Source organism: Stegodyphus dumicola, chromosome 6, assembly GCF_044657685.1.
Source record: "Stegodyphus dumicola isolate Sdum_Otavi_A_Nest chromosome 6, ASM4465768v1".
Lineage (NCBI taxonomy): Eukaryota > Metazoa > Arthropoda > Arachnida > Araneae > Eresidae > Stegodyphus > Stegodyphus dumicola.
In genome coordinates, this window is record NC_140773.1 from 84,589,151 (window position 1) to 84,661,239 (window position 72,089).

General features: G+C 31.5%; 1 protein-coding gene across 2 annotated transcripts; it reads right to left on the reverse strand.

Annotated features, from left to right (window-relative positions):
- Window positions 1–29,514: 29,514 nt before the first annotated feature.
- On the reverse strand, window positions 29,515–54,538 carry LOC118185423 (uncharacterized). Of its 2 annotated transcripts, none has more exons than XM_035355269.2 (4): window positions 54,369–54,538; window positions 45,007–45,080; window positions 36,745–36,800; window positions 29,515–32,724 (listed from the first exon to the last, which is right to left on the reverse strand). In XM_035355269.2, the coding sequence occupies exons 2-4, from the start codon at window positions 45,041–45,043 to the stop codon at window positions 30,724–30,726; spliced, it is 2,094 nt and encodes a 697-aa protein (XP_035211160.2). In that variant the 5' UTR covers window positions 45,044–45,080; window positions 54,369–54,538; the 3' UTR covers window positions 29,515–30,723. The 2 variants fall into 2 exon arrangements, with proteins under 2 accessions (XP_035211160.2, XP_035211161.2); XM_035355270.2 differs by having other exon boundaries at window positions 30,345–32,670; window positions 54,369–54,536.
- Between the last annotated feature and the right edge of the window lie 17,551 nt (window positions 54,539–72,089).

A 72,089-nucleotide genomic window follows, 5' to 3' on the forward strand; every position in this document is an offset into this window, starting at 1 on the left:
ACAGTGGAGATCACGTATTGTGTGAATGGGGAAGCATAAGAAGGCGTCAAATATCATATTATCGAAAATTTATAACAGATATTATTTGATATTATTAGGAAATAAGAAGTCACGCAGCATGTTATAAAATACGTTGATCTTTAAAGCTGAGGCGAGCTGGATGTTCTTTAGCTAAAAGAAATATAGCCAAATAATTTTTCTCCCAAAATATGGCTTTTCCTCAGTGTGGTTAGAATCAAAGTTTTCATTTCATTTCATTTGTTTCTGGTATTTTGTAAAGCTGGAAACATTTGCACAAAAATCACATTCAATTTCTTTAAAAAAGGTTTTACAAAATATTATTTGTTTATGTTAAAGAATTTTCTCGCAAAATTAAAGCTTTGGAAAGTTTGCTAACAATTTAGCCTTCATAGTAATACTATAAATTGATCATAAAAGGTATTTTGCCACATCTATGTTTACATTCTTCGTGATCGTAGGTGACAAGCCCACTAACTGAACGGCAAACGGGATAATCTTATTCTCTACTTTTATGTGGGCCTCCGGAAACTCCTATAGTATTTAAAGTGAGCAAAATTTTATGTATTTTCTCAAAATCCCTGGTTCTAAAAGTTTAAACTTTATATTTTAGATTTTCGTATCGTTTTTTCAAAAATCAGACATTGGGCAGTTGTCTTTCATTTTCATTATTTCGCATTTCTATTTCTTGATTCTGGAGATATCTTCTCTTCTATGATGAAAAAAAAAAAAAAAAAAAAAAAAAAAAACCCGCAAGACTTTATGAAAGTGTAATGTCAAAAAGGTGCCGGCACTTTGGTACAATTTTCGTTTGGACGATTTTCATTAAGACAGAAATCTTCACAAAGCTACTTCTCTACTCTTGAAAACCAAAGGTACCTCCCTACCCTTAAAGAAGACCAGTTTTTAATTTAATAGCATTCATCATGAATGTGCCGAAATTTTACGACGGGTTGTGTTGTTCCTGAAAGGATCCTGAAATAAATCTCCAAAAAAGAAATTGAATTTATTTTAATTCTTCATTTCATGTGTATACTTGATAACTGAATTGATAAAAGCATAATTCCACTGATTTTATTTTATATCTTCACTTTACCTATTTAAAGTTGAATGAGAATTGTGAATGTTTCTCTTCTCTTCTCAGAGTTCCTTTCAGAAAAAAAATCTGATGTGAATCTGACATGACTTCCCTGTACGGAATATTAACTTTTCCTGCATTTCATTTAAACTTATTGAACTGAATTAATTCTGCTTCGTAGATAGCTCATAAACCACAATAGAATCAATGCACTCTTTAAAATTCACTAAATTTATTTACCATAGCGATACTCTGGCCCTAGGTTACTTAACAGCGTTACATTCCATTCGTTTTATAACTCAGAATGCACAAAAATTATATCATCTTAAGAATTATCTAATCGTCGCCACATGTTCTATTCAAATAATGTAATAAATCTAAAACGATATATAAAAGAAATTAAACAACTAAAAAAGAAACAGTTTTTCAAAGACAATTTAGCGCCGCTTACCTACCGCTACCTTTACTTACTCGTAAACATTCTCTTCTGTCCGAAACAGACTAGCGACAATATTTGCTGCTAAAACAAAACACGTATTTCTTCGGATTTCATTAGACATATTTCTCATTCAATTAATTCAGTTCTCACTTCGCGGCAAGGCAAAAATACATAAAAAAACCTCAAAATAACTTTTTAAAAAGTAAAATAGAGGGATGAACATAAAACACCCAAATACCGCTAAAACAATTAAAAAAAAAACAATTTTTACAATTAAAATTATAGTTTCTGCGCAAAAACAAGCAATTCGGCCAGCAGGCAAAAAGGCAGATTTTTTGGTGCACAAAACTAAAAGCTTTCTTTTGGTCCCATTCAGCAAAAAGACACTGAAGGTGCAGAAAGATTTAATTCACTATTCTGCTAAGTTTCAAATGCTAACAAATATGGCTGCTATAGTAAAAAAATTACTCTTAGCCGCACTTAAACAACTTTTAAATTGTTGATAATTCTACAACTATCGCATACAGATTAACTAAAGGCATAAAAACCTTAATCGAAAAATACGAATAACATAATTCAATAGTTTTTAAAGCAAAAAATGAGCAATTTTCCAACATGTAAGAATAAAAAAAAACTCAGCTCACGGAACCGAGTAACAGAGTGGATATATATATATGTGGTATCCGTTAGTTCAACACAACCACCAGAGGCATCACGTATTCGCCGACAGTGAGAGCAAAAGATAGATAGGTGTTGATTCCACGCGAAGGTGGAAACAAACGAACTCTCCCCACTCACAGAAAATCGGGGAGATCGGCCGGGATCCGACCAAGGAACAAGCAAGGTAAAGTAGTATTTTATACCAATTTGCTAAAATCATCATGAGTGTATTAAATAATATCAGAAAACAAGACTTGAAAATAATCGCGGTGGACTATGTTCAAGAAAGCCTTAACCCCTTAAAGTGGCGAGATGGACGTTACTTCTAGAAGAAATTGAGGCACAGCTTCAATATAGTCCACCCGGAATTTTAAACGAAAAGTATCGCCAAGAGCGACGATAAATGATATGATGTGGTAATCCATACTATTCGGCAAACGCAATGTAAACAAGAGGATGGATTTACGGTTACAGCTAATAAAGTAGTCAGTTACATTTATTCAATTTCAATACAAATTACCGAGATATCCGTTTACTCAAAGTTTAATGCACGTGCTCTGTATTTTTACTTTTCCGGTATAGATTTTCCTTAAAATTTGTCTCACGCTGCGTTGCAGGGGAAATACAACATTTTTAATTAGAATTCTACTAAAATTAGTATCTAATGGGTGCTACTTTGGTAGACGGTTGCACGGATTTTGGCGAGTAATACAACTTATGGTAAACCCATTGCTGGATAAGTTATTTATGGTAACCGATACTTTGTTGTCATTTTATTAAAAAAATAATGCGTTTCATTATGCATAACTTCCGTGTTTTAAATATTATTTATGACTCCTAAATATTAAAAATCAATTTTATTTTACATTTTTATTTGAAATAAAAATTTTGTTGTTTATAACATTTTATATAATTTTATGTTGTGGATGATGTAATCAATGACGTCACCTTACTTAAAAAGTAATTGGATTTAAAGTAATTGGAATATCTATAAATTTAATCTAATGTTTTAAACATTATTTATGGCTGTTAAATATTAAAATACAATTTAATTTTGCATTTGTTTTAAAAATGATTTTATTATGAATGATTATTTAAATAATTATAATTCTATGCGTGACGTAATCAGTTCCTTGATTGGTTACTGAATATTTTGTGCATTACCGCGCCATTTTAAAATTTATTATTCATCTCTTCGAATCCCTCAGATTTCAAATGGAATGGATATCTCCGTTTCGAAGATCAATGTTGTTATTGGTAATTACCAAGAATTATTGGTATTGGAATAAAAAAATTGCCCTTTGAGACCTTATTTTGGCCAACCTGTCTTTCCTAATCAAAGATTTATTTTTAGATTGTTAATAGCGTCAGAGGAAATTTATTTAAAATTTTTGGAGGAAATTTCGCTAATTGCTTCTTCAATGAAGTGCGAGATATGTGGATAACAGATGAAGATGGTTAAAAGAGCCAATTCAATTATGATTTCGATTTTTTGTGGTACTTATCAATAAACAAGAGGTTAAATTACTCAAAAAAATGTAAGTACATATTTTTCTTTTATTTTATATTTGTATACTTCAATTTTTGTTAAAAAAATTAATACACTATTTTCAAAAATTGCTGAGATAATTATTGTCAGATATGTTTTAATGTTAATTATATTTTATATAACGTATTTTAAAGTATTTGAATTTAATAATATTTTAATTCTTTTAAATGTTGGTAGGATGGTTTTTAATTCGATATTCAATTTAAGTAATATTTTAATCTAATTAAACGTTGGCACAATGTTTTTATAGCGGTGTTTTTATTCCCTTTTTTGCTATATGAAAGTAATAATAGCCTTACTTTAGTATTTTATACTCATAGTAAATGTATTTATTTACACTTGCCTGCCGTCTTAAAAAACGACATTTTCAACAAAAAATTAATCCATTACTTTTAACGATATTTATTTTTTTTTTAAGTTTCGAATACTTTACTATGTGTAAAAACAGCGTTTTTCAAGATAGCTGACGATTGTAAAAATCGCGCCAACGTAAATCGCCAAAAATCCGTGCAATCGTCTACCAAAGTAGCACCATCTAATGTTATTGGCGATTGTTTAACGCTTAGATACCGTGAATACTATTTTGTATATATTTTTTGGCTACTTTGGAGGTAATATTTTTGTGCTTCGTTATTGCTTGCTCTAAAAATGCTGTTAGTTATGTTGTAATTAAGTATCAGGACATTTTAAAGGAAAATTTAAGGTGGGAATTTTCAAAGAAGCGTAAAAGTTTGAGAACAGATATTTTATGCATGAATTAACAAGAGAGTATGAACTTTTTAGAGGATTTTTGATGGACTATGGATTATTGAAGGAATGTTATTGTTGAAGGACGTTTGTTGTGAAAAATGTAAGGTACCGTGCTGGTTAGTTAGTCAGAAAAAGTCATCGAATGGTAGTATTTGGAGATACAAAAAGTGTAGGGCTGAGAAATTAATTAGACTAGGATCTTGGTTCACCTGTAGTAAGCTCAATTTTTCCGGAAACATTTTTTTAACAACGGGAATCAATGGAGTTGGTTATGCGCGAGTTTCTGCAATGCTCCGATTTCTTTTAAGTGAAACTAGATTTCTTAGTATATGAGCAATGCAGAGTTTATTCAATGTCTGATTTTTAAGTGAAAAGAGATCGCTATATACATGGGCAAAGCTAAGGTAGTGCGCAATGCCGAGGTTGTGCACGATGCCGAATTTGTGCAATTCTGACCTTTTTTAAGTGAAAATAGATCGCTGTGTTCATGGGCAGCGCGCAATGCCGTGGTTGTGCAAGCGGGGCCTAGTTTGTGCAATTCTCGGATTTTTTTTAAGTGAAAATAGATCGATGTGTACATGGGTAGAGCAAATGTAGTGCGCAATGCCGAGAATGTGCGCGGTGCCTAGTTTGTGCAATTCTCGGATGTTTTTAAGTAAAAATAGATCGATGTGTACATGGGCAAAGCCGAGGTTCTGCGCGGTGCCTAGTTTGTGCAGTTATCGGATGTCTTTTAAGTGAAAATAGATCGATGTGTACATGGGCAAAGCCAATGTAGTGCGCAATGCCTAGTTTGGGCAATTCTCGGATGTTTTTAAGTGAAAATAGATTGATGTAGTCATCGGCAAAGCCAATGTGTTGCGCAATGTCGAGTTTGTGCAATTCTGTAATGTTTTTTTAAGTGAAAATAGATCGATGTGTACATGAGCAGAGCAAATGTAGTGCGCAATGCCAAGTTTGTGCAATTATCGGATATTTTTTTAAGTGAGAATAGATCGATGTGTACATGGGCAAAGCCAAGTAGTGCGCAATGCCGAGGTTTGTGTGCGATGCCGAGTTTGTGCGATTCTCGGATGTTTTCTTAAGTGAAAATAGATCGATATGTACATTGGCAGATCCAATGTGGTGCGCAATGCCGAGTTTGTGCAATTCTCTGACATTTTTAAGGAGAAAATAGATGGATGTGTGCATGAACATCGAGTTTGTGCAATTCTTTTATGTTTTTCGAGCGAATACGGATCATTGCGTACAAGGGAAAACGAGATAGTGTGTGATTACGAGCTGTAATGTAACGTATTTTATACGCAATGTTTAACATATCGTTTGTGTATTTTAAATTTGTATTGTTGTTTTAATCGTGAATTATATTTAAAACATCATTTTTCGTTTAAATTGTATTTTTAATTTTTTGGTTTTGATATGTTTATAACGCTTCCCGACTTACGATATATATCGATAGCCCGACGATCTACTCAATAGTAGCAAAACTGTAAACTTTGACACTGTAAGTAACTTTTACCTCATTATTATAATACGTAGTGTGTGCTATCGTAATTGCGCTCGATAATATGAGTTCTTTGATAATATGTGTGTGTGTGTGTATGTGAAGCATTACTTAGTGTGTTCGAGATTTGCAAGAACTACCCTTTCTCCTTTCTCCTAATAAACTTAAAATAAAGTAACTTTATATATATAATTCCAAAGCGTCATATTTATTTTCAAAATCCGTAGAACTACAAGAAACTACAACAAAGATCAGATGGTTGCCATTCTTACAGTGAGTGACAAACTATGAAAAGAAAAATAACAACTGATGCTGGGTTCTAACAATACTCGCACCTTTTGATTGATAACATATACTTAATCAATGAAAACAAAATATAAAAAAATAATGTCCATACAAATATTAAGGCTAAATAATAAACAAAAGAAAATTAAGTTCTTAAATTTCTACTCAAGTAGTGTTCAAGTTAGAAATCTAGATGGAATTTTAATTTGTCGTCCACTTCTAGTCACGACAGTCTTAATGTCCTTTGATAAATCTGCAGCTGAATTATTCTTTGGTAATTTTGAGACTAAACTGTCTTCACCCTGCGTCTCAGTTTCATTTGCCTCATCTGACTCCAAAGATGAATGTATTTCGAGAGCGAATATTCTCTGGATTGGTCGAACTAATTCTCCAGACATGGTTTTGACACGAACTACTCGAATGTTGCCGTCTTTTCCGGGATATAGTTCAATTACTTTTGATAGAGGCCACAACACCTTGCGTTTGTCATCACATTCGATAAGAACTACCGTATTTATGCGAATCTAATGCGCCATCGAATCTAATGCGCATCCCCATTTTAAAACTTTAAATAATAAAAAAATTGTTTGTCGGTGAATGTAATGCGCATCAATGATATGAGGAATTTATTGAATCTTATTTTATACAACAATGGATTTGTATATAAACTATCAATTAATGGTATGATAATTTTATTTAAATTTAGATACCACATTTTATACAACAATGGATTTATACATAAAGTAGCAGAACATAGAATTAACCTATTAGTGGGTTATTGTCATGTGAAACAATCAATGTTAATTAGCACTACCGTATATACGGTACCTATCGTAAAATATGAACATGAAATAAATCGTAACATTTCTATCAAGCTAACAGTTTCTACAATCAGTGATTAATAGTAAACGTCTTTATTCACTAATGTTTTCATCACTGGAATCCTCGCAGCTCTCTTTGTCAGAAGCAGATTCATTTCTTCTTTCCTCATCATCGTCATCGTCATCCTCGGCGTTCCAGAGCACGTCATCGTCACTGCCATTCAATGAATTTGAAATGCAGCATTTCTTGAAAGATTTCACAATCATTGGTGCTTCGATGCTTTTCCAGGCAGCAGAAACCCAGTGTGCAACAATGTGCGGTGCAGCACGCTTAATTTTTCCTGTCGGGGTCAATACACGGTTTGGCTGACAAAACCATTTTTCGTACTCCGCCTGAACGTACCCCTTAAAAGATTTATTTATACTAACGTCCAGGGATTGTAACACAGACGTCATCCCTCCAGGAATGATAACAAGATAACTGCCTAGGCTGTGCATCTTCTTTTTTACGTCGTCGGTGCGATGACCACGAAATGCGTCCAGACAAAGCATTGATGGTGGATTAGAGAGCCTACTCGGACGGCGTTTCCATACATTTCGGAGCCAATCAAGCATTAATGATTCCGTCATCCACCCCTTCTCTTGGTTTCGAATCAGGACATCATCTGGGAACAGCTTTTCATTCTTAGGGGTTTTAGGGCATGTTTTCCGTTTGAAAATTAAAAAAGGGGGAAGTTTGCACCCGTCTGCTGTTATTGCCAGCATCACTGTTACGCGTTGTTTTTCACATCCCGAAGTTTTGATGATAACTTCCTTAGTCCCCTTCTCCGTAATGGTGTAGTTACGAGGCATATCAAACCAAATTGCCGTCTCGTCAGCGTTGCCAATTTGCCCCATTGAAAAATTCTTTTCCTTCCGATGTGATGACATACCGCTGAAATGTTAATAGTTTTCCCTCAAAATCTGCAGGAAGCTTTTGGCATATTGTTGTACGGCGTCTTAGAGATAAACCCATCCGCTTCATAAACCGATCCACCCATCCACGGCTAGCCTTAAACTCTTGTTTCGGTATTCCAAGAACTTCAGCCTCCTCTTTTGCTTTATTTCTTATGGTGTCACTAGTCACAGGTTGTCCATTCTTCCTCCTTTCACGTACAAATTCCAAAACATTTTCTTCAATTTTAGGGTGTCTTCCTTTGCGAGGGCCAGTGAATTTCTTTCTACTAGCTTTAGTTGCAAACTGTGCCAATTTCTGTTGCCGCCACAAGCGAACATTGCTGTCAGCTACGTTGAACTCTCTCCCTGCCTTTCTATTGCCATTTTTTTCAGCATAAAGAATTACTTTACGTTTTAAAGTTTTGAAAGTGTACAAACAGAGAAGAATGTCATATGACATTCTTCTCTGTTTGCCCTGCATTTCGTGACTACGTACTCTGCAGTTTGTATCCTCTATGCAATAATGTGTCAACGATAAATGTAACGGTAAATGTAGTCGAGAAATTTGGTTGACGTCATCGGCGAACTTTGCACTCGAATCTAATGCGCCATCGAATCTAATGCGCACCCCAATTTTGAATACTATATTTGTCCAAAAACGATGCGCATTAGATTCGCGTAAATACGGTATATCCCCGATTTTTATCTATTGAGAAATCGGCACTCTAGATGGACGTTGCACTAGCAGGCCGAGATATTCATTTCTAAATCTCTTTCTCAAGAGCTCTCGTAAATTCTGCAAATGTCTCAGTATCTTGTTGAAATCAACTTTATCAAGATGATCCAAGTCAGGAACTCCAAAGACTGGAATTTCACCTAAAAACAAGGACGGTGTCAAAGGGATGAGATCATCAGAGTCCTCTGACACATAAAGGAGTGGTCTGGTATTCACAGTTGCTTCGCAGTCGCACAGCACACTCATCAATTCTTCATAATTCAGACATGACTGCCCTAGGACTCGGCGCAAAAGCTTCTTAATCATTTGAACAAGTCGTTCCCAAAAGCCACCTCACCATGGTGCTGCGGGTGGACTGAACTTCCAATCGATCTTGTTTGTGGCGGCTTCTATCTCAATGGTATTCCAATTAATCGATCTCAAGAGATTATTGGATCCGACAAAATTGCTTTCCTTATCGCTATAAATTATCGATGGCCTCCCTCTACGGGCAATAAATATTCTAAGACCGAGTGAAAATCCTTGAGTTGAAAGGGACAAAATCAATTCCAAATGTACCGCCCTGAAAACAGCACATGTGAAAAGCAAAATCCAAGCTTTTCTTTTATTCTTTAAAATTAATGGGCCAGCTAAATCAACACCGACAATCTCGAAACCACGAGCCTCTCTAACTCTGTTTTCTGGTAGAGTAGCAGCCATAGTCTGTAGTCGTTTACCTCCATGTCTCATGCACCTGACACATGCATATAAAGCTTTTCGAATCGTAGCTCTACTTTTCAGGATCCAAAACGTCTCTCTAAGTGTTGACATCAGTACGTGAATTCCTGCATGAGACATAGAGAGATGTTTATCAATTATCAATTTCTCCACAATCTTATGATTCTTCGGAAGTAACATCGGATAAATAAAATTTTCATGGTCTTTCCTTTCAGTCAACCTAGACCTGACACGTAAAATGCCTTCGTCATCTTTGAACACACTTATTGACTTCAGCTTTTTAATATCATCAGATGAAAAAGAATAATGTTGAATAATCTTCACGATAGATTTCTCAGCCCTTATCAATTCGAAAACTTTTAACCCTCCTGATTCTCTTTCTTCTTTCCTCTTTCGGGTATTTCCTATGAATCTGTGTATCCATCCAATCATTCTAAGTATTTTCTTATACTTTGAAAAATAGCCAAAGAATTGTGAATACATATCTCTAACATTGCTTAACGAAATTATAACTGCTTTACGTTTTTCAGTACTAACATCTTTATCATCGATTGGGATAGAACAAGGCCATTCTTCTTCCGGCAGTGCCAACCAAGGTGGGCCCTCCCACCATTTTGATTCAATGAACAGTGCAGATCCAGAACAGTGCTGTTGACGAATCGGTCCAGTAATATTCCTTTGAAATTTCGACCTTAAGTTTCTTCTTGACAAATGATGCTAATCGCGCCGCAATAAGACAAGCAAGCAATTCAAGTCGTGGTATACTTATTTTTTTCAAGGGAGCCACTCGTGCTTTGGCTTGCACTAGGGTCACTTTGACTTCTTTATTTTGAATTCTCAAATATACTGCACTTGCATAAGATCCCTGTGAAGCATCGGCAAACGTATGTAAACTAAAAGATTGTCCTTCTGTCAATGAAAGTAGTCCGGGAATCTTCACAGAGGATAAGAAGAGCAATTCTTTGACCCACTTCAAGAATTTTCTTTTAATATCTTCAGGTAGCTCTGCATCCCAGCTCAATTTAGTTTCCCAGCTCTTTTGGAAATATAACTTTGAAAGGAGAGTAAAAGGGCATGTGAAACCTATTAGGTCAAAATCTCTCTGTACAATTGATACGTTTCGTCTTGTCACTGAGAGATCAGTCAAGTTGATATTAGGGACGTCACAAAACAAAGAATCTTCATATTTATCCGACAGAAGACCAAGTTCTTTCAATGGTTCGCTCATTGTAGATTTTCCAATGTTCAGTTCTGTTTGCTCCTACCCTCTTAAGTCAAAGTTAGCACTTGCCATTAACTGAGTTGATTTTGCAATAAAGTATTCTGCTTCTTCATTCGAATTCAGTGAAGTGACCCAGTTGTCAACATAGAAGGAATTTTTCAATTTTGTAGCCACTTCCTTCAAAGAAGGTTCACATTGGTCTAAATGAGAGTTGATCACTGCTCCTAAAAGAAGCGGACTGCATTTTAGTCCGAAGACCGCAAATGATTTGCGGTTTTGCAGCTGAAGATGATGGTTCGGTAAAACCATCGAAACTAGTCCTGTGAAAATTTTGTAAATTAACGCTGATTTTTGTTGTTTGAATTCTGAATTAGTATTTATTCGGCGTGTTATTGTGTCTTAATTAAGATTAGTCGTCTAGAAAAATCGCCTCTTAGGCTTCTAACGTTCACTTCATAGCGTTTGTGAATTTCTCTCTTTGTTGTTACTCCTCCAAAAAGTGCATACTCCAAAAAGTGCTCCAAAAAGTTACTGTCTTCTGCTTTTTGTTTGCGTCTATATTAATTAATAGTGTTTGAAGAAACACTTCATATAGGAAATTAGTACTCGCAAGTGATACGTTTTGTGTTTCCTCTTCTTTATTCTTTTCGACATCATTGCTCTTTTGATTGGTGGGCAAATCCGGACACATGACACCCCAGTGTCTTTTCGAGCATATCAAACATCGTACATTTGTCTTGCATTGCTTGGCCCTCTGTCCAATTTTGAGGCAGAAGAAGCAACCCTTCTTTTTCTTAATTTCGTCATTTCTTTGATTCAGAGTCATCTTCAGAACAACGAAGCAATGCCGACTTTCATGCTGTTTTTCACAAAATATGCAAGAATTCTTCTCAGTATAATTGGTTGCTTTATTATGGTCTGAGAGTAAATCCTTTGCTGTAGGCACGAAATGTTCATTCTGGTACTTTTTATCTTTCCTACTTTCTTTCTTGGCACCCGAATCAATTAATTTAAATCCAGCTTTTGCCAAAGAAATTCTCTGTTCTCCTTCCACTTCATTCTTTAAAAACAATAATAATTGTTTCAATTTCTCAGAGTGAGAATTTTCTGCTGTAATTATTGATGCATAATTTCTAATCCAAACTCGTAAAATTTCCTCGGGAATGCAAGATTCCACGAGCGGAAACAGCATTGCAGCGTATTTATCGCTTGTCATTCCTATTGACTCCAACGAACGTAAATACTACTCTAACTTGTCATACAATTCTGATATACTGCATTTTCTCTTTTGATCAGTGACATTTTTAATAATCAAACCTAATAATTCCCGAATATAGAATTCTACTAACAATTCTTCCCTGCCAAACCCATTTTTTAAGCTTTCTATAACCTTTTCATAAGTTTCGGCAGTTGCAGGGAAGCTATTTACAATATCACGGGGTCTCGTACCGGGTACGATCGCTCTAACGACATAATGCATCTTATCCTCGTTTTGAATTTCTTTATCTTCATGTATTCACCGAAATTGTCCCCAAAACGGTAACCAATTTTTAATTTCGCCACCGAATTGTTTTAACTCTATTTTAGGTAATTTCAGTTTCCGTTTGTTCGAATTCGGCGGAATAGTGTTAGTAGATTGTATCATTTGGCGATTAAAGAATAATTCCGTTTTTACTCGTATTAAATCTAATTTTTCTTTCTATTCTTCAATTTTCGCCCATTCATTTTCAATCTGATCATTTGAAGAAAATTCTGAATTTAATATTTGAGTATCAAATGCATTAAGTTCAACAGATAAACGTTCTAAAGTAACAAGTTTCGTTTTTATAAATTCTTCATCAGGAATTTTCTTTTCTAATTCCTGCAAAATTGCATTAATTGTTCTCGTAAAAGACGCTCTGACAGGTTTTCGTTTCTAAATTAACGATTCCATTTCAATAGAAATAAATTCGCTAAAGTCAAATAGAATTAAATTCGATAAAAACAATAAAATTACCTTGACTTGTTTTACTGATCACTTTCGACGTCACCAAAATTGTTCGAGATTTGCAAGAACTACACGTTCTCTTTTCTCCTAATAAACTTAAAATAAAATAACTTTATATATATAATTCCAAAGCGTCATATTTATTTTCAAAATCCGTAGAACTACAAGAAACTACAACAAAGATCAGATGATTGCCACTCTTACAGTGAGTGACAAACTATGAAAAGAAAAATAACAACTGAGGCTGGGTTTTAACATAGTGTTCCAAATTTGTAGTATTTATTTTCTTATAATATTTTCTTTCATTGTGAGAAATTAGATTTTTTTTATTTATTAATGTGTAGAATTCTAGTATGCCTGCCTACAGGGAATATGATGTGATTTAGGAATTTAAGAACCTGTTTTTCATTAATGTTTAATGTTAATTTGTAAATTAACATTAAACATTAATGAAACGTTAATTTGTAAATATGATAAAATTGATATGTTCCAGAGTATTAATTTAAATAAAAAAAATCTTGTTTTATTTGTATAAATGCTGAAGCTTAAAAATTTTTAAAAATACTGAAGATGTATGAAATACAAGTATGAGCGACTGCGACGTTCTTTATAGTTTTAATAATTGGTAGAATTCGCTTACTCTATCATAGTAATTTTAAATATAAACAATTTATTATACTTATTTTCAGTAACGCCTAAGCTTAAATGTCACAAATGTAAAGTACAGAATTTGATGTTAATTTACAATAATAAACAATTCATTATTGTTTTTTTAAAAGAAAATAGAAATTCGCGTAGCATAAATGCGAGAATACATTGTGACGTCACAAGCTTATTTCCGCCCGTTTATGGACGTCACACAGCTCCGCCTTCTCAACTTTGTTGATGCAGCCTATTCTACGCTTTTACCAAATTATTTGTTAAGAGTTAAATAGCTAAAGGTTTCTGTTATTGTTTTTAAAATTACATCCTTTTAACCTTAATCATTTTTATTAATCATTTCTTAATATTTCTTTCTCTTAAAATCGTGTATAATAGTCGTAAATTTATTTCTATTATCCACGATTTCTGGTGAAATCAAGATGGCCGTCATTTTTTGAAACACGGAGTTTCGTCGAAAATCTGGATGGCAACCATTTTTCAAAACAACGTATTTCATGTGCTTTAGCGCCAAAACAAATTCGCCAAATTTAGAAGGTGAGCTATACTGAAGCTGTTCCGAAATTGAAATTGTTCACAAATTGAAATTTATTGTGAAATTGAAATTGTTCTAGAAGAAATTGAAATTTTTCACAGATCTGGGCAGCAAATAAAGCATGTGGATTCGTTAAGCCGAAACGCTGTCATGATGGTTACCTATTCTCAGGGAGAAAGTTAAACCAAAATTACAGCTGCGAAGAAGTGATGAGCGTCTCCAGTTGCTAAAATCCTTAGTCGAGCAAGGTCTAAAGAAAGATTTCCTAGTGAAGAATGGTGTATTATACAAGTTCGACAGTGATCGCGAGTTACTTGTGGTACTCGAAGCATTGGAGCTAGAAATCATAGGGGCTGTCTTGATATACCAGTGTCTCTGATCCGTGTTTTCGAGGACGAAAACAGAGTCAGGATCGCCGAGTTGTGTTATCCGTTAGTTCAACACAGTCCCAGAGGGCATCACATATGCGCCGACAGCGAGAGCAAAAGATAGATGTTGATTCCACGCGAAGGTGGTAACAAACGAACTCTGTTAAAATAGCAAGCGCGAGTAGGTGGTGAGTAGCTATTTAGATACTTAAAGTCATGCAGAACTGTATTTGTAACCAACAAGTGTAAGAAAGTGCAACCGTGTTGTTATTCAAATTAAAATCTGTAGCTTTACTATAATTATTCATTAAATGTCTATGGTGTGAAAGTGTCATTTACTTAAGGATATCATCTTCAAGTCCCCACTCACATGTATATATACACTCTGTTACCGAAAGTATATATATATGAATGTATGTATACTTTCGGTGAGGCCGATTGCAACCAAAAAGGGAGATGCACAACTATGCAATGTTATAGCAGTCCAGTATACAAAATTTCATCGTTCTGAGGCTACTCATTTTTCAATTCTGCGAGATACATACATACATACGTACGTATGTACGTACAGACGCCACGAAAATATCTCTTCTTAATCCATTTTAAATCAGTTTTATAATTCGTTTGGGGAAAAGATTTCTTTATTCTGTCCTTGTGTACAGATGTCACGCAAAAACATCGTTAAATTGCGTTCAACAACGGTCAAAATGGATATTTTCGTTGAAATATGATACCCGGAATTTTTCGTGATTACAATAGTTCCTTTACTTAGCACAAGGAAGTAAAAATAAAATCCTGGTTTAAAAATATGTCATCTAATATTTTATACAGCACATAATAAATCGAAATTATAAAAATAAAACATAGCGGTAGATGAGACATATCTTTTATTTAAACTGTTAAATTGTAAAAATAATGAATTATCAAAATATTTCTTGAAATATTATATATAAACCCCTTCAGTAATCACAATTCTTATTCAAAACAAAAGTATCCCAAGATATTTCAGCACAATATACTGCTAAAAATGAATCAGTATAGTAAAAATGTAAGAAATATTAGAACCAATTCCACAAAGACCCAAAAGAAGTGAAATTCAAAACCAGTAAATTTCAAATTCCCATAAATATAAAAATCAACTAAAATCAGAATAATTAAAGAAATGTGAAATACTAAAACCTCAAAAAATAAATGCAAATACGTACAGAGGAAAATTAACACTCCTTTGTTATTGTATTTGTATTTATTTATTTATTTATTTATTTATTTTTTTGTATTTTTGTATTTAAAAAAAAATACAAATACACAGAAAGGAAAATAAACATTTCTTTGTCTGTACTTGTATTTATTTTTTTGTAGTTTTTTCAATTTTTGAGGTTTTAGTATTTCACATTTCTTTAATTCTTCTGATTTTGGTTAATTTTAAATATTTATAGGTAATTTTTGAAATTTACTGGTTTTGAATTTCATTTCTTTTGGGTCTTTGTGGAATTGGTTATAAATGTCTTACTTTTTAATCACTTCAGTAATATACACTAAGTTAAAAAAATTAAGGGATTTCATAGGATGTTTTGCCCTGATCGTAAATTTTCTTAATTAGTTCTTGCCTTTAGTAAGGATATTTCAGAAGGATAGTTTCTTTACTCCTCGGTTAAAAAAAAAACATTGACGATCTCGAATCATTGCGATCCTACTATGATCACGTTGGATGAGGATCCAAGCAGAACTACAGCTCTCAAACAAGTACGTTAAAAATTCGTAATGTCTTCCGAAACAGCAAGGACTGTTAAATCAAATGAGATTTATTGCAGAAAATTCATTTCTTTCAGTGCGAATTCTATTAATTTTACAGATATGGAACTTACAGCATGAACGAAGAACACTTTTAAATCTGTGTGACTTTAAATTTTCTGGACTTCAAATCAAAATATTGATTTAGAAACTTAGACCGTAAAAGTCTGTAGCCAACTTATTCTGCGACTCTTACAAGCGAAATGAAGCAGAACGATATAGTTTTATTTTTATTTTGAATTTATTTCAATGAAATATATAAGTCTTTAGAAAACCTGGCTACGTATATTCGAATCTCCTATTAGCGAACACTCGCGAACTAAGTATTTTATCTGTCAGCAGTAGTATTGGCTATTTGAGATTTCCTCAGTCTCCTATTTCGAGAGTCCAGGGATTTTTTCCTACAGTATCAGTCCTAGGCATGTTCTTGCAATAAATGGTAAACGTTTCTCAAAATAAGGTGTACTATTTCATATAAACAATTTTAAAATTGTGGTTGGGGGCATTCTTTAGAAATCACCTTTGAGAAAATAACATTTGTAACTGAACTTGTAGTTAACTCCTTGAAGGTAGCTATAAAGTAAATCTGTGCAAAATTTGCACTTGAAAGTTATAGAATGTTTTAGTTTTAACATGTAAATTTTGCTAATTTGAATTTTTATTCTCTAAATAATCTATAAATATAAATAGTCTAACGTTTTTGTTAGATTTTGTAATTATAATAACGTTTTAGTTAGATTTTTGTAATTATGGAACCCTTCTTCTCATACTGTTAGAACTGTCTTATAAAATTCTTTATCTAGTTTGAGAATTTAATAATTGTATATATACCTAGGCTCAATTTTTAAAGAAATAAAACTCTTTTTAGCGAGCACTGTCCACACACGAGTCTATTCGTTTCTCAATCACATGCCATCCCACAGTAAGTACTAAAAGTTAAATTTTTCAGCTATTTTTCTCAACAGTTGCTCAAGAGGGATGGGGTGGGGTGGTATAAGAACTTCCTGTTTTTTGTAAGCAGTAGCATTTGAATGAAGTACTATCAGAGGGGAAAGAAAGATAAATGTTGATTAAGAAATTTCGTTTCATTTTTCTTTCAGTTTAATCAGACGCCGCTAACCTCTGCGTCAGTTGTAGCAATTTCCGTTGACATTCAGGTATAGATAAGATCAAAGAACTTTTATGAACGGCAAAGAGCTTTATACTTTCTATGAAAACTTTCTCATTATACAGATTCTAGTAATCTCATAATTAAAATTCTAGTAGTTTTTCGTAATTAAAATAATACGTGGAATTTTCAAACATTTAAACTTTAATGTTTCAAAAGGCCCAAACATTCGCTATTATTCAGAAGGTTGGTGATAAGAATTAAGATTCTCGTGTACTTTATATACATACATATATAAAAAATTTGAGGGTGAAGGGCATTTTTTGTTTGCATAAAGAAAGTTGACTAGTGTACAAACAAAATTGTAAATTTGAAAGATATTTATATCTCCACCCAATAAACAACCCTTTATAATAAAATCAAAGTAAAGGTAGTCTTTTGTGTAGCCTCTAAATTATGCATATGAGCTAGGCGTAGGTGATGGATGGATGAAAATGCATAACAAGGATCAAGCATTTTGAGTTCTCAGTAGAAATAATATAATAACTTCGAATTGAAACGCTGAAACCTCCTTGTTGCAAAGTCATTTCGGAATAATTTAGCAGTTCCTGGGGCAGATATTTCAGTTTCTCTTTTAGAATATGAATGCAGGGTTTCATTTACTAATTTAATTTTACGAACTCTTCCAAGATTGTCAAGAGACTTATTAAACCCATTCGTGAAAGCAAATACATATTCAAAAGAAGGTTTAAATAACCTTTTTATTTAAACTTTTAAACTTAGAAGATGCACAACTTGTGCTTACAATTTAAATGTTCGCGGTGTGCGGGATTTCAGATAGCGTAAATGTGAACTTGAAAGTAATTTGATGCTGAAGATTTGCTGTGCAAAACCCTAACGAGGTTGGTTCAAATCTAATTAAATGCGCAAGTAATTCGGCAAACAGAAAAGGTAACAAACACACGTTTCTCTTTTACATTTCGGCGAGAGTAAAAAAATATATATATATATATATATATATATATATATATATAAACCTGGAAGTAAAACTCGTAAGGTAATGGGTTATCTAATTTAATTATTCTACACGATTAAGTCTTGCTTATATTTCGGGAAAGGACTGTTGGCTGTAACTCATCTTCTCATAATGGTGGACAACGAGGATGAAGTCTGGGGAGTCCATCTACAGTTTTACAGGATATCTTCATTCCTGCACTGCAAAGGAGGCGACTTAAAATTTGGCTAACCGCCGTATCATCAATTGCGTTTGGCTATTACCCAGAATATTTACTTTTTTGTACAGTCGCAAAAGGAATGCATCTTCGTTCAATAATTCTGGAACACACTCCAGTCATTTTAAATGCTGCTTGATAACAATTTATGCGATTCCAACTTCTATTACAGCTTTGGTAAGTGCAAGGTATTCTTCTACAAGTAAAATCATAATGGTTTTGAGAACATGTTGAAAGTTTCACGTTTGTAGATTTATTCTTTTACATCCAGAAATGCTGATAAACGGGATTCGTCGGTAGTGTTAATTTCTTATCCACCTCGTATCTACTTACCACACGAAATCTAAGTGTAACAATTAGAAATTTACATATTCTTTGGTTTTGAAGGTCATTTTTCTACAATGCAAAGTACAGCAATTAGACACATTAGATTCTGCTCAATACCTCCACAATGACTTATATAATGATAACTAGCATAATGATATTCATCCTTAGGTTTTTGACATAGATCAGACGTAGTAATTTAGTTTTCACATGGCTTTGAAAAAATTTCTAAATTTAGAGAAAATTAAAAAATTAAACTTGCTTCTATTGTGCTTTTTGAAAATTTTTCATTTTTTTCAGGCGCGTAGAATTTAAATAGACTTACCAAATAGATTCCTTTTTTACGCTGCTTAAAGAGAGCCTCTCAAAATGCATTTTAGAAAAATAAATCTCATCTACGGTAGCTGTTGTAACTATTCAGAAAGGGCTGAAACAGTTGCATTACAGTTCCCCTCCTTTTTTCAAACTACCCAAATTCACAGAAATGTACTATAATTAAAATGATCTAGTTTTTCGTTTATTTAATCCAAGCACAGAGATAGATATGTATTATAAATACTTCTATAAAAACAATCAAAATGCAGGACTACTGTAAAGGATTCATCAGAGTTCACAAGTTTTTCTCACATACGGCAAATAACCTACGTGTGCCCCATTACGTACGTACGTACGCCAGACAAATAGTAACTGAGATCCGTTCATACCTTTTGTATGTAGCATGCCCTGCTCTCAGGTCTGTAGATCTAACACCATCTCATTTCTTCCTTTCAATGTAAGTTTAGAAATGTATTTTCGTACTTAGTCCCATTGCTAACATCATTGGTAGAGCTCAGGAAATATATCAGTGTTATTCTGATGACCACTGACAGCAGAATATTATAAAAAGGTGTTGAATGAATTCGATTACTCGTGGATGTGTTTGGCATGTGGAGTGAGTACCTTTAAAAATACTGCGCTTTGAAATTTATTAAAATCATTTGTAGTAGCTACATATCTTGGAAGAGCTCTGAAATTTAGTTTTTAGTTTTCACTTTCGTTTTACAATTCCTCTTCATGAGTGCTCATATATAAACGTAAGTGAAAACAGTTTTAATATTTTCATTTTTGGTAAAAAATATTTTGCCTAACATTCTACCTTTCAATTAACTTATTTTTTTATATAAGATCTAACTTCTTTATTCGGTACTTGAAATGGACCGAAATATCTCATATTTTTAATACATCTAACATTTTATGAAATTTCTGCAAAGTTAAGACATATGTGTACGGTTAATATCTGCATTATCGTGAAGGAAGCAGTCTGGTAAATGTTTTCAAAATCCCTATCTTGACAGATCAATGGGTCAAGTTTGTAGAGATAACAGGGTTTCTTCTGTATAATTAGTCTAATTCGTACATTTAGCGTAAATGTACGTGTTTACTTTCTTACTTTATCCTGTTGGAGATAGCCCTCGTATGTTTTGATTCTAGTCAAACAAAATGAAAGAAAGAAACAAACCTACCGGAAATGTTTCATATACTTATGAATTTTATACACGAATTATCTATATGGCTAATATATAATAATTCCTATATGGCTAACATATAGTAAGCTAAGGCTATATTAATTCTGACTATACCGATCACATACTACGCCCTCCACTTGCATTATGATATTTACTTAAAAGTTGGTTTCAATTTTACAATGATTCATAAATATCCAAATGAAATTTTAAATTTAGGAGATTTAACTAATTTAATTTATTTGTTCCTGGCAGAATTAATTTCGAAATTGGACTAAAATATTTTCGAAGTTTTACTAACGATTAAACATCCTATTTTTTGTTCTATGCTATTTTTACAGAAATGGTGTTTGGTCAAGACGAATTTTATTCTGTTTTAAGTATTAATATCTAAATCAAAACTCTTCAATTGTTTTTAGCATTTAATTAAATTCCGTTATTTGATTTCGTTATTTGGTTAGCATATACTTCCATTATTCTGGGTTCTATTATGCTTAAAATCTTTTCATTTTAAAAACTTTTGTTGAGTTGCTGGGGGGATGTTGTTTATTACCTGTAGATCTCTTTATTAATATAGGCCCGAATTTATTACGATTTTAGCAGATGTTCTTTTCTTTCACTTTTATTTATTTGTTAACACTTACAGTAGGTGTCATTATTTTCACTTTCCGGTAAAATCCTGATTGGCATAATAGACATTGTTACCGGTCGTCGATGTATAATGTCAATGATTTATTTTTGAAATTAAAAATGTGCGTTACGAGCGTAATGCTATTAATCACTTAAAATGTCGTTTCATCTGGACTTCTTAATAGCAGTTTGCAATAAGTGTTACTTTATACAAGGTGTTCACAACGGAGTAGGTATTGCCCTCTGGGGATCAATGAAATTTTAAAGAGTTCAATAATGATCCAGGGGTTGATAGCCGAGTATGTAGGGCCACTTGATCGGCATATTCAAAATGCCATTGATTAGAAAAAAAATAATAAGATTAACAATTAATTGTTTATTGATACAAATCTATATCATATAGTTAGGATGAAATCATACAAAACAACACAAGGGAAAATGCAGAAAAATTATTTGATATATTTAAAAATCAATAATATATGTTTAAAATATATACATTTTTATCCAATAAGTGTAATTTAAAAAAGTAAAACGCAGGACTACCAAACAAAATGTAAAGTACGCAAAACGTTCTCAGAAGATATGTTGTAATGTACTAGCTGCTTGAAAAACTGAAAGAGGATTTTAATGTTCACTTCTAAGACATTGAAAACTTGACTGTTCCAGCATTGTTTACAGAATCGCTGAACTGCGATATACTTGATCTTGATATTATGATGCAAGAAGAACTGATTACATAGAAGAAAGATTTTCAAGTAAAAATATTATTGCAAACACATGCGCATGCTAAGTTTTGGAATTTAAAATACATCCCTGAGAAATATCTCAAAACAAAAGCTGTTACCAAAGAATATCATTGATTTTTCCTCTTCTTATGTTGTATAAGCAGGTTTAAAGTAAATAATTTACCACGGAAAACAAGAAACAAGTTGAACATTTTTGAATGAGGTGATTTAAGTTAAGCAATTTTATATAAATATTAAAAACTTGCGTCAAACTACATTAGGCACAACCATAACATTAATTAAAATCGAACTTTTGGGAAATTAAAACTGTGAATTTGTTTCTAAAAGTTTGTTTATGTTTGTTTAAAATTATAACAATTCAAAGAATAGTTAAACGTAAATATAACAAACCATTAAAAAAAATGTTCTTATTCTTAATCTAACTGTTATATTAAAATCATTTATGTGCAGTTATTTGCATTATGATCATGTTGTATGTTGTATATTATAGAGAAAAATGTAAGTGGGTTGAAAGGAAGCCATTCTTTTAGAATAGGTAGATGCAAGAAAATTGTTGGGAATCTATGCTTTATGCTATGACTAATAAAATATTTCTAACATTCGGTAACAGAACAACTGCAAAATTTCCATCTCTACTTCTTGTGTACACTATCCGCTGCGGTAAAATAAAATCTAATGGCTGTGATAAAACATTTTAGTTATAACAAATAAGTTGCAAGTTTCTCTAGATATTTTTTAAAAATTTGATTTAAAAGAAATTCATTTCTTAAAAATATTTTTATATTTTACTGTTCATACAAGTTTAAGCTCAAAAAGGATATGCAAAAACAAACTTCGTGCATTTAAAATTAAACTTTTTTGAGATATTTTTTAAATTTTATCTAACAATAATGATTTAATTTTATGAATTGCAAAGAAGAGGTATAAATTTTAATTAGGTATAAAAAGGAAATATTTTTGGTACTATTCGGTTTCGAGGGCCGTAAAAAAATTGCAGCGAAAATGTACGGGCAAAAGCGCCAAACCTAGCAAACGCGCCCATTTAACAGCGCGCCAAATGTAGTGTACTCGCTGATTTCAGATTGCGTAAGTTTATATAGTTCTATATTTCTTAAGACGCCATTGAAATACTAGTTTAATTTTTAAATTCTTTTTTGATATCCTATGGATTTAACAATTTGGAATTGCCCATGACGAAAACTCGGCAATAGAATTTTGGGTTAAGTGCAGAATCACCCACTGCTTGACGCGTTTTTAAGAATTGCACATATTCGGTGTCCATGTGCACATCGACCTATTTTCACTTAAAAAAAAAATCCTAGAATTGCACAAAAATGGCACTGCGCACATCCTTGACTTTATCTATGTACACATCGACCTATTTTCACTTAAAAAGTAAAAGAAAATTGACAAAAATCCAATTGTTTTTACCCTTGTAAAAAGCGGCAAACAAATAAGTGAGCGATTCTGCACTTTATCGAGAATATTTTCAAAGAAAAAGCATCATTCATTATAGAAAATTACGTTTGAATAACCAACGAGATGAAATTATGCTTTAGCGATAAGTCGATAGCGAAATAGCGATGCAGGCTACCATATTGGTATAACTATTTTATACTTTTTAATTTTTATACTTTTTTAATTTTTAAAATTTTTGGCTTAAACGTTTCTTTGGTGATTTCAAAGAAAAATATTGAAAGTGTAACTTGTAATCTAAAGTTTTCAGATTATGAATTTCTTTACTTTGCATGCATTTTTAGTCCGAAGCGGCCATTTGTCCACAGAGACTGTTAATTTCGTTTTGGCATTTTGCGGTGGTTCACTATAAATGTCGGTTCACTTTTCAAATTGTTGCCACCAAATATTAGAGCATTATATTAAACAATGAAGAATCTGCATATATGTATGTATCTTTCTCGGATTGCGATAAACAAAGGTTCCTAGAGCCATCAAATTTTGAATAGCGTACGTTTCCACCCGAATATGGGCATCTGAAAGCCCAAATTTCGAATTTGTTTTATTATCTATTTCATATTTTGTAAAATCTTAACGAATTTTTGATTACAAAACTAACTATTTCAAAACGAGCAATTGCAACACTGTAAGCTGTTACTGTACAAAAGCTGTCACTGTACAAAGCACTGTAAGCGGGCTGGAGGAAAAAAAGACATTTTTATCTCCAGCCCGAGACTGTGTATCGGAAATTCTAAAGATATGCTCATTTTAAAATTATTTTGCGATATTGCTCTTGAACTGAATTTTATGGTTTAAGTGCGAAGAGCATGATATTTAATAAATAAAGGCAACACACAAAATGTTAAAAAAAAAATGGTCCTTTGGGCATATTGTAAAATCTGAAAGCTTTCATATATATATATATACAGATGGAGAACAAAATAATACGAACACCTGTGAAATAATGGAAAATCTTTATTAATAGGGAGTTGGACCACCCTTTGACTGAAGTACATATTTAATGCGACGGGGGATAGATGCACAAAGGTCATGGACAATATTTAAAGGAATATTAAGCCATTCCTCCTGCAGAGAGGTCTCAAATTCCGAAAGTCCGGATGGAGGTGGAAATCGGGAACGAAGTTTTGACTCCAAACATGCCCATAAATGTTCAATAATATTCATGTCCGGAGACTGAGAGGGCCAAGTGAGATGTTCAATTGCATCCTCATGCTCTTCGAACTTTTTGAATACACCTAGAAGTGTAGATAGGGGCGTTGTCGTCTTGAAAAAGCGGTCGCTCCCCAGGGAATATAATCTGGACAAAAGGATGGACATGATCCCCTAGAATGCTTAGATAATGATTGTATGTAATCCCCCCCCCATGCAGAATAACGAGTGGCCCAAGCCCGCGCCAAGATATCGCACCCCATACCATAATGGCGCCCCCCCCATGCTTCACAGTAAGATGCAGTCAGGATGAAATGCTTCTTTGAGCATTCTCCAGACATAAACGCGTCCGGTCGTCTGAAATAGGGTGAATAACGATTCATCTCACCATATTACTTGTTTCCACTGCTGTGGGAGCCAGCCTTTGTGATCTTTGTACCATTGGAGTCGCTTGAAAGCTTGAAAGCATTAGTTGCTGTCACCAAGAGTTTCCGAATTGCCACTCAGTCATAAATGTTCGCAGCATGAAGCTCTCTTTTGACAATTTTTATTGAAACGGGGTCCTGGAGATGACTGTTCATTTCGAATGTTATCTCGGATAACGATTGCTTGTGCCTTCGGGCTACTATGTGCTTCAAGACCCGTCTGCCCCTATCAGCTAACTTTGACTTTCGGCCACTGTTGTGCTTTGAAGACGTCGCCTTACCCTCTTTCGTGTATACTGTCATAACGGCTGATACCCTACTCCTTGCACACCCCACAAGGTTTGCTGTTTCCGGAACCGATGCTCCACTTGAACGCGCTCCAACTATCATTCCTCTTTGGAACTCTGACAGTTCAACTTCTCACAGACAATTCTATCGAAGCATGCAACGCTGGTGACTGCTGTTGAGAGACTGATTATACCAGCTGTGATAAGGTCACATAAAAGAAGAAGAGACTGAAGATTAATATGGACAAGGATGTCTCGTGAGAATAAGCTGAAAATGATTATTTTTTTCAACTTACAAATACGTTTTCATTAGTTATTAAAATAGTCTTTATTAAAATAATTAAATCGTTGGCAATGTTAAAAACGCAAGCTCGAGAGCCACGAATTGCTCTCGCACGAAAAATGTATAGAATTTGATTTTTGAGAGAGAAAGGTTTTTCTCTGCGGAATTGTATGTAGCCATTTTTTTTTTTTTTTTTTTTTTTTTTTTCTTTCAATAAAATTTTTATGTTGTGTTTTGTTTTGAACCTGATGTCACAACCCAGGGTTTGCATAGCAGTTTCGGCCACTACACCACACTTCCTTCTCACGCTCACTAGTTGGCAGATTTCTGTTACAGGTGGCGCGGCTGCACTGCAACTGTAAAATACGTCATGCATTTTCACAGGTGTCCGCATTATTTTGTCCTCCATCTGTATATATTTTAGTATTGTTTTATTTTTAAAAGAATGAACACATAGCAATCACAGTTATTAAACTTTAACAGTGATTTGATAAAGTAGATATCAGGATTGTTCGTATTAACTCCTGGAAAAGATAGCATTATTTTTCAGTCTTATACATTTTATTATCCCTACTCGAATCAGATAATGCTACAAAAGACATTGTTCTATTAGTGATAGATATTAACGGATGTTGGGTCATAATGACTAATAAAAGTACTTTTTTATCAATTTGTATATTTCTCGCATAAATTTCATGGGTTAGATCTTATTAGTCAAAACGGAGTCGAATGCGCGGCGTCATTACCGGTCACTACGTCTATCAGGACCCCAACAGTGAAACAACTTCGGACATTAACTTTACGGAAGAAGAAGCAGTATTCTCCCCCTCCTCCTCTCATGAGTTTAAAGAACAATATTCAGGGACAAGACTTAAAACCCTCTAATTTAATACTTCAGATGAAGGAACTACTTCATAGCATTCATTTCAGAACTGTTCCAGAGATTCTTCATGCAACAAATCGTTCCATTCAAACCATTACAGAAAAAGCATAGCTGCAGGTATACTTAGAGTTTCCACATCGCTGGTAATGTGTTGTCCACAACACTGGTGAGCAAATCGAAATTTAGCAAAAGTTTCAAAAGTTTTTATTCTTCGCTTAAATCAGTTGCAAATAAAGAATTATCACTGCTATTTTACACTTACAATTTACAACACTTGTATTCATCACTGAATAAATTTTGCTGGTTTTAAAAAGATAGAACTGGAGGAGAATTCCTCTCAAATGCAGAAAAAAGGCAATATGCCTAAAATTGGAAAAATTTTAAATAAAACTGAATCAATTAAATAAAATAAATTAATTTGAATGGATTATTTAAAATTATATTAATTAGAAGGAATTAAATTATTAAAAGGAAAATTAAACCTGAATGAAGCGTTACTGCCACATGATAATTTTCTGTGTGACTTTATAGAATGCTGTTTAGAAAATAGAGTCGAGTTGAATATGGAAAGTATGATAAATGGAAAAAATAAATAGCAAGAATTGAGATGAGGTATAAAGAAGTATCCTGAAAAACTGAAAAATGAAAATGTTGGAGATTGTAAACTAGTGCTAAATTTGAGATTAAATAGGAATTTATTTCGTATTATTAAATTTAATTATAGAAACCTAATTATAGATAATTAATAAATAAAGTAAATCCTAAAAAATAATAAAATGAACTTTTTTAAAATTTCAGAATAAGTCGTGGAAAGAAATGAATTTTTATATATTTTTTATTTTTTTAAATTAACAGAAGTAAATGAATTATGTGCGAGAAATTTTAAATAGAAAAAAAAAATTTCATGTAAAAAGATTTTTAAGAGGAGTAATATGTAGGTAATGCGGAGAGGAAAAAGTTGTGAAAAATAAAAAAGGAAGTAACAGTAAAAAGTCTTCTTACCTATTTGGCGTATAATTTTAGGAATGGAATAGAAATGGACATTTGTTAGTAAAAGACATAGACGGACTATTTAAATATATATTTAGCACATTACCTAATACTTTTTCTAGTTTCTTACTCGAGAATTCTTATTATTTTGCTTATTTTTACAGAAATTTTTGTTTTAGGGTCACGTCGAGCAGATTATATCTTAATGATTAATTAAATAAAATATTTAATAAAAAATTTTGCTCTGTTGAACTTTTAAAAGCCTTTAGTTGATAATTTTAATTAAATTATTCTTAAATGGTAATTTTTAAATTACTAATTTTTAATTATTAAAAAAATTAAATTATTTTTTAATCATTTTAAGATAAATTATTTTAATAATTCATAATCCAGATATAATTGTGATGCTCATTCAGATATAAATGTGGTTCTGTTGAAAATTCTTCGACTTCTCCTTGAAAAATATCATGGAATTTTTAACAATTGTATGTAACTTTTAAATTAATTTTATAATGATATATTATATTAATTTTATTGAATTGTTTTTATTTCAGTTTTGATCCGTATATTTCCTGTTCTAATCTTCTTTCGATCTGTACAGGAAATATTCTCGAGTTAGACTGTTAACCACTTTCTTGGTTTAATTTTTGATTTAATTATTATCGTTAGGTTATTTAAATAATTTCATAACATACTGCGCGATTTTAATAGTTTATAATATTCATTTGATATTTTCTAAAATTTTGCTAGTTTATGAATTCTTTTTTCGGTTTTTGATCTCAAATGAACCAGGAGAACAAAACATGTTTTCTAAACATATTAATCGACTTTTATGAAGCTTTAATTAATTTTACCCTGATGAGTTCTGAATTGGAGTTTCAGTAAAAGGAGATTAATTTTTATATTTTTATAATTTTGTGTATTTTCCCTTTCGCACTTTTTTTTCGAGTTTGTTCTACTGTGAATTCTTATTTCAATTTTGATTTCTTTAGATATTAAGCCCCTTATACACGGTTGCAATTATTAATATTGTTGAAGAAATGCCTTGCTTTGATTCCAATTTAGTTTTAACTTTAGATGCTTTTAAGTTTATTTTACTTCAATCCTGCGGCTATAGCGCAGGACGAGTTAAAAACATTTTGGTTTTCAATTTCTAGCCTATTATTATGTTTCTTTATATATATATACATATATATATATATATATATATATATTCACTCTCATTTTGCTTAAAAATTTGAACTTTTGACTTAATTTTTTGGTCTAAAAAGTAAGAATCTATATCAAGCAGGAAAGTTATATTTCCTTCTCTAATATTTTATTTGGAACCTAAATGAGAGCGCGACTCTTCATAATTATAGTTTCAATGATCTTATACCTTTGTTAATTATCTTATATCTTTGTTAATTAACATAAATCTTATATCTTTGTTAATTCCTTTCCCTGTTTTGCTAAATTTATATGTACTTACTTTTTTATAATAGTATTTAACAAATAAAATGCAGAATTATCCTAGTTTAAAATGCATGAAAACTGGCATATAATAAACGTCTGGTTTTTTTTTTTTTTTTTTTTTTGTGTGTGTGTGTGTGTGTGTGTTAGTTAACATCGAATATCTTACTATTCCAATTTTTTAAAACATAAAATTTCCAAAGTTTGCTTAAAGAAAATTCCTTAAATGAAATTGGGAAGTGTGCGATCAAGTATTACAAATAGCTTTTAGGAAAGAATTACTTGTTTATTCCCCCCTTCTTTGCTGAACCCATTACCAAGAACAAGTTAACGACAAATTAAAAGAAATACGGGAACACAATGTAACATTTTTTATTTAGATATCTTCCGAATTGAGTTATTTTGTATTGTTAGTAAACACTTTTCCGTTCTTTCACTCTTTCCTTTTTTTCGACAAAAGAGGGGGGAATAAGAATAGACTTCAGAAAAAATCATTTACAAATTATATGATAGTTCAGCTTCAAACTATGCTCCTTTCTCTTGCAAATTTTGTTCTAAATCTTATATTTATATAGATAATATTAATGTAAAGAGTACGGGAGTCGTGACTAATTTATTTGATAACTTGAAAAACCATATACCTGACTGATCAAATGTAAAGCGAAGATTGAAGAAGATCTTAATGTGTGCATCAATAATTCTTTATGTATTAAGTTAGATTTTTCTAGATAATTTTAACTGTAACATTAGATTGTTTCCAGATTGTGTCAACAAGGGTTTTATTTCCTGGGTTATCTTTCACAAACTAAGAATTCTGCGAGAAAATGTGTTTGGTTAAAATCAAATAAAATTCTTTGTTCATGAACTTTTCTAAAGTTGATTAAATAGAATATTTCCAGAAACTACTCCGAAGGATGCAGTTAAACGCATGGCATACTAATTAAAGCACAAAATAACACCATCACACAAACTTAAAACAAAGTTTTTATTTTACAAATACATTTATTTAAAAATTATTTCTACGCTGAATTATTTATGAAAAGAAATTTACAAATCATTCTTGGTTGTACAATAACTGCGAAATACGAAAATCAATTTTATAAAGCATTTATTATTCTTTGTACATTTTGAACCACTAACCTTCATTAGTTAGGGTATAGGCCTATACACAATCAAGCTGTTAAATGTGCGTTACTTTATTCTTTTTACAGACATCCAACCAAGTAAAATTTTCTTTTTTTTTTTTTACTGAAGTTTTACATTTATGCCAATATATCTGTCGATTTAAATTTTAAAGTTCAAATTTTGCAGTTGATATATTTTCATTATTATAATACTGAGTGGTACTGAATTCAATATTTTACAAAAGGTATTGCACCGTACAGAATTTTACATTTTACGAAACTTAATGATTACTTGTAGGTGGAGAAAACTGCGACTATTACTCGCTTATTTTACAATATAAGCCAGTGAATAACCGTTTTCCTGTGATAGAGACAAAAATTGATGTAACTAATTTGATTATTAAATCGTATAATTTCAAAACCTTAAATTAAAGCTGATTAGTTAATATTATAGCTATATATATAATTATATACATATGAGGAAAATATAAACAATGATTTATGTCTTAAATATTTTACAATTTTCTTTCCCGCTTTCTTGTAAAGAAATAAAATTTTTCTTTTACAGCTCGGAAAGCAATTTTCGTCCACCAATCATTAAGTTCCGTTGAACAGGGATGCCAGATCACAATATTTTTGTAAACAACAACCTTCAATGTGGTCTTCCATGATTACTCTTTTCATTTTCTTTTTTTTTTTTTTTTTTAATTTGTTTACTCAGTTTTTTTCTCTTTTCAATTGTGAAGGCCTACTTTGCATGACAGATAAATTAGATATTTATTATCCTCGTTTTATCGCTGACTCTGATAAAACCGAACCTGCATTTTACCTATTTTCTTCACAGACAATTAAACAGGTAATAACATTTAAAATTAAAAGTGAGATCTTACGTTTTTGTCGAGAACAATAAGTCACATAAATTAATCTGACATCCCTGCTGCCAAATTAATCCGCGATGAGCCAATATTCAAATGATGTCACGACAGATGGAAATTTTTTTATGTACTCGATGCACTAATGAGTCCAAATGGAAGGAGATGTCCCACTTCTCCTTCTTTACTGAGCTCCGGGATAAGGAACATATACCGGGTGCAACTCACTTGAATCTGCTCTTTGAGGTTGAGGAAGATGAGCTTGTGGATGATGAGCAGGAAATATTCGGAGTTGCTGTTGTACAATCTCGACCACTCTTGAGGCTCGACTTTGAGGAGACATAGTTTGTCGGTTTGCTTGTCGGGCCATTAGGAGGTCGCGTAATAGCTTGATCCTCTGAAGAGGACTGATCACAGGTGTTGGCATCTGTCTCATAAACTGTGGTGGCATAACTGGTGGTCTTTGAGCGACTTCTACTTCATCGCTAGGTACAAGGATTAGAACTTCCTGGTCATCATCCTGATCTTCTTGTTCTGGCCTGAGGAATATGACGCGTTCTTCTTCTGATGTTTGCATAGGCTGCAAATGTTGACGTTGCTGGGGAATTAATGTCATGTGTTGTGGGAGGAAAGGCACATTCTGGGGCCTGTGATACACTGGCACTTGCTGCTGTGCTTGTGCGATTGGCACATGTATATTAGGAACTGGAATCGGTGCCATCATAAAAAAGACTGGGTGAACAGGAGGCATGGGTGGGCGGACCACTCGCGGCATAGGACGGGTATTAGGGGAAGCTTGCATTGGTCTTCTGACCATGGGATTAATAATTTGTGGTTGAAGGGGGTGGTGTGGTTGATGACCTGCCATACGACTCATTGGACTAGGGAAGGGTAATCTTCGGGGAACTTGAGGTGGAGGTGGTGCATGCATGGGCATTCTTCGCGGCATTTGGCGCATCATTGGACGTTGCATGTTAGGTGGAAGAGGTGTTAGTATTGGTACATGGAAAGCGGCTTGAGGCATAGGGAAGAAAGGAACAATTTGTTGGATAGGTTGTTGTACGGGAATCATAGGATGGTGGAGGGGAATAATCTGTTGCTGTTGTTGGGTTTGCTGCATTTGCATTGGATGATGAATAGGAACTATCGGAATCTGCGTCTGTATTGGTATTAGATTTTGCATGGGATGCATGTGAGATAATGGGACCATAGGAGGTTGGGATCTAGGTTGGGCATGACGAATGTTTTGCATTATTTGTTGAGCTATGGGGAGGAAGAAAGCCACTGGTGTTAGAGGAGGGAAAGGAAGACGAGGCCTGCTTTGTGGCATTGGTTTAGTTACAGGGAAAGGGAAGGGGATAGGGAATCGGCGGAATAATGGTGGTCTCTCAATAGTAACTTCCTTTGGCTCAGGAATTGGAACAATCATGAGGGAATCTTCATCATCATCTTCCTCTTCATTTTCTTCTGGACCAGTCTCATTAATATTTTGTTCTTCTTCTTTATCATCTTTACTTATATCATTTTCATTGTTGTCATCTAGTATTGCTCTTCTAAGAATGCTTGAAGCAGCTTGGACGAGATCAGGAAATCCAAAGGGCCTGAAACTGTCATCCCTTTTCAGAGGAAGCATAGGGAAACCGAAAGGCCGCAATCGGTCCTCTCTTCTCAAATTAAACTGAAGTCCGCCAAGTGGTGATTGTTCAATTTTTGGTTTAGGTTTGTTAAACATGTTTTGGAATACCTTAGGTTTCTCCTGAGGAATGGGTTTGGATTTAGCAGCTGGACCTTCTGGAGGAGGGAAACCTAAGATTTTCCTTAGTTCTTCAATTTTTGGTCTTTTGAAGAAAGGTCTTTGTGGCAAAGTTGGCTTTTCTGCCTCCTCCGCTGCGAGTTCAGCTTGAAGAATACCCATAGGTTCAGGTTGCTCTGTTTGTTCATTTTTGGCATCTTCAACCGTTGTGTCGTCGGATTTCTTCTCTTGTTCGTCTGCGGGTTCGTCATCATCATCGTCGTCATCATCATTGTCATCTGAGGCCAAAGATTCTGCGAGGATTTTGACTGCCTCCTGGGCGCTTTCTTCCGCCACTTGATCGTCATTCATGGGGAAGGCCATCATGTAACCGGAACCCTGAGGATCAGGTAAAAATGTCGAGAGAATACCGGATAGTTGCGCATGTTTTACCTGCATTAGTAAGGATTTAAAGCACACTAGCTCTTAAAGAGCTAATATTATATTTATAGTTAGAAGAAGCAAAAATGCAACGAAATAGCTAGAATGAGCTTTTTATTAAAGAAAGTTTCGAGCAACTATCAAAACTATTCATTAGTGCTTAAATTTCTTCAGAATTTATCAAGAAATTGCAACGTTAAATTTTCAAAATTAAAATAGTGTAGTTTTTTAAAAATTATTTTTTTTTCTTTTAAGGAAAAATTTTACAAAAAATTAATTGATTTAATAAAAAAATAACATATATATGTTCTTATTACAATCTACGTAGCTTAACATTTTCGCATTAGGAATCGGTTTATTCTTTATTTACGGTATCGCATAGACTTAAGCTAAATATTTTATTCATATTCGAGAGTCTGAATTTAAGCAATAAATATACAATAAATAAAATGAATTATTTTCCCTTACTAACTTAAAATTTGCATAAAACACACATTTAGTATTGTCAAAGTATTCGGCTGCTCAAAAATAAAAAATACGTATATTGCTTTGGTTTTTGAAAACTTTCAAATAATTTGAAAGTATAGGCACGTTTGATTAGTAAAATTTCAACAAGTACTTCTTGCGTAATTTGAGTAAATGGTATATTTATTTGGAAGTTATTTCGAGTAAGAAAATTTCTGATATTTCTCCACAAATTCTTCATAAATAGATATCATTGCAGCAATTTGTTGCATAAACTCAAATTATTGCTTAAAAGAAATTAAAATCATTTTCACGCATAGCAAAATTACTTTAGTTAATCATTTATGAATATACATACGTATAATATTGAAAAACGTTTTGCAAGCTAACTGAAGTAAAAAATAATCAATAAAACATTTCATCAACAGACTACGCTATTTATAACATAAATACTTGAAAACTACATTTAATTGGAATAGTTTTTAGAAAATGTTTAAAAATGTTTTCGAAGATACATGTATATAGATTTTCTGTGTCGAAGAATTATATTACTATTTCAAATAATAATAATTCTATTTCAAATAAGAAAAAATCGATTTTCGGTTAGGTACGAAAAAAATAGGACGCCCTAACAATTATTCATTTGGAAGGTACAGATTTCTGATTTAGGCAATTATGCTAACCGCTGTTTGCAAATTACTCGAAAGTAATTTCTGTATTAAAAATTACTCAAAAGAATCGGGGAAAAATATGGATTTTTAAAGGAATTTTGAGATAATTTAATAAAATAATATGATATTGAATAGAAATGTAAATTCATTAATTACATTACTGATCCTTAAATCTTTCTTAACTATAAAACTTCTTCCAAAAAATGATATGATTAAAATAAGCTCATAATATGCAAATAAAGTATCAGTGTAAAGTTCTATTAATGAAAACAGCAAGGAATTAAGAGACAGATAAAAGGGACAATACAAAATTGGTACGGGCCTTCAGTTTACCTTTATCGTTGTTAGAAATGTGCAAGAAGTCTTTATTATCCCTTCAAAACTGGGATTGTCTCCCAGTTTGTTCTTTATTTTGCTATCAGCATAGACTTAAGAATTTAGTATCGTAGACATCAATAGAAACACTATTTTAAAAGACAGCATATTTTCTTATAGAAAGATCGAGATATAAGTTGATCGGCTCCCAGTATAGGCTACTTGGTTGTTTCTTGAAAATCATGAAAGTTCAGTAAAACAGATGAACATGAAAAGCAATGATTTAAATCAGGAAGGTTTTCTTTATTCTTGGCATGTGTTTAAAACAATAGCACGAACTAGAAATTTTTCATACTTTGAAATATTTATCCCGATTTCATTAATAATTCACCTACCTACATTAATGGAAAAGTATTTCATATAAGGGGAAACTACGGATCTATATCAGTGTAAATATAAGGAAAATTAATGTAAATATTTTGTATATAAACACTTAAAATAAATTAGGCCTTGATACTTTATCTGCCAAGTAAAAATAAAGAACTAAATTTATAATACAAATGCAATGGATGGCTAACACAAATTAACAATAATAATCAAGAGCACTGCCAAGTATTTTTACAATTCTTCGGAAAATTACAAATTAAAATAATAAGCAATTTCATGTTTGAAACGAAAATAAAATTCGTGATTTTCCGTTTCTAGTTCTCTATCTGTGAAATGTACTTTTGATGAAACTAAAATATTTTTTGCCATCAAACATAAAAGAGTAGTTAAAAATCTACTTGTGATTATACAAATAGCAGAAAATAATGTTCAGAATATATTTAATATATTTGGACATTTAAATGCTTGCATGCTTCATATGAAGACAATGGAATTTTTAGCTATTCTGTTCTATTTCTACTTATATAAGCTATAGATCTGCCATTTTCTGTGCGTCCCAAATGCGATGATTTTATAACGATAATCGACGAGTGAATCAAATTAGAAGATACATTTCTTATTAGCTGAATATTTAAAAGCCATTTATTATTACTATTATTATTATTTGGAAGCTACGTTGAATATTCTGAAAAATACTTTTCAGTTACAGGTCTTCTATGTTTCATCATGCATAACTAACTTTTCATTCAGTTTTTTTCATCAAGCGTAAAACACAGTTGAATCAACATTTAGCTAAGGATAAGGTTTCAACTTTTAGCCTGAAAGGAGCTACCCGCTGGAAGAATGATTTCTCTGTGGATGAAAGCTAAACCTATTGTTGTCACTTAGTGTCAGACATTTATGTCTCTCGGTACTATCAAAGCTTTTCAATATGTTTTTTAACTTAAAGGAAGAAGCCCTTTTTTCTTTATTATTATTTCGATGTTCATTGTTTAAACTGCATCTAGATCCAAGTTCAGATTTCATGTCTCTTCATTCTTTCTTGAATTCCATGAAAATCTATGTTTCTTCCGCATAAAATGCGTATTGAAATGTAGCGTGTCTGTCGCTTTTGCAAAAAATGCCGGAAATGTTTCATTGCTCTTAGTCTCGTTCCTTCCTGTAATATTAAGCTGTTTCCTTCCTCATTGATGCATATTTCTGTCTTTAAACTTAAATATGTGTTAGCTAATTAAATTTTATTTCAAATAAATTTACATTATGCTTTTTTCAACTGATAAGAGATAGTTAATTAAAAGTTTGCGTCATCAGTAAGAATATTTAAATTATTACCCTCTTTACATTTTATAAGTTTCAAATACTTAAGCAGGTTCATTTCTTGAAATTTTCTTGTTTTATTTGTATTACGTTATTATCATTTTATATTTCAAACTTATTAATCCAAGAACAATCTTTGAACTACATACGAAAAATAGCTGTCATTTGATATCAGCTGGAGAAAAGGCCTTTTTTGTGAACTAAATGAACTTCCTTTTAATTCTTCCCTTTCTCTGTCCTATTTCTATAAAAATTTCGCCAGAGGCATTATTTCTTAATCTAAAGCAATTTCCTTCTCCTTTCTTTATATTTAGTTTTCCTTCCGGTATTAATATCTAAAGACCAAAGCATTGTTTTAGTTATATCTGTCATAACTTATTTTATATGTTATCTCAAAACCGTTATAACGCAGGTTCACTTTTTATCAGTTCATTTAAAATCAGAGGGATCAAACTAATTAAAATGATTCATGGACTCTTCCTCAAAAAACAAATTTATATAATTAATGGATACTAATGTAAATGGTATAAGTATTCATGAAAACTTAAGCTTCTAAAACTGCATTCCATGTCGTTCAAAAGTAAGTTATTGTCAAGAGATGGGAATAGAAAAAGAGTGCTATGCATGAAATACTTAATTGAAGTACAGTTTTATCAACTAAAACGATGAAGCAACCTTAAACTGCAAAATCGCAGAAAATAAAAAAAAGATGATAATCTTTGGCTGTTTTCCAAAAAATATAAGGATTAATTTATTCTTTTTCTGAAGAAGAGGGCCTAGTTCTTCGACGATGGCGTGCAAGATAAAGATTCACAAGAAAAACGAATTTCTGGACGAGAAGATCCACGAAATTGGTAAATACGGAGCTGATACTTACCAAATTGGCCTCTGCTGCGGCCCTCTCTTCTCCTGGGGTAGCCAGGGAAAGCTTTCCTGTAAGAAATTAGATATAAATTACTATTACAATCTAGAAACAATCTCTGCGATTATGAAGGAATCATAGTTTAAGGAATTCTTTTAATTTGATGATGTCTTTAATTTTATTTTGAAGTAGGAAATGGGAAAAACCAACGACGCTGTCGCTCATATTCGATTTTTGGACCTTCCGATTGCTAGCAGGACTTGCTTTCTAATTAAATCACGAAGACACGCAATAAGGAAGAAGAACATTTCTTATTTTCTCTCCCACTTAAAGGATAATATTGGGAAGAAGGGAACTCATTCATTAAATCCTGGGGTGACGAATTATCGCCGATAACATTTCAGAGAGAGAGAGAGAGAGAGTAGAGTTATTAGACTGAGTAGTTAGACAGTAGAGTCATTAGATTCATTTCGAAGTAAGAAATATGAAAAATGAATGAAGCCCTCTTCGGGATTTGAACTGCAGATCTTCCGATTGCTAGCTGAACGTGCTTTTCTCTTACATCACAAAGTCACGGAGTAAGAAAGGAGAAAATTCCTTAAAACGAATCTATAAATATATTTTTGTGTGATATTAGACTATTTGTGTGCGTGTTGAAGTTTGGTAATGTAAAGAAATGGGGAAGGCCTTGGAGAAAAAAGGCTGAAATTTTTAACTGAATTTTGAGTAGCTAAATTCATTATTTTAAAATTTGGACAAAAGAGATTTCTGTGAAATTTTTATCTCTTGGAAATTTTTCTAAATTTCAAGAAATGTCATTTAAAATTAACTTACTTTTTTTCTTAGTGACTATTTAGAATTCTTTCTAAAATATCATGAAGAAATTTATTCCTAACTGTAATAAATTGTTGGTTTAGCACTGCAAAAGTTTACGTAGAAATAAAAACACCGTAATTTATTTTTAAAAGTATATTTTGTATCATTAACTTCTAAGATAAGATATATTATACCAAAAATAGCATGTAGAGATATGCTGATGATACTGGATTTTAGGATTTCTCACTGAATAAATTTTGAGGACTTCCTAAGGACTTCCAACCTTTCTCTTAAGGCCGATTTTGTGATGAAAAATCTAAAATTACCTTTTGTGATGAAGGTACCTAAAATTAGAATATTATTTCATTTTCATATTCTATGAATTTTAAAAGAAATAAACATTAAATAATCCGAATATTATTAAAACTTTCATAAAAGCTCTTCAAAGGCAAGAGGTACACTATCGATAGAATTTCATAAATGTCATTTTAATGGCTTCAATAAGAAAAGGAAATATTATATAACTTATTCCTCAGTTTTCAGCAATGCAGGCAGACACTGAACATCTAGTCTGGTGGTCCAGTTATAAGACCGCCTCATATAAAGGATGATTTAGAAGTATCTGAAAAAAATGTAGAGGATCCAGAAATAAGTAGATTTCGTTATGAAAGGAGTGTGAAAAATTGGCGCGTTGAGGTAGTACTGGGCGCTGTTAAGCTTAGATAAAAGCATTCTGATGGCGTAAATCTTTATGTCCTGTGCGAATTTCGAACGGTATGCACTGCTGCGTGAACGTTGAATTCGTGCATTTTATCTATGGAGCTGCAGACGGAAAAGGGGCATCTGCACAAAAGCAGTACTTGGGTCTCCGTACTCCCTTCGAGAATCTGTCACAACAACAGTTAATACCATATAAAGCAGAGAAATTAAGTAAATATATATTCTAATGTAAACAGTTTAATGCAAACATTGAAAATATAACGCTGATTTTTGTTGTTTGATTTCTAAATTAATACTTGTTCGGTGTGTTATTGTATCTTAATTACTGAAAGATAATGGTTAATTTTTTAAATGTTTAGTAGCGTATATATGTTGGATATAATTTTCAGAAAGGAATTTTAAGGAAAACACCGTAGTCTGATAATCAGTCCAATAAGGTGTTATAACTGTACCTTTTCACAAAATTACACTAATAGTTATTCCAGTGTTATTTTCTGATGATTCCATTATTTCAAATATTAGAGTGGCTGGAAACGGTATAATGGTTAACAGAGGCTGAATGCTTGTCCGAAACCAATTTGCGGATTTAGCTATTGCGTAAGGCTTGGCTGTAGGAATGTGATCCTCCCTTCATGGTAATAATATCGATGTCTTCTATAGGGCATCCTCACTAATCTTCTCAGTGATGAAACGGGTTAAATAAATGATCGTGGGTTTGGCCATTCCCACTATTCAACGAGCAAGTGACCGGCCATTCGGTGGCATGTCACATTGAGTAAGAACCATTACTTATAATTCAGTGTTTTTTTACTCACATTTGTTGTATCTGATTTTCTTTTCCCCGTTTCATTCCTTTCGTAAAACAAATTTAAGACACCAATTTTTTTCACGCATTTCAAAAGCCTTGCAGTCTTTAATTCAGTGTTTTCAGTTACAGAAAATAAATAAATAAAATAAAACTGTTATCTAAACTGCATAGTTTTATTTAATTAGATTTGAAAAAACAGTTTTTCTCCTAAATTTTTACTCCGAAAGCAAGTTTTTACTTTTTTGATGTTTAAAATAAAAAGAAATCAATATCTAGGAAATTAAGAAAATAAATAATTTACGCATATGCTCATTTATTTTGTAACTGCAAATATAATATACATATGCGTATGTATGTAAATATATTTTAAAGCTTTTGCCTCTGCATCTGACACTTTATTTTAATGAATTTAATTATTTTTTATTAGAATAATTTAGTATTAAACCATTTATTTATTCAATTTTCCTTGTTATGGTATAATTAGTTTTCTGTTATTTAAATCCATTTTCTGAAAATTTCAGGAAAATACTGCATTTAAAAATTGCTGTTTTATAAAATAAGACTTTATTTTAAATTTGTATCATTTTAAGGCAATGAGGTTAATTTAACTTTTTATTATATAATAATGAAAAATCTGTACGAATGTCTAAATGCTTCTGGCGCTATGAAATAACAGCTGCACTTATAACCACCAAATTTTGAACATATATAAGTCCTCCAACGGAAAATGTGTGTCGAAACCTAAATTTGAATTTTTTAGTTTTCTTTTTGTTTATTTCATATTTAATGAAAACTTAATGAAATTTTGGTTAACCTACTCAGCGATGTAAAAGTAATGTGTTTTTACTAGCAAAATACTTATATTTAAAATTTAATCCAAAAATTCAGGGATTTAAAAGAAATGAATTACCACTTGGGAAAGCATAAGTTATTTGTCTTTTAAATTTAATACAAGAATTCATCGATTTAAAAGAAATATATTCCCACTGCCCGAAATAAAATATTTTTATCTTCCACGCGCCAATGTGTTGTTATTCGGCAAAGCGTAAAATGTTTATCTTTCCTTTCAGTTTTAATCTCTCAGTAACTGATTTACAAACTATATGATTTAAAAATAATAAATGCAGTAATTCATCTCTTTTATTATTATTGATTAGATGGATCCGTGAAATTACACTAGATCGGTTCACTAAAATTATTATATATATTTTTCTCTTTTATAACTATTTCAGTTTGCTGGCCACGCAAGTGGCTAGTTTGTTAAAACATGAAGTATATTGCTTCTTAATCTTTTCAGTTTTAGATATTTTGAAATAAAATAAAAGAAAAATTATTAGCTGATAATTAATTTATTCTTTGATTACATTAACAACGATCATTTTTTTACGTTTTTAACTTTTGCTGATAACTATTTTTTCCAGTACGCTTCCACAAAATTGCCATTTAAAGTTTTCATTCATTTCCTTGAAAAATTCTTCAAATTGCATTAATAGCGCATTAAAGCGATAAATATCTTTACAAAAGTTAATATTTTGACCCGACTTTAGTATTTGAATAAAATTTGAAATTTACTTCGGAAACTTTATGTAATGATAGCACAACATATTTGAATAATCGATGATATCTAATTTTTAAAATGATGAATTTGCAGATACTATTTTACAGAAATCCAACTGAAGAATAAGTGTTTCATTGAGGTTAGTAGCACGTAATCCAATCATGTCGGGCTATAAATGTAATAATAAGCAAATTTTAGAGAAGTATTGATGAAAGAACATTGAGATGTAGATGTGTAGAAATGCTGATTACGAAGATACTTGATGCTTAGAGCGTCCATCCATTTTGAAAAAGAAGCAGTTGAGCGGGATTAAATTCCATATTTATTTAAATTCTCATTTGTGGCCACAATTCACTTGGCACTCGAGTGGTGCCTATTTTCAAAACAATTTTTATACTATTGCGATAGAAGCAAACATAGCAGCACATGGATGATTTCAGCAAAGCATCAGGCCAAGAAGAAAACACAAGCAAAAGTGACGCATCGGTTCAGAGAAAGAAGGGGGCGTCAAAAACTTTCAGTTTTAAGTTTTAGTTTACAATTACTTTGATTGGACAAGAGGCATCTGCATTAAGCGTTACGTATGATCGCATGATTAATTTGAATGACGCAGTTTAGAATTATGGCGCTATTTGTGAGACAGAGTGAGGATGTCCGCATATTAAATAAAAAAATAAAAGAGGTTATAGCCAATTAAAATTGGAGGCTTGCTTTCAGATTTTTTGTTTTATATATATATAATAAAAAATAGTAAAAAGGAATTAAAAATTGAATAACTTAGTTAATCAAGACCTAGTTTGAAGACCTAATTAGTTTTTACGACTTTTACTAGGTTTTAAACTTCCTTTCCTTTATATATATATATATATATATGTGTGTGTGTGTGTGTGTGTGTGTGTGTGTATGTATACCGTGATCGTGGACATTTGATTCGTAATTTAGGCCTGGTCTTATTAATATACGATAGGCAGGTTCACTCGGCAGTGGACTTCAATAAAAATTTTTATAGCTTCTGAAATTTGATATTTTTATGCCTTCAAAGAAAATGTTTCAATGGTTCAATTACAAATTAAAGATTTTTCCCTATTTGCCTCAAAGCTGATGTTTAATAATAATAAAAAATTGTAAAATAATCGAAGCATGAAATGTTCTACAGTTCACGATAACATCATGAAATTTACATCAGATTATTTTACGTTGAACCATTTAACCTGTTTTCAGAAACTCATTTGTCAGTTACGATTTTGTTTTGATACGACGGTCATCAATAAAATAATCCGACTGAATATATATGCTAGCTATCAGTTCCACCGTTGTTCTTAGGAAACAAGAAAAATTTGCCCTTGACTCTGAAATTTGGCAGTATCTCCAGTTTAGCAGCAAACAACCGTGTCAAGAGGATTGATCGGACACAAAAGTAAGAAATTAGATCATTTAAGCTTTCGTTTGCTAAATAAGTCGAGATCTAGAAAATCATTGATGTGCTCTGTTTGTCAAATAAATGTTTCTTCAACATTCTCCTCTTCTCCTCCTTGAACGAACTCCTCTCAGATTTGTATCCCTGTTTTTCACAGTTCGATTGCTTTTACTTGTAAGATATTTATTTTTGATAAATTGAAGACTTATTTCTATTCTGTATGTACTATTTTTAAATACTTTTGTGAATAAATCACTGTCACGAATGAAATATTATGTTTTCTTTGGTTGTAAGAGGCAAATTCTTGCAACTTAACTAAGCAAACTCAGAAATATAAATATGCACGCAAAAGAAAAAGAAATAGAAAATTTGCTTTTAGCGAGTCTGAACTTACGCTATCTCTGTTTCACGAGTAAATTTCATAATCTACAGTTATAAAACTCCGTAATGTGACAAATTATTTTATAAACGGAAATATTTCTAGAAAAATATTAATACAATTATCTTACACTTTGTTCCCAACAATATTTGAGTGAATAAAGCAAATGAACTCTGGTAATCAGACACGGGCTCGAATCCCTATAGAATGCATGTGAATTGCATGGTTAGTTCACGTTTGCTTTACTTGAATCAGTATGCTTAACGATAATTCGTTTTTATGAAAGAGATATATTAATACCATTTTCAGTTTGAGGCTAAAATCCAGACTTTTCGCTTTTGACGATAAAAAGGAAAATATTAATATTTCCTTTAACGTTATGTTATTGAGCGTTCAAAGCAAAGAATTTATTAACAGGGAAAGAGCGCGCAGCTTTTATGGAATGTAGTCGACCTGCATCTCGTGGATGGTTTTTTTTTTTTCACTCCAAAAATAATGTAAATTGCTGTCTAAATAGGCATAGTACACTGTTTTATTTCAAGTCTTTCACTTTTGAAACAAAAAATAATCTAAATAGGTTTAGATTTTAACGGTAGCTCAAGAGGACTTTAAAATTTCAAGTGTTTTATGAGTGGAAATTAACAATAGAGATAACCCAAGTGAAATAGCGAAATATTTTATAGGATATTAGATGAATATGCATTTAGATTAACGTGGGAGCAGTATATGTCTTCTGTTTACTTAAAGAGTAAAAAAGTAAATAAAATTATTTTGTGAAACTACTGTATTTTTAATTAGATATATGAATTAAATGAAGTTTTACTTAAATAGTCAGATTAAAAGGTAAAAAATTAATAAAGCTACATCTATTGCTTTTAAATAGCTTAATTGGTTAATCAATACCAGAGAGATTAAATTTGAAGGTTAACTCTCTTACATTTCGCCGGATAGCAACAGATTCAGATGAAAAGTGAAACAAAGTCTTTAAAGTGAATGAACGCAAAATTATGTTTAAAATTCAGTTGAGCCATTTTATTCACTTAACTGAAACTGTTTTGTTGAAAGTAATTTAAAATTATCTAATCTTATAAAACTGGCATCTTTAAAATATTTAATACAAAATACTACTTGTATATTTGTTTCTCATTGATACGTCAAAATACTATATTCTTTTCTTTTCCTTTAATTTCTTTAATTTTATTAAACAGGCTTTCCATGTTTCCTTTTAAAAGTTTTTAATAAAAAGAAAAGTCGATCCACAAATCTGTATTTATCTATTCGAAACGATACAAAATAGAAAATTGCATTATTTGGATTATGGGAAAGCACACTAAGAATATTTTCCTAAGGGTAAGGATACCTCGTAGTGGATTTTCGTAAGAAAGAGGACGTGTATTCATGTACATGTAATCTCCCGAAAATACCCACTTTAGCTGCCCATTCGCCAGATCTGAACTTCGATCGAAGTTCCAGTATTCAGCATTCTTACTATTTGGGCAATACACTGGTGCATTGAAAGAGAGGAAAGTTGAGTAAGTCCTCTTGTTTATGAGCTTTAGGAAAGCCGTAGGAATAGAGAGTGCTATATGAGTACATTTCATTACATTGTCATTTAATTCTATCAGCACTTTATCACAGTTTAGTGTGTCAGAAGAAATACTGATAAACAGAGTTCATAAAGAAGTTGATTCGTTTTCCTTTAAGTGAGCATTACCAGTTATTTGGAAGCGCATATGCATCATGATTACTAACTGAATAAGGCTGATTTTTCAGAGAGTTAATCAACTATTTAGTAACAATGTTAATTCTTCTCAAATATACAAATTTATTTTATCGACTTAAGAAAAAAAAAGAACTTTAACTTCTCTTTGAAGAACTTTAGGCTTAAATAAGAAGCCCATTAATTAAGTGGAAATAAGCAGACGGTGATGATAAGATTTTTAACGTGTATTAAGGGGTTTATACAAATGCAGTGTGTATTTTGCCCTCAGTACGATCTAACGGTTTAAACTGCTGGTATAAAACCGTATTTCTGGAGTCATTAAAATAAAAATGGTCTTTGTAGAAAAGAATTGCGAAGTTAAATTTAAAATATGAACTCATCAGTAGAATCATTTCTTAGCAGAAACAGCTGCAGTTAGAATGAGGAGACTGGAAGTAAAATCAACGCAAGGAAGAGTAAATGTGCGAAGGTTATAGAGGGAGGATCGGATAGTTTTGAATATCCAAGCGATTCTTTAGTAAAGTACAAAACACAAAGCAAGCTCTGCTTTAAAAAGCTAATTTAGATAAATATGTTGACATATGAATATTCATAGTCTGATGAATGAATTAGGATTATTTAAATTAAACTAATAACTCTGCTTGAGTATTAACAGTGAAATAAAATTAAATATTATCTTTAATTCAATGTATCTTTATAATAAAATTAAATGTAATCTTAATTAAATGTAACAGTGAAATAAAATTTAAGTGTAATCTTTGAAGAAGTTAATAGCCGTATCATAAAAAATACTCATGTATATAAATAAATGCAATGTTGGCTTCAATAATCAATAATTTTATGCTAGAATACTTACCCGCAAGGAGTAGGCAAAACATCCACGCTAACTTCATGACTGTTGATTGTCTTGCTTATGTTCGCATGGAATAACTATAAATATACAAAACAACTGATTCAGTAAAAGCATGATATTGCCCATCAGAAACATATTAAAAATTCTCCATTAATAACAGAAAAGTATGATAATAATATTCTGACTAATGTTATTGCGTATTATTGCGCTGAGACGATGTTCCAGTTATTTGAAAATGATTAGGCTTATAGATATATTACTCTTTCAGTTTTTAAAAATCAGTCGAAAAAACTCTTTTTGCATTTTTTATCTGTTTGGACTTGAATTAAAGTAGTTGCTAATACGAAATTTGCTATTGGAAATAAATTTTTGGATTATTTTAATATTATACATATGTACATATTTCCTGAATGTGAGTAACATTTCCTTCGCCAGTATTTGTTGCATGTAAAGAATGGTGTATTCATTGTGAAATAAAATTGAATCAACTTAATCGCTACATTTATGGAGATAAAATTAGTTCACTTTTATTCATTTATTTCTTTAATTTAATTTAGCTATAAATCAGTAAATAAATCCAAGTTAGGTCTCTTCCCTTTCTTGTAGCTCTTTTTAATTTAAATAAAATATATTTAAAGTCCTTATATCACTTACATACAGCTGTTTAAATACCATAAATATGACAGCGTAAAAATGATGTTTTAGAATTTAGAAGACTTTTGTTTCATTGATTGTCAACTAGATTGGGTTGAGAAGATATTTTGAGAATTGCTGCTACAAAATAAAGACAATATTTTTCTACTTTGTGCTGATGGTGTTAATTGCTAATTAGTTTTAAGCAAAAGAGATGATTTTGATCAAATTAACTTGAAAGTATTATAACTGTCTTCTTCAAGTACTATCCATACGATAAAAACCTCCAAAAGGTTTGGATTAGAAGACTGCAAATACATATCTTGCATTTGAATACAAGATCTAAATGATGATAATTATGTCTTATACTTACTCATGTATCTTTATTTAATAGTTTTTGTGATGATGTTATTACGTTTAATGAGTTCATACTGTTAGAACATTCTTGATAATGAGTGTACTATTATAGCTTGCCTAGCATTCTGTAAAGATGATCTATTTTTAGCTGTCGTTTTCAAAGGTTCTAAATTCAAGCAAGTTCAGAGGATAGTCAGAATTATTTACACTTTTATATTTTTTAATTATTAGATTATTAACAATTTTTATTTATCCTGAGCCATTTTGTTACATTTTTGAAATAATATTACATTGCTTTTTTAGAAGTAATGCTACATTTTATTTTTACATTTTACTACGTTTAAATAATATCATCATTCATAAAATTTTAAATTCCCAACATTTAATTTAAGTAATATGCCTTATTTTATGCGAAATCTGGATAGGAATCATGTGATGCATAGTTTCACTTTTATTGAAAATGTTTATTTCCCACCGGAGGTAAAGTATGGTGTTCAGTGCGATATTTTACTGTAAACTTACTCTCACTGCAAGCACCATGCGACGTAAAAGAAGCTGACTTATGGAGAATCTGCGCTGAGATAATCATCAGGATTCAGGAAATGAGTCGTTTGATTATATAACATTTTTCATTTAAAATTTAAGGAAAAAAAATACCGCAGTAATGAAGCCCTGAGTTAAATGCTTTCCTTGGTGTTGATTCTTATATGCTTTTTTTATGAAGGAAAATTTACATTTATTTCAAAGTACGCCTTGAATTACTGTAAATTAATTTATAATTTAAGTGTTGTATACTCACTAACCAGAGTCTACGTATCAGAACATATTTTGTGATATTATAGGAACTGTAGATGTGTATAATTTACTAACTACTTATTTATATGATTTTCTTGAAAATATGATTAATTATTAATAGATGTGGCACTAGCAGGAAAATAATTTAACCTTTTTTTAATTAATGTAAATTTTAAGATAAAGGCGCCAAAATTTCGAATCAACATATATTTAATCTGTTTTTGTCATTTGGTTTTTAAGGAATCATGTATTACCTTTAAATAACTAGAAATAAATAACATGTAAGGAAAACGATCAAATTTCGTAAAATAGTCGATGGTACTGAAGAAGTTTTTGCTACTACACAAATATGTTTCCATTATATTTTAAAATGATAAAATTGACATTGAGGACATAGTAATATAAACAGACATTTGAAACTGCATACAATTCAACTTCAAAATTTAGACTAAATTGCATAAAATATCTTGTCTAATTTAAAGTAAAAATGATTATTGCATTTATCCAATAACTGCTGCGTTTATGTAAAATTTTTATTTTCATAATGCTTAAATTTAAAAAATATACCTAAATTAAATTTATGGAAAGCTATTTAAAATTAGAAATGCGATTTATATTACTAGTTAAACTTCAAATTTTAAGAGAATCTAAGTTTAAATTAAAAAAAAATATCTATTTTCTAAGCTTATTATAAATTCTTTTTATAATCATATTGTTCCTTTCCGTACTGCCGTAATATAATTAAATCTATAATTAAGCAATTAATGATTATTAAAAGAATTAAGATTATTAAAATGTATAACATTGTTTTTTACGTTTTAATGAAGCTTGGCGGAAAATATTGAACATTTCTTTTGTTAATGCCATTTTCCTTTCTCAGATAAAATAATTACTCAGTCTTTTGATCTTCATGTAAGTGCAAAATTAGAATTTTCCTTGTGATTAAAAACAACCTCAGTAGGCGTTCTATATTTATCTTTACTTTCCATGTCAAAAATAGAACAACTTAAGGAAAATCTAGCTTTAGTCTACATTCCATGCATTTAAAAAAGGAAAAAAATGGTTTGGCAAATCTTTCAACTAAATGGACAGCTATCGAATTCTACCTAGAAAGACGAGATGGAAAACTAAGGCTTGAGAATGAAGCCAGCAAAAGCGATCTAAAAAGAACTAATAATAATCACAAAAAAGAATTTTAAAAATAAAATTTTAATGCTCTATCAGTCGGCATCATAAACAGGAAAAGTAAAATAGGGGCATTGACGCTGAATGGTCCAATGGATTGCTAGTTGATGTGTTCGTTTATTTATTTTTCCCCAACAAAAATGGGCGCAGAGAAAAGACACTGCCCGTTGTGCTAATTTGGGACACAATGGTTCTAACTGTAACCGTGATTGCGTAACGAACATTGTCATGCTTTCTTTACGATGGGGGCGTCTGGAACCGCCGCGTTTAAGACAGTTACCCTTCATGAAATTCAAAATCATAGACTTCTTTTTCCCTTAAAACTATTTTTTTTATCAATTTTGAGTGGAACCTGCTCACTGACTGATTGTTCATACTGCTGTAATGCTGATTTTTTTTAAAAACGAGAAAAGTGGTAGAATACGCTTTATTTTACTTCCTTTTGAATAACAAACAAAACAGATTTAACAAACTCTATTAAAAATAGAATTTACTTATTAAAAATAAAGCCTGAATATATTATGAGTATTTATTTTACTCTGTTTTCTTAGAAAGTCCTCCACGAAAGGCATCCCTCCCTTTAGGCAGATGGCCCTCGTGTGCTTTGCCATAATTAAATACACCAATACACACCAATTACTCTGTTTTCTAGAACACTACAAAGAACTTAAAACGCTGTGCTTTTAGAAATTTTTCAGTTACATATTTATACACATGAATGGACGTAAAATGAAACATAAATATCGCAGATTCTAGTAAGAGATTAGCAAAAGGTTTTTTAGCCTTTTTTACGAATTAAAATCCATTTATTGACAGATCCGACTGATTTGCATGAGAGCATTTTTTTTTTTACTAGGGCTCTCCACATATTGACTGGAATGGTTCTCTTTTTTTGCTCCTTACCAGCCAATTGCCTTTCTTTTATACGTTTATTTTATTTTTTAATACTAGTTGTATTTATTCTAATTAAAATTACTTCTAATTCACATAATTTATAATATATCTTAGTCGTGATTTTAATTCTTTGCTTGCTTAATAAAATAACTTTTAATGCATTTATAACCTATTTACGTAGAGAATAATCATTTGCACCTCGCTAACAGCGAATGTTTTTTCAATTGTGAATATGCTTAGTTTCTGCACCTGTACATCGAGACGAGAAGGGTAAAGGTCTTGCTACATTATGCTTATTGTGCTATGTTTATTGTTTACTGTACTATTATATTATGCTCGCTTCTTTTTATAGTAAAATACTTTATTGCTGAGAAACGTCACGCTAAGAAAGTTTGAGAACTTTGTATTTGTGGGATTCTTTTCATTTGTTGTTTTATGCGGCAGTTTAATTGTAAACGATACCTTAACATGACTTTGGAAAAAAGCAGATATATCGTTTTATTTAACTCACCCTTACAACTGAAAAAAAAAAAAAGAGAAATGGAAAAAAGACAAAAATTATATTTTCTAATTATTTTATACTTAACAGTTGTTCGTAATATCTTACTGCGTTCTCAAACACGAAAAAAGAAAAGTTTAAAGTTGTTTTTTTTTATTAAATCAAGTAATTTTAAAATGGAGTGAAAAACAATATTCTGCGATTTTATTTTAAATCACTAATACATAAATGAATTCAGCTCCACTTGTATTGAAAATGCATTCCATATGAATTTTAACATAATATTAAAATATATCCGAGGCAATTAAAATCAAGATTATTTAAAATTCACAAAAAGCAAGTTTTCCATCTATAATGCTGCGGCAGGTTTTGAGAGCAAAGCTTATGCAGAAATAATAAAACTTTTCCAAAGAATGACTTTTTCAAATTAGATGGTGGATTTAACTAGAAATGACCGAAGAAAATAATTTTGTTTGCTCTTTTTCGATTAATAATACAACGTTATCGGAATTAACACAGATTTTCAAGATTAATATTACTGAAACTAATCCATAAATTATTGTAAACCCAAAATGTTTAAAATAATAAACTCTGAGGTAGGTTTCATTTATTACAGACAGTTGTTTTTTAAATGTTTATACCTATAATAAATTAAATATTTTAAATTTCTGCAGCATTAAATTGGGAGATTTATCTTAGAATTTTTAGATAAAAAATTGATAGAAACAAACGGTTCAAGTTAAATATATTTATCCTCACTCAAATTTCATATAATGTAACATCTGTTTTCATTTTCTCAACATTTTTAAATGTGCTAGTTTATTATAACTCACATTTCAGAAGTATAAGGTTATATTTTGAAAATTTTAAGCAATGTAAAAATCCGGGGGTAACATCTAAAAAAATTGCCAGTTCACTTTGATATAACAGTGCTATTTGGAAATTAATCAAATCACTTAAGACTTATAAAGAACTCAGATGATTATCCTACGGAAACGAATGTATACAGAAGAGCGAAATCTATTAAAAAGATTTTGAAGTAGCTAAAAATTCTTGATAGTATGATCCTGAATAAACTGCTGTTGAAATGAATTAGTTTAAGTTTAAAATCGTAGAAAATTACTTTTATTTCTTTACTGCATTTGAAACAAAAATTATGTTTTCCATGTGTGTCTAGTATGACATTTATTAATTTCTACCTTCGCTTCTATGGTAGTTGCATTTATAACCGTTTTCTTACCCATACAGTTAGCAGTAAGGTTTAACAAAGTGCTTATTTAATATCAGATTATTATTATCAAACGAATATAATCTTATCATACGTATTCGACCAGAGTAAGTGAACAGATTACTTTGCATTTCTCAATGGGTGTTTTAACAAAATAAATAGGTTTGGTTTATATGATTACGGCAGTGCCTCGAGGGCTATCTTCCTAAGGGAAAGGATGCCTTCGTGGAGGACTTTCTAAGAGACACTTTCTCGTATACACGTTATACACGGGGAAAAACATGAAAACGCCCATGCAGCCAACCCGTTCGCGGGATTCGAACCTTGGGCCGAACTACCAGTGTTGAGCGACTTTGCTGCTCGGCCACTGGTGGGCCCACAAAATATGTATGTATGTATGTATGTATATTTAATTATGGCAAAGCACACTAGGGCTATCTGCCTAAGAGGAGGGATGCCTTTCGTGGAGGACTTTCTAAGGGAAACTGGCTCGTATACACGTTACACATGGGGAAAACCAAGGTGGGCCCACAAAGAAAACAGGAACTCTCAAATAACATACGCTTTGTGAAAATTAAGAGCTTGAGAGAAGTCAGCAGAAGTTCTCAATCCAGAAAATACTTTGCTAAATACACTATTTTATTGTTAGGCGAAAAGTCAAGAAAAGTGTACAAAAATTTGAAACATATTTTTACCAAAATTTTTCGATCAATGGGAGAATGAACTTTTATTCATATTAAATAAATACGGAGCAATAAATTAGCCAGAAAACGATACTCAGATTTAGAGCATATGTTTATATATTTTCTACAGAAAACATAATTTTAATTTGACGAAGAAGAAAGTATTTATATCAGGATAAAAAATTAATATTCATAACATGTAAATAAAAATAAACTCTATCATTTCCTACTATCAGATAAAATCTAATAACAGAATTTATACAATGAAATTAAAGCAGATATATTCTTAAAATATAAACTAATTAAAACGAATTAAGTATGCAAAGTTATTTGCAATATAACTATAAAATGATGTAGTTTTTAAATATTAAACAAGTTATTAATCTATATTTTAATTATTTATTAATGTTACTCAATTTATTAAAAATATATGCTAAGCGTCCATTCATATTCCATGGAAACACGCTTTTCGAAACAATTTGAAACAAAAATGTAATATTTTAATATCTCACGTGAGTTAAAAAATGTATTTATTTGTTTCTGATGACAACTGCGTAACTTGTAAAAGATTTCCGTTACTTTGAGGTCTATGTTCGTTTACAAAAATGACAGTAATAGTTGCTAACATGGACGAACAGTTAAATTAGGTTATATTATGTTAACATTAGGTAGTTTTATAAATTTTTCTATTGCCATGATTTTGCTGTTAAGTATTTTAATCAAAAAGTAACGTTACATGCAATATGTTTTTCAAATGTTTTTGAACGTTGGTATGCATCTTCCAAAACGAAATTTAGATTAAACAACTTTCAAATAATATTCTAAAATAATATATCTAGCTTAGGTGTTTACGAATTATCAATAACTTAAAACTTTGTAAACTTAATTTTACAAATATGATTCAAAAGAGGTAATTGTTTAAGCCGTGGTTTGTTTGCTTACAAATTATTTTAAAATGATCTTTGGTAAGTTAACGCATTATTTTAATACTTAGAAATTTTATAGAAAATCTATTTAAGTGGATAAAATACAAATTTTAAAACTTAAACTAATTCATCACATTTGTCTGCAATATTAGGAAAAAATATAATAAAAGTACTGAGGTGACTGGTTTTCGATACAAGCATGGTTTTTACAAGTGTGGTGCACTTTAAAAGTGTTCATTTTCATATCTTATTGCCATTGTGTACTGAAACGCACAAAAATTTAGACTATTTCAGTTTTCTTAGATGTTGCATTTTTATCAAGTTAAATATGATTTTAACGTGTATCACTCAGAACCAGTCTGTACCAGTGTGAAGCTGGAATAGTTTGGAAAAAAAACGGTTTTGAAAAAGAAATATAGAAACAAGTAATATACCGCTTTTCTTGTCTTTTTTCAAAACTTCGAATAACCAGTTGCTTTTGTCTTATCTTTTGCTGATACATTTGTATTGAATACTGAATAAATCCGTGAAGAATCTGTTCTGTATTATTTTATAGAACATTTTTATGTTTGTTAAATAATGCAAGAAACATCGAACTAAGTATTCAGGTTATCAAACTACATAAGACATTTGATAGTGAAAATGCACAAAAAATCATTTTTTTTGCAATACTGGAATATACTACGTTTCTCTTAGCTAGTAGAAAGGCTATTTTTAAATAAGTTCACGTTACAATTAAAGCACATTGACCTAAAATTTAAATGACTTTTTTAAATCTGAAGGAATTTTGGAACTTTGTTTTTTAAGTTTCGAAATTTGCTATTTACATATATTTAAGCAACGTAATTGTTTTAGTAATGAATGATATATTTAAAATTGATGAGGAATTGTTCTTCCTTTGTGAAAGAATATGCCTTGGATAAATAATAAAATATATGTCAAATTTTGAAGATTAAATTTTCACTTTTAAAACTTCAAACTGATATTTTTCCAGTTTCTTTTAGATCTTTTAGATACATGAAAAGATTCACACAGATTATATAATGACAAAAAATTTTTGGATATGTAATTTTAATTGCGTTCTCAGTAACATCACGCGTATGTCTGAAATCAAGACAGCATGTTTAATCTATTAAATTGTTTCTACAATCCTCCTGCTTATGATGGTTATTTTGAGCTTTTGACAAGTATTCCGTATTAGTAACGTTACATGCAATATGTTCTGTTCATTAAATTTTCTATATTCTGCCAATTAAATTTTCTAAAACATTAGCGAATATCAGAAATTTAAAACATTTAAAATATGCTATAGAGTGAAAAAGGAGTAATACTCAAACAATTTTACGTTTGAAACAAACCTGTTCCTTTGTATAAAATTATCATTACGTTAACTGCAAAATAAGTCTCAGTCATTAAAATGATTTTTTATACTTAACTTCTTTTTTCTGTGTTTGGAAGAAGTTACATGCATATTTATCTATGGATGTAATTTAACGGGCAAAAAAGCTAAACAATGTAAATCTTTAGAAATACAATAGAAATCTTTGGTTTCATGTACTTTAAACTACACATCTATAATGTCTTGGAATTTAAATTTTTAATAAAAGTAAAATTATCCTGTAAATTAAAATTTTTCGTCCTATTAAGTATGTAAATAAAAAATTTTCTTTCTAAATTTATAATTCTTCTTGCGCTGTGTGGTTTTAGTTCTTTTAATGAATATACGCATCTTTTAGTGATTATAAAAATAACTTTGAGTTGAATTAGTTGAATAATATGAGTAATTGATTTAATAATATGAATCGTACTATTTAAATTAAATATACGAGTATCGCAAATTGATAATTAATCATTGCATATTTCATCCAATTTGATAGGTTTCAAGCAGTTTCCATTTATTACATTACGTCGGGAATTTGTGTCTTTGTGAAATAAATTCTGAAACACATCAGAACAAACGCTTGATATTTCTGTGTTCACAGTTTACGGTTTCTTATAGAATATGCTATGGTTACATATACTAAATATTTGCTTATTCCACAATACGTAAAGAAACCATATCGGTAAAAAACTATCCTTCTATGTCAGTTACTTTACAGTATCCTTACGTTTCGGCAGATTTTTGAAAACAGTATTAATTTGTTGGATACAAACTTAATACCAACCTGTTTATATCCTTGGCCGGCCGCGGGCTCAGCCTTGTATAGACGATGGTCTGTTGCGCAGAGAGATAACAAGATAAAAAGTAAGTCCAACAAAACACGACACGCTACTTTTGCACCGTTAACTGAAGTCCAACCAAATTGAATGTGAGCCGAAAACTGAAGACCCAAACTAAAACTAACGCTGCTTTATATCAAAAGGGGGGGGGGGAAAAAGGCATTCTCTGGAACCCTTCCCGCCAACCAAAAATAGGCTTACCTGTTGACGTCACATTAAAGGGGGATGGCAACAGGTCGTTCACTTAGCAGCAGACGATGAAGAGGAGAATGAAATAAAGAGGAGAGAGGGGGGCGGAGGTAGCGCTTACTAGCCTACTTTGAACTGGTCTTCGTATTTGTGTTTGAATGTGGTTGGCCCGAAGCGCAAAAGATTTCTCCGATGTACGTAAGACCGTCCAAGCGAATCCTTCCTTCTTACTTTACACACTTAGGTACATACACCCAAATCTGCCTTTTGCGCTGACTGCATCAAGCAAGGGAGAAAGACCTAGTTCTTCTTTTTTTTCTCTGTCTCTCCCAATTTCTTATTTATTTTTTGATTTCGAAACTTCTTTTTTATTATTTTGCTTTTTTTTTTTTTTTTTTTTTTCTTTTTGTAGGCGAATATCTTCTAAACTAAAAATACCTAACAGAATCGGGTCAGGCTTTGATGATTGGACAGTGTGAGGTGTGACCGTTCGAATATTTTATTTTTCTACTTGCTGTTTCTCCGTTTTAAAATTATAATAAAGTTAAATAATGAATATTGAGAGGTGGCAACTCTCTTCCATCAAGTTAAGGGAGCAGGGAAGTTTCTAAAATGCGAAAAAGCGAAACTTAAGGAAGGGAAGGAGTGGAATATGTTTGACGGGTGTCTGTATGCAAAGGAAATCAAGAACAACAACATCTAAAAATATAATAACAAATAAAATTCATGAAATGCTTTTACTCATTTTTTTCACTCACGTCGTATTTATAGCTTTTTGATAATGGAACAATTAGTTGAGGCATCGCATGGAAGTATACATAATAATAAAAGTTGAATTAGTTACCACAGAAGATTTTCCGTTTCCTTTTTCTTTTGTGATATAGAGTTTGTTGTTCCTTTGTGTGTTTACAGTTCATTTTTGGATTATATCTACATCTGTTTTCGATGAAATAAATATATATTTTCTTCAAATAGTGTGTGTATTTCTTTTAGACGAACGAAAAATAGTTTTACCTTTACTTTTAAATATATATATATACACATTTAAAAGTGTATGCTAACTGAAGTATAGGCTGAAGTTTAAAGTGTGACTGAAGTTTAAAATATGTGTTTACTGAAGCATGTCAAAGTAATCATATATTTACTTCAACTCTCTATGTATAAAAAAATTTTATATAATAATTTGTATAAAATAGTGAGTAAATCTACGTTTCGAAGATTTATTTCTAATGTGTTCCAATTTCTGCGTAATTTTACGCACGCTTCTTTCGGAGCAAATTTTCTCAAAATGAATTCTAATTCAATCTCTAGAAATACGGGGACGATATTTAAGCTGCTTACTTTAAAGCAGCTTTAAAAAGAAAAAAAATGATAAACATTATTAAACATTAAATCGGTAATTGATGTTTGAAAGCCTTGAATAGGAGTAAATTTTGCAAACAATAAATGAATTTTCTCGGGAACTCGCAGGATACTAGGTAAAAATGTATATTTACTTTACATCTTTATAAAATAAAGGTTAATGCACAAACTACTAAATAACATAACTTGTTAATACCTGAGCAATTACTATATAATACCATAGTAATTTTTTTTGACGGCCAGTTTGCTCATATTTCATACATGTAGTTCATCTTGCTAGATATAAATGGTATCAAAAATTTGCCTCATAATGTTAAATATCAGATTTTGTTTTCCATACAGAAAGAAAATATTGTGCCAATGTAAACTGCAAGTGGTAGCTGTACAGCTCTTGCTTCTGAAAGAATATTTTATTGCATTCATACCTATTGAAAATTTAAAACGTAAAAATACTGAAACGTTACGAAGCATATGTATAACGTAATTGTGATTTTACTAAGTCTGCAACCTCTTTCTTAACACACTACTGTAGTTTGGTGATATTTTTTAACCGTTAATAATGTTTGAAAGTGTCTTTTGAAACCGATGTGGTGTTTTCTAAGTGAATGCACCATTGTCCAAACTACGACATGTATTTATAGCCTTTTTAAGGTAGGTTCATATAATAAAATTCCCTTTAGGGAAGGTGAAAAATTAATGATTGAAAAATATTCCTGATATAATTAATGTTTTGGTTACGGAGTTCCTTTTACATTTATAAAAAAGGTAAAGTGCAAAGTCCTTTTTTTATATTTTATTGTAGCTTCCGTTTTATCAGATTGCAAGGCACGCAATCATTTCTCAGATAACACAGCATATCCAAAATGTTTTCTTAAAGATTTCCTAATTCAATATTTTATTTGAAAAGGTGCAAGTAGAGATATAATAGGAAGGTGTTTCAATTGCTAATAGAGCTTATTATAAGGTATTTCTTCGGTCTTCTTAGCATGCCTTCATGTTGTAATGGCCAGCACACTCGGCGCGTATTCGAGAGGTTCGAATCCCGGCGAGGGCAATGCTCATTTTCCATGTCCCTTGCTTAAAATAACCTAATGTCTCTACATTATATAATATGCTATTTTGATTAATCATCACTTTAAGCCTGGGTAAGTTTTATTTGCCTTTAACCCTTTTAGTGCCAAGCGAAATTATTGTATCTATGCGAAGAATACCTGGCCAATTTGAAGAATTTACTAAGGTTTAGGAAAAAGCTCTAAAAAGCCAAACTAAGAATGAAATTTACAAAATTCAAAAAACAGCATATTATGAAATAAAGAACAAATGAAGTAATGCCAATTGTATTTCAATTTTTTTTACAAAAATGGAATTACACCATTTATAAAGTTTTATAAATTTATTTTGAGGTAGACTTCTCTTGCAATGCGAATAGCCATCGGATACGGAACGATACATCGTCGTCGGGACTTTCCGTAAGTGTTCTAACGACTATGTATCGTTATTCGGCACTAAAAGGGTTAATCATACACGAATCTCGTCTTGCCTGCTTATTGTTTTTATTATTAGTTTTTGATTTGGAGTAAGAGTTGCTTATGTATTGATTCAAAATTCCTCCCTTCTTCAGAAGTTAAATTAGGTGTAATTGGTGTATTTGGTGTATTTAATTATGGCAAAGCACACGAGGGCTATCTGCCTAAGAGGAGGGATGCCTTCGTGGAGGACTTTCTAAGGGAAACTAACTCGTATACACGTTACACATGGGGAAAACCACGAAAACGTCCATGCAGCCAGCCCGTTCGCGGGATTCGAATCTCGGACCGAACTACCAGTGTTCAACGACTTTACCGCTCCTCCGCTGGTGGGCAGGTGTAATTGGATATTTGGATTATGGCAAAGTACTCAAGAACTAGGAGAGAGAGAGATTCTTTAGTGTTGAATTATATATTACACCATTTATTCTTATTATTTTAATATTTCCAATGTTTACCTATGTTTTGTTTATGGTTTTTGAGATCAGAATAAAATTTTAATTATAAAATTGCATTTTACAAAATGATCTTTATGTCAGGATATTAACTTTAAAAATTAATAATTTGCGTAATACCTACGAACTGTAAGGTTTTCATGGTCAGTCGATAGTATAGAATGTTTTCTCGCTAATAAAATCGATGATCGTATCATTTTGACTGTGGGCAGCTAAGCCTCTTGGCGTTTTTCACCTTAAACTGTTTTTTCGTTAGAATTTTGTTCCTATGAAAAGCTTAAAGAAGACGGTGCGCAGGAAGTAACTAAGAGCTAACGTAGCATGTGAAATTCAAGAAATCTCGCTTTTACTTTTGTACTAGGACCCACAAACCTAACCTTAAAACTGTTTTGTTAATCTAAGTTTTCAGTCCAAGTACAGAAAAGTGTTGCGTATTTGTTATGACGGTTACTAAATCTTTTATAGTTCTCGGATTATCCGTGTGAGCTTTTTGCTATACGTAGTCTACAATCAATAAGACTGATGAGTCTTTCCTTAATCGCATTAATGCAAATTTTTTTAATAAAGCGTGCAATTGCCTTATCGGAAACTATGCCGGGAGCTTCAAATATATAATTCTTGAAAATTGCCTTATCGGCGAGATATATGCATTCTAAGATCGTATGAATCTCGCTTTCTTAGGGCGGCCGATTTTACTCTGAATTAACTATTCTCTTGCCCATACTTCAAACTGCTTTTGTTTTCATTTACCATAATTTTCAGTAACATTTATTCTATGCATGAGGAGATGCCTGTTCGTTTCTCTTTCTTTTAGTTTTCTTTCTTCTTCTTTTTCCTCCCCAATTTCTTCTTGTATAAGGATTGTGATTTCCATCTAAAACTCTACAAAGGCATTCCATGCAGAATTATCTGAATGATTGCAAAGAAGAGTTTTCTGATATATGCATGAAGTTCACTGCTTATTTAAGTATTGATATCCCACAGAAGTGTATTCAGATGAAGAAAATCTCTTCGAAAAGAAAATGTGTCAAATCACGGTTTGACACATTTTCTATTAGAAGAACAGTGGTTCTGGAAACTACGGTTCTTTCGATACTATGCAATAACCATTTTAATCGTTAAGCTAGCAGTATACCCTGTTTCTGCAAGGTAAAGTGTATAAAATTTCAGAGAAAAGCAAAAGCCATAATAATAAAAAAGGAAAAATACTGCATTACATCTCTGAAGTGCTTATATTCAAGAAGAAGAGAAGAAATTCTTGAGATGACTCGAAGAGAATCCTGTTATATTAATGCTAGTCTTTGTAGTTTTATATAGTTTTTGGAACTTAAACTTGGTGTACCTCATGTGACTCAGATATATACTAAACAGATACCTTTAATTCTTTTAGTAGAATACGAGCAATTATTACTTTTTATTTACTTGTTGGTAGTATAGGTTCAATGAAAATAAAATGAGGATGTAATATAAAAAATAAAATATTTTTATGAAATCCTATGAAAACATAATTCTAACATGCTGAAAGAAAAAAAGAATTAGTACACGTAATAAAATGTATACACTAAAATGGAAATTTAAACTTTAGCCAGAACATTAGAAGGCTAATAAAACGAATATAAATAAGAAAGTATCTTGAAAAAAAGAGCTAAGTAAAATAACAGAATTAAAATAAAATCAAGGGAAGTACCGCATAGGCAGTGCTTCCGCGAAGTGTAACAGAGGAATTGCTACCTCACCGGAGAAAATCAGCATCACAGCGATATGGGCATAGGATAACAGCTTTAGGAAAACCACCAAAAAACAGTTAATTGTGTTACAGATTCGGCACGAATATCGTTCAGAATAATATTTTTGCATCTATCTAAGGTCCTAATGACTGAAATTTTGGCGATGAATCGTTGATCATTTAAGCAACAGAATTTGAGAGAAAAAAGATAAAATTAATTTTAAATTATTCCAATCTGTTGAGATTCACCAGGCCGGATGCACACGGAATTTGAAAAAGCACCCTTGGAAAATCTGCATGCAGAATACATAGTTCTGAATCTTTCTATCTGGTGCGTTAGCTTTATTTTATTATTATAGTAAAGCATTCTATAATAACAAATTGCTAAATATGGTACTCATTTCCGTTGAAGTATACTCGTTGAAAGTATACTCGTTTCCGTTGAAATATGGTACTCGTTTCCGTTGAAGTCCAATAAGTACTCATTTCCGTTGAGTATGGAAAATCGTTCATTTTCTACATAATAGCAGCCTGCGGGGTCAGAACTCCAAAATAGTTACTTTGAAAAAGAAAAATTTATGCATAATGATTTTAATGAATCCAGTCAATGTAATTTCATGGATCCAACTAGTAATTAATAAAACTAGAAATGAGTTTATTGCTTTTAAGTTGCGTTAATTTGTTAATTAATAGCAGAATAACTTTGGAAGAAAAATTTAATATCATTTCACGCTTTGCTTAATGACAAGGCACTGCTGCGTGGAGAATAAAAATATTTCATTTCAAGGAAGAGCAAAATATTTTTTTAGTCCAAATGGATTTGAATCCCGAAGGACTATTAGTTTCGTTTTGGCATTTTGCGTCGGACGGATAAATGTCGGTTCACTTTTCAAACTGTTGCCATAAAATGTTAGAGTCCTGCATTATATTTGAAGAAATTAAATAATGAAAATCTGCGTAAATGTATGTATATTTCTCACATTGTCATAAAATAACGGTACATAGAGTCATCGAATTTTGAATAACGTAATCCTCCAACGAATATGAGCATGTGGAAGACCAAATTTGAAATTTGAAATTTGTTTTATGATCGATTTCCTATTTTTTAAAACTTTGACGAATTTTTGATTAACAAACTCAAGGATTTCAAAGCGAGCAATGGCAACGTTGTGCAGAAAAAACATTTTTATCTCCAGCGCGTGAGTCTCTGTATCGGAAATTCTAAAGATATGCTCGTTTTAAAACTATTTTGCGATATTGCTGTTGCACTGGATCTTATGGTTTAAGTGCGAGGAACATGATATTTAATAAAGAAAGGTAACACACAAAATGTTAAAAAAACGCCCCTTTAGACGTAATTTAAAATCTGAAACATTTCAGATTTTTTTTTTTTTTTTTTTTTTAATTGCTGAGTTTTTTTATTAAATTCGAAAGAAGAATGTATTGCATTTTGGCGAATGGCAACACGCGTCTTTTTTATCGCTGAGTTTTCTGATCAAATTTGAAACATAAATATCTTACGCTTTGCCGAGTGGAAACACAAGCATTTATAGTGCGAGTTTTATATTAAAAATTCCTTTAATTCGCATAAAATATGAAATAAATAAAAACCGAATTCGAAAATAAATGTTCGGAGTTCGAGGTGAAGATATTTATTATATATATATATATATATATAAAACATAAATTGCTTTTTCAGAGTAGCAAAACAAAGCTTTTAAATCACTAATTTTTTTTTATCACAAGTTCATTGAATTCACACAAAATGCGAAATAAGCCAAAACCAAATTGAAAATTTCTAATTCGAGCTTTAAGATGCACAAATTTGGGTGAAGGCTGTTCAAAATTTGGTGGCTGTATGTGCCGCCGAATTTCTATAATGCGAGGAAAATACATACATACATACATACATATGGATTCTTCAGTATTTAATAATAGTTTTTAAGCAAATAATATTTTATGTTAGAGTTTCTAATTTTATAACTAAAAACACTATGTAATCGCAATGATACATTTTATTCGTTGCTATCCAATTCGGCATTTATTTATAATTATTTCATATCTGTTGAATAATCAATTCGAGCCACATTCTCTTAGAAGGTCTCCTACGAAGGCATCTCCACCCATAAGCAGAGAGCTTTTGAGTAATCTATTGTAACCAAACGAATAGTTCCTCTGGATTTATGCTGTGTTTCTGAGATAGCAAGTCTCTTTTGCAAACGCATGCTTATATCTCTCATTTCAGAGATTAGGTCTTGTTAGAAGGAGAAGTAGAAGAGAAGTATGCTGTATTCAGGACGAATTCAGGGTGAGATTCGATTTCACTATCACATTATTGGTTAATTAATAAAGCTGTTAAATTATTACTGGCTGGTTGAATTTCAATGTTATTTATATCACCAGCGTTATATAAAAGTTATATGGTGGCAGCTATTATTGTTTAAATGACGCAGTTCAGAGAGTTTATTTTCAGCAATTACTATTTTTAGAAAAGAAAGCGAAAATATACAAATTAAAATGAAGAGTTAAGGGCTATTACAAATTTAAATGTAATTTTATTTATTTGTTATTTGTTTTACATGTACGTAAATTATACTTATGAATTAGTTACGTTTTTAAATTAGTTACATTTAATAACGAATATCTGTAGTCAACCATATTTTAGAATATTACGATTATTAAAATACGATTAATCAATTAATAATTATTATCTGTGAATAATAACAAAAGAATTATGTTTACAAATAAAGGCAAGTTTTGAGAACTTTTGGTAGTTTTACAATGAATAACTTTGTATTCTCATATGTAAATTGTAATTATTGTTGTTATAATAATATATAAACTGAGAAAAGTAAATACTTAATAATTAAAAATTGCTTAAATTTAAGAAAAAGAAAGTGAAACACAGGCTTAAATTAGTGGATTATTTTCTTTTGTTTCGTATATTACTTTCAGTATATTATTTTGATTCATTCTGATTTAATAGAATTTCAGAGGGTTGAAAACCAGGTATTTGATGAAATATGGCATGTTGAGTAAAAATCATCTTTTTCTGAAAATGTTCTTGAATAAACGTAATTTTAGCCCAAAGGGACGGTATCAAAAAGGGTTATTAATCTGAAAACGATATTTTTTGACTTTTAACTAGAAACTGAGAATCAGTTTTTAAATTGTTACCACCAAAAATTAACTCCCTATATATTATATTTAAAGAAATTAAATAATGAAAAATCTTAGTTGCAGGAATGTATGTATGTTTCACTGTAAAAAAACGACGGTACCTAGAACCATCAAATTTTTAATAACGTAATCCTCCACCTGAACATGGCCACCTGGAAGTCCGAATTTTAAATTTCGAGTTTGTTTTATTACCTATTTTATATTTTGTAAAACTTTAACGAATTCTTGATTAACAAACGCAACGATTTCAAAGCGAACAATGTCAGCACTGTACGGGAAAAGCATTTTTATTTCAAGCGCGCGAGATTGTCTATCAAAAATTCTGAAGATATGCTATTTTTAAATATTTCTTGATATTACTGTTGAATTGAATTTTATACTGTTTAAGTGCGAAGACCATGATACTTAATATATAAAGGTAACACACAAAACGTTAAGAAATGCTTCTTTTGGCGTAATATCAAATCCGAAACCTTTCAGATTTTTTTTAATTTGTTGTTGTTGGGAGCACAATGAAAAACGTATATGAGTATTTGGTGTTTTCCGGACTCTCGAAGCATTTTGGTGTTCAAAGGAAAAGTAAATTTGGTATTCAAGAAACTTTTTGCACACAAAAAACCTTCCTTTCAGATTTAAAAAAAAAAAAAAAAAAAAAAAAAAAAAAAAAAAAAAAAAAAAAGATTAATAACATGTTTTTCCATTTGATCCTAGGTTGAGAGTTTACGCTGATCAGGTTTAAATAATTTACATCTATAAACGTACATATGTGTAATTTCTGTGCGTAACATAGTTCTCATGAAAAAGAGATAAGGCTTACACGCACTCGAAGCAGTTCAGCTAACGCAGCGAAAGTTGTTGTTGCTAAACTTGAAAAGTAGGCTAAAGGCAATCTTTTCCTCCAGCAGACTGGAAGGTATCTTTATCTGTCCAGGTGAGATGTCGTGAACAGAAAGCAAAGAAATCAAAATTAGTATCAACATTTTGCAGCATGAATAATGATCATGATTGTAGAGATGTTCTAAATAAACAAAGGTGGCTTTTAATAATAGAAAGATGTGTTGAATTCTTTTACATCTGGTTTAATATTTACTTATTATAGAATTATGTGCTTAGTTTATTAAATACTACTGTTTAATAGAAAAGCTTTGATTTTGAAGGAGGAATATATTTTTGTGGGTTACAGTAATATTTACCACTGTTAATAATTACCATATCCACCATACCTGTTGCAACAGTATTTTTCAAAGCAATTTAATTGCAATCGAGTTAGACTTTCGAAATCGCAAAAATCCAATGACAATGCCCCATTGAAAATTTCTTAAAGCATTGAGATCCAAAAATACTACTATATTGTTACGAATTTGGTATTTAAAAAGCTAATGTTAGTTTAATTATAAAATAAATGGTTTTATTTCTCGCGCAGTGCAGCGCGTGACGAATATTAAAAGAAAGCTAAGCCGGAAAAATTAAAAATACAAGAGAGCGTGCGTTAAATAAATAAATATCTCTTTTTGATTTCGAGAAAGTACTGGAAAATTCTAGCGCGTGATTTTAAAATCTTATAAAAGGAGGAAAACATCTCAGTTTGTAGGAGTTGCTTAGTTTGTTGTTGTTTAGAAAACTGCTCTTGTTGATTGTAGCGAATTCGCGGATTAGCGTTCTTTAGCTGTTATGAATTACGTTCTATTGTACATTTGAGTAGTTAAAAGATAACTACTGTGAGATATTGTAATACTGCATGATAATTTGAGAAAATTTAAGCATTTTTGTTGTGATAATAATAACTTTTTGTTCATTTTTCATCGGATTTGTGTATTCATTTCATAACGAACCCGTACGTACGCAACAATATGTACTAATACTTATATTCTAATACTATATTATGATCTCAGTTGCTAATGGAAATATACAGTAAAAAAGGAATTAGTTTAAAAAGGTATCGCATTTTCAATTTAAACTACGTTGGAAACGTTTGTAGTAGTTCGATTATTACTTAGATGTATATGGCATTACATTTTGTTATTCATATTATTTGCTTCTATTCTATTAAAATAAGCAAACCTGAATGTTTGTATACCGAGGCAGATAATATTAAACAACAGAAATTTCTTTTCTTAGTTACAATAATGCTGCATATATCAATACAAATTATCAGGGAGATATATTGTAAAATACACTGGTGGACAAAATTACGACATGGAAAACATTTTCTCACATTTCTCTTAAAATACCACAAAAATCCTGGACAGTTGGTTGCCATAAAATGTCACTGAGGTGAGATTACGTATTCCTGTAACCGTCGCTACGCCAACAGGAAGTATAAATGTTCGCGTCCAGCTGCTCAGTTCATTCCGTTCTGCAACACAGAATTGATTTTTATCGGTGTTGAATAATCTTGCTATTTTCCGCTGGTTTTTAGGTGAAATGAGCACACATCATCGCTTAGATGAAGGTATGAGATGGGAAATTGTGGGTAGTCTTAAAGCAGGGCCGATTCTAAGCTTAGGTTGCATGAAAACTGGATGTAACACTAATCGTCATCTCTGATTTGTGGAATCAGTTTGAAAACAGCAGAACAGTGTCCAAAAAACCAGGACAAGGTTGTCCGAGAGCCACGATGACCAATGGAGACCAATATTTGGTACTTTCAGCCAAGAACCAGATGACGCCTACAGCCACACAACTGTCTCGTGACCTCGCTGCTGCGACAGGAACATCATTTTCTAGGAAGACAGTTGCCAGATGGCGCCTGAGACAAGACTGTATATGCCAGAAAGCCCGCTATTTGCATCCTACTCACTCCATCCCACAAGAGAGAGCCTTTATAACGGTGCGTACAACACCAACACTAAGCACATTTTTATTAGGCTAACGCTGTCTTCATGGATAAGTCCAGATTCAGTCTACAATCCGATTCTCGGGGATTATTGATGTGAAGGGAACCTGGAACCCGATACCATCCCAGCAACATCATGGAAACGGACCAATATGGGGATAGAGGAATGATGGTCTGAATAGGCATCATGCAAGATGCTCGCATAGCGCTTCATGTGTTCGACACTGGTTCCGTGAATGCCCAGAGGTACAGCCAGGGGATCTCAGAAACCTATGTGAGACTTTTTAAGGCTGCTGTTGGCGCTGAGTTCACTGTTATGGACGCATTATTGTCATACATAACTACGTAGGACCCACCTGATTGATGACTATATGGAAACCGAGGATATTCACCGATTGGATTGGCCATCCAAGTTTCCTGACCTTATTCCTGATGAAAATGCTTGGGATGTTCTTGGGAGGGGTACTGAAATACGTCAACCCCCATCCAGAACCACTCAGAAGTTAACAACTGCTCTGGTGGAGGAGTGGGTTCGACTTCCACAGGCACGCCTAAATGAGTAGCCATGCTGTTAATAAAGCATGGTTACTCATTGTGCATGTTTTCTGTCCGTCAGAGGCAACGACACACCACACCATACTAGCCACAATTTTCACTGCCATCTATCAGTCTCAAGTTTGGACCACATTGGACTCTTGACCATAACTCGTGCTAAAGAATTGCATTTTCATTGTTGTTTTGTACGCATTATTGTCATATAATAAATTATATCGATACCCAATTTTATTTATTTCTATCCAGTATTTCTCGAGATATATAAGGAAAGCCGTTCCTTCTCTTAATTTTGCTCACTAGTATATAACAGTCACTAAAAACAAAATAAAAATAAAAATTTTTAAGACATCCGTTTACTGTTTTGAAATCTGTTAAGTTGTTAACGTTAGAGGTACACTTTGAAAGATAAAGATCTTATCAAACATCAAGAGCATTTTTATTTTAAAAAGCATATTTATAAGATGCAGTGATAATTCTAGCGCTGAATCCTGGTAGTTCGGTCCGGAGTGCGAATCCTAGTGACCGGGCTGGCTGCGTGGCAGTATTCCTCATGTGTAGCGAGTATACCAGCCAGTTTCGCTTAGAAAGGTCCTCCAAGAACGCCCGTAATTAAGTAAACAAATTGCCGTAATTAAATAAACCAAAACCAAACAGCAATTTGCCTTTTCTTAAAGAAATAAAATCCATATTCGTGGGTTTATAAATATGCTATTGAAGAGGGTTGGCTCATTTTTTTATAATAGTTGGTTTTTCAGATTTCGAAATTCTCATAGTTGTACATCTTTCGTATTTGTTTCATTTCCAGAGTTATACAATTCCATTTAGTCGCTATAAAGGCCATTTTAGTATTAAATTCTTTATTTTCTTTCTTTCTTTTTTTTTTTTTTCTTAAGGTTTTTAAAAGTGGAGAATTAACCAAAACTTACAGAAAAAGTAAGAATTCAATAATTCGAAAAATAGTGGTAGTAAACAAATACATAAAAAAGGCATTTTTTTTTAATAATGAAAGATTTTACTGTCAGAGTAGTTAATTTTTCCACCGATAGGTTTTGCTTCATTTTTCAATGGCAACTGTCATTTACGAGAAAGCAGTCAGACATAGCACGATAATCTATACACAATCTAAGAAGGTTCAACTGTAGTTCATGTCACACGGTGGCGAATGATTTCTTTCAGTGTAACCTAATGTTGGTAGACCTTTGTATGCCTATGATTTCAAATATAGCTTTCTGCAATGAAAATTTTCGTTATTAACAAAATTTTATGTATTTGTTCTTCAGCATCGTGCTTCTACAAGAATTCTTATATACAGGAAAATTTAAGCAAAATATAATGACTAATTAATTTTAAAATGCAAACATTTTCATCTTAATTTTGTGAATACTAAAGCGTATAAATTAATCTTCATAAAATTTCCCGATATACAAAAGTACATAAAGCTCTATTTACGATACAACAATCTGTTTCAATTGTTCTTCTAAGTATTTACTTAAAGTAATATTTTGAATATTTATATTCTTCTTCGACTGCATTTATCCGGATAAAATAAGTATCTTGAATCGTTGAAAACGAGGCATTAGTTTCGAAATAAATCGTGTTTAGAAGAATAGCAGCAACGAGAAAATTGTGAATCTAACAATAATAATTTTCCTCTGCCTCGTTTCATTATATAATTTTTTTCCACTCCAAAGCAGCCGTTAATCCCCTATTTTCTTTTCAATGGGTCTTCTTTTGTTCTAACTGGGCTTTTATTACCTGGTGTTACACAGTTAAATGAAACGTGAAAGCGTTTGCACTATTTTCTGCTTTGTTGAAGCCCAATTTTGTGTAGTTATTGCAAAAAGAATCTTTCAAACATGTGTTACATATCACACAACTTCTCCTTCCAGACAACGAAATTTGAGATTCATTTCTGGTAACCCCATTTTTCTTATAGTATTCAAGAAAGGATGCAAAGTTATGTTAGATAATAAAATTATTTCTTTGAAAAATGTATATCATGTATGTTTTCAAGTAGCAAATAATGAAGAATTAAGAATTCTATCTCTCTGTATACATAGTATATGCAACTTATTAATATGCGTTCAAAGTGACATCTTATAGTATTTAGGTAACATATGCCAACTTTGAATTTTCAAAGTATGAAAAATAAATAAATAATATACTTGATACTCCAAAGTAACATTGATTAAGAATAATTTGCATAGAAAAAATAGCATTTAGAAGTTGCAAAATTTAATGTAATAAATTTATATTGAATTCAAATATTAAAGCCAAGAAAAACAAATGAATATTTGTCACAATTTATTCAAAATTCCTGGTTTTCCCTATCGAATTTTAATAAACAATTAATATGTTTCAAAGGAAAGGACTATTTGAATTTAATTTGAATTTTATTTGCATTTGGATTATTTGAGTAATAGTTTAATTTTTTATTTCAAAAACATTTCTTTCACTCATACAAATTCATTTTATTTAAAAGAACAGCCGCATTAAGTCAAAATTCTCATTTCGTTTAAGTAGCTGATTACTGATATGAGTTATTAATTATTCTTTAAATACAAAATTCATTTTTCAGTTGCTGTTTCCTTAAAAATATCTCCAAGTTTAATTCAATTTGCGCGATAACTTTAAAATAAAATTATGTGATTATGGGAAAAAAAAAAAATGTTAATGCTGTGTCCGTGGCTAAAAGCATTTTCGGCCAGGAAGTTACGACGTAACCTCCCAACCGGTATAGTGGTTAGCGTAAATGACTGCCGTGCCGAAGGGCCCGGTTCAAATCCCGGAGAAGGAATGGATGTTTGTAAATGTATAGTGTCCGCGCGGCATGGGGGCACTCTGAATATGTGGAGAGCCGAAAATCATCTCGAAAGGTTGGTGGGAGGGGAAGAGGGATGAGAGACTCTTGGACTCGTCCCCCCCCGGTGTGCTCTTCCTTAAAATTGGGGGCGGAACTGAGCTAAATCACGAGTAAGGTGCTTAAGGCTGTTGCCAACGACAGGCCTTTCTTGCACTCCTTGCCACTAGGAATTTCGTTGATTCGGGCTGACTATAGGGTCAGACAAGGGAGCATTAGTCAACAACAACAAGTTACGACGTATAGCACAGTGAATTTAACGTGTAAACTGAAAATATATTGCGATTTTAAGTATGTAAGTATCATAAATTGTAAATTTATCGAAACCTTTTCAGTTCTCTTATATATATGTGTGTGTGATATTTTGGAAGTCATGATGAAGCTTCGCATCAAAGTTCAGCCATTGCTTTTGCAGAGTGGTAAGGCGAAATCCAAATGACGAGACAAGATGAATTAGCTTTTAATTACACATCTTTATTCCATAGCTTTATTTCAATTTTCGTAGATCATACATTCGTTCAATAATTCGTAGATCATGCTTTACTTCATATGAAATTCTTCAAATCACATATTCAATAGTAGTTTAAACTAAGTACGACTGAATTTAAACTTTATGCGACATCATTATTTCTAACAAAGGAAAGGACAGAGCAGCGCAACAGTCTTGTAGCAGCGATAGGAAGCAGTCTGACTAAAAAATGGCGCGTACTCAGTATTTAAAGTAGCGGTTACGTAATAGGCTAGCATATTCTAGAAGGTACTGGTCTAGAGGTAAGATCCTAAATTGCGGAAAATTAATTGGAGGTTGCGTGTTCGCGTAGAGCAAAGGCATCGTATCTTTTTATATTTTACATATACATATTCTCGCTTTCTATCTGGACGTCAAATATTTCACGTAGAAGATTTTTAGGTTTATTTCAGATTTAGAAATAAATATGAGTTAAAATATTTTAATTTGAATCATTAATATCATACAGCTTTCCAAAAGTCACAACTCGCCTTCGAGCAAGACTTAACATACTTATCGTGCGTTAGATTTATCGAGGATTTAAAACGGAAGCTGAATTGGTGCAATAACTGTGTACTGCAATGTTTTAAGCTCTAAAAACTTCTACTTTAATAGACAAAATTGTGCTGAATACCGAACATTCACGTATGTAATATAAATAAAAATTTTATGTCTCAGGCTTTTCAGAATATTGTAATTTTTCTTTTTGATACTAAGCAGATCATGTGAATATTTCAGATCAACTTAGAGATATATCGTAGTACAATGCCTTAACATTATAATCCAACAAATATATATTCAAATATCTGTATAACTTTCCTAACTTCAGAAGAGTGAAGAAGTTATTTTACTTTATGATTGCTGCTTTCAGAAAAATTTCTAAGTCGTTTTGTCAACTGGTTAGATCAAAATCAATCAGATTCACAACTTGGAAGAATATGGGTCTCTTGGAATGAAAACAACTCTATAAATTTTACGGAATATTTAGTTTGGCCTTTGGACAGATAATTTCGTTCTTCTCTTTGTTTTATATATAACATAAGAATTTAATTCGTGATTCTATTTTAGCCTAAGATTCCGCTTTCAGTGAGTTTTTACAACCCTTTGTTACCGATATAGCGCATATTGTTATGTTAGAAAGCACAGGACGCAGACAAAATAAATTGATTTAAAACAATGAAATCTCATGAAATACGATTTCGTTGTTTAACTTCCTCCAACTGAGATTGCGAAATTTATTGTAAACTACAACCCAAAATTGTTTTCTAAGCATAAGACAAGAAAACATTTATGATTGTTGTTTAAATAAAAATATTTGCTTCTCAACCAATTATAATTTTTTATCGACTTATATATATCTGCATTACATTTTTAAAGTTACTTGTATTTTGCGCTAATGTTATTGCTTATCATAAGCATATAAAACCAATAATGATCTAAAAAAATGAAATGATCTGCCTAAATTTCCTTATAAAGATCTAGATTTATTCCAAAACAAACATATTTCCTGAATAGCATTGTGAGAAGTAAAATTTTTCTCACGACACCTTGGATTATATTGTTTTTAGAATTAGAATGAAACCTGCTGTGTAATGAGCAGTTTCTAAGCACAGTGAAACAACTCCTAAAAATAAATTCACAGGAAGAACTGCATTTTTCTTCTAAATTTAGCAATGTGTCTGGATCATCTTCTTTTTCTGACGATCTTGTAATCACAGTTAAGAGATATTTCCTTTACACCCTATGCATATTAAAGATATAACAATCTAAAAGAGCAGAATTAAGTCTTTTTATGTATATTTAACAATTATCAAATCTATTTTAGAACAATCTGACTGATACATTTGTCTGTCAATTAGCTATTTCATTTTCATTAATCGAGTTTACTGTTTTGTATTCATGGCATAAATATTTATGTAAATCCTATATTAATTTTAGCAAATTTAATTAAAAGGAAGTACGAAAACAACCATTTTCTTGAAATTTATTTCAGTTTAGTGTATATTCAAAATACAAGTTGCATCTCACTTTTACCGAAGGAAATCTAGTTCGTAATTCGTTACATTTTTCATTTAAGTTACGGGAAACAGTTGAAAATTCTAGCTCTTGTCGGGGATATAAAAATTGCGCAAAATGTGAACTTGTTGCATTGAAAACATTACAAAGTAATGCATATTGATGCTTTATAGGCATGAAAAATTGATTGTTTATGTTGTGAATGTTTTGTATATAAACTTTTAAATAGAAAAGTTTTCTTTAAATAATTTTCATTGCAAGTAAGTTAAAAAGAATGCTTCTTTATGTAATGTGAATGCAATGCTTATTTTATCGTGTTCAAAAACGTCATTATAGCAGGCATTTTTCTGAAGATTTTCAATAACTATATTTTCAAAAACCTATAAAACGTACAAAATGAAAACCCACTTCAGTTGCTTAAAAAATTATTGAAGTGATTTTTAGATGCAAGCA

Bases quoted from the DNA above. Each gene is read 5' to 3' on its own strand.
- LOC118185423 (XM_035355269.2), bottom strand. From the start codon at position 45,043: ATGAAGTTAGCGTGGATGTTTTGCCTACTCCTTGCGG. The intron at 36,801-45,006 runs GTAAGTATTCTA...AATTTCTTACAG, and splicing joins GTTTTGCCTACTCCTTGCGG to GAAAGCTTTCCCTGGCTACC. The intron at 32,725-36,744 runs GTAAGTATCAGC...TTACTAATGCAG, and splicing joins CCGCAGCAGAGGCCAATTTG to GTAAAACATGCGCAACTATC.